The sequence below is a fragment of the Lycium ferocissimum genome, chromosome 10 (genome assembly GCF_029784015.1).
Source record: "Lycium ferocissimum isolate CSIRO_LF1 chromosome 10, AGI_CSIRO_Lferr_CH_V1, whole genome shotgun sequence".
In the NCBI taxonomy this organism is placed as follows: Eukaryota; Viridiplantae; Streptophyta; class Magnoliopsida; order Solanales; family Solanaceae; genus Lycium; species Lycium ferocissimum.
The window spans coordinates 3,026,555-3,098,643 of NC_081351.1; the positions used below are offsets into that span (position 1 = coordinate 3,026,555).

The window sequence follows — 72,089 nt, forward strand, 5'->3', positions numbered from 1 at the left end:
GGTCTAAAAGAATCGAGGTACGCAATTTCCTATATATTATGTAAGTAGGACTTTAGGGGATGCAGAGACCCGTTATCCCCATCTTGAAAAGTTGGTTTTGGCATTGGTAAGTGCTTCAAGGAAGCTTAAACCTTACATTCAATGCCATCCGATATATGTGATGACTACTTATCCTCTAAAGAATATCATGCATAAATCAGAATTGTCGGGTAGACTGACTAAATAGGCCTAGAAATTAGCGGATATGATATCGAATATAAACCCCGGACGGCCATTAAGTCTCATATCTTAGCCGATTTTTTGGCAGATTTTACCCCGGCTATGATCCCCGAGGTTGAGAAAGAGCTTCTGCTCACCTCGGGAAAGGTTTCGGGTATTTGATCTTTACACACGGACGGAGCCTCGAACATAGAAGGTTTCGGGCTAGGCATAGTCCTTAAAACTCCTGCCGGGGATGCCATTAGACAGTCGATTAGAACTATTAAATCGACTAACAATGAAGCCGAGTATGAGGCTATGATTGCAGGTTTGGAGAAAAGGAGATAAGGACGGGCTTATGAAAGCACCGGTTTTGTGACTTATCCACTTCTCGTTCTTTTGCGGTAAAACTACGGTCCGGAAAGTATGGGGACTATCTGTGTACAGTGAAAATTGAATATGTGCAAGACCGGTGACACCGGGGCCGAGGGTAAGACAAGATGAGCACGAGTATGATCAGCCTTTTCTTCAGACCGGGGGATTGCACCAGATGTGGCTGATCCAAGAAAAAATAAGTAAATCAGTTAGTCCGGCGTCTCTGGACCAAACTCAGCGTTGCCGTTAGTCCGTTTTCTCCAAGTCAAGTTCTCATTGCCGTTAGTCCGGTTTCTCCATGTCCGAATTGATCGTGGCCGTTGGTCCGGTTAATCTATAGAAGAATCGCCACGCATCAAAACCGTTCTGCCATTTTGTACTGACAACCGTACGGGTGTCAGACCGTACGGTCCAACTTTATCATTTTAGGGTTTCTTTATTCTAAAAAAGCTTTGTGTTGTAAGTAAGGCCCATGAGGCAAAACTATAAATAGTAGACATTTCCCTACTTTTAGGGGTTAGCCTTTTGAGATCTAGAACATTATAATAGAAAATATTTATTGAAGCTCTGTCTCTCTCTTTTTTGGTCCGGATCAGTTGCCCTTTTGGCTTTGCTTATTCATTCAATACAATTAACTTAATCACCACCATATGCACATTTATCCAAGGCATTAACACGTGCATTTACATATACACACTATTGCATATGATTCCATACATATTCCATACCAACCCAAAAAAGATTAAAGTTTATCCACATATCCTATATCTCACTTATAAATTCAATTGATTGCCTAAATTCGGGGTAAACACAATGTTTTAGGTGTTTTTTAAATTCCAAATACAACTTCAAAATGACCAAAGGCAAATTTCCCAATAAAGTGAAAAAATTTCCCGGAAAAAGGTGAAAAATTCTCATGGCCAAACGGGTAGTTGCCTAGAGTTCCAAGAAGTTTTCAGAAAATCCCAGTGCAACGCCTACAATGCAATAAGAAAAAAACAACCAACATCTTACTATGTAAAATTCCAACTCTTCCACCTCCATTCCTCATAAGGTACTTCATGAAAAGAAATAGAAACCTCAACAGAATGTATTTGAGATCAAATTGGGACTCAAAAAAAACCCAACCACCTTAGGTGTAGGATAACTAAGTTTTGTGTGGAAAACAATTTAGGACTCAATTTCTGAAAACAATGTAGGACTCAATGCCTCCATTGAAAGTGTATTATACTTAATGAATACAAATATTATTACAATGAGGTTATATAGTGATGAATACGTACATAACAGACTTGTACAGAGGTGGATCTAAGATTTAATCTCTGGAGGTTTAACCTTTTAAATTGTTTAGCATTGAACCATTATATTTTTAAATGTTTCTTCCCAATAATTGTGATGAAAAAAATACCAATTTAAATTGAATGGGAAAAATTAAGAATTTATTCGGTGTGATATATCACAATATTGTTCGAGAAACCCTAGATTGAGAAAACTGAGAAACCATGGAAAAGAAAGAGACCTAATAAGCATCTACCATAAGAGTATATTATACTTTGATGAATACAAGAATAATTATAATGAGGTATCATTGATGAATTACATACATGAAACTGAAAGGACTAATATATTATCTTAGAGACAAATACAAAAATAACTACTACTAAATAAATATCTTATCATGTATCACGTGGATGGCCGATGCCAAATGACGCCAAAGTAGGGAATTAGTATGAGAATAAATATCACTATTAATTAATTACAATATGCATCACATGTCAATGATCAAGTGAGATATTGGACAACACATGTGGAACCAATGTTACTGGAAGGGATGTCAAACCGAAGCTTTCGCCTCGCACAGCCCAACCCATACTTGTGTAGTTCGCACACAGCCTCATAACAAAAGAACGGGAAAAAAAAAAAGGAAAGAAACACCAATGCTCAGTGCATACAAACTAATTACTCATGATAACCCCTTACTTTCGTACACACTAAATTATTTATTTTTTCTACCCATTCTAACCACCAAAGTGTATTGTAAACTCTTTATGGGGATTGATCCCACTTCGTTGCTTGCTTATGATTTATGACCCGTAAGGGAGAATAATTCTGTTACCATTTTATATTTTCCCCTCATATTGAGCCCGTGCGCACGGGCACTGCCTTTCTAGTATTGAATTAACAGAAAAGGGCCAAACATACCCCTCTACTATCGGGAAGATGGCCAAATATACCTTTCGTTATACTTTGAGTTCGAAATATCTCGTTCAGTTATCTTTGGGTCAAAATATCTACTCTTAGTTATCTTGTTGATATACCCCTCATTTCAATGAAGGTACACGTTTCACTATCCTATTGGTCTATTTTAAATATCCCTTAATTAATTAATCCAACCCATACCCATAATGATAACAAAAACAAAGAGAAATAATGATACCAGCTGCTTGATAAAAAATGAAGATAAAACTGAAAGCCACTCCGACTCCATTCAGAGTTTCACAGAAAATTATATGAAAATGAAAGATTCTTAATCCCCAATGCTGGAGATAGATCGGACAGAAGGGTATCTTCTATAGCCATGGCAAAGTAGAATCCTCTGGTCACTTCACTAACATGCCTTTGCTAAACTGCAAAATAACCTATGAACAGAGTACTACTTCAAAATGCTTACAAGCAAATAAAACAGAAACCAATAACAACAACAGCATCATCTCAGTCCAATTGATTCTAAAAAATTGTATTCCTCAATCCCATTCATTTTTACATAATTTGATTGGCTGTTGAGTTTAAGCTTTCAAATTTGACTTATGAATTATATAAGTAATAGTGGAAGAAAGCTTTGCTTCCCACCTCTTCTTCTTCTCCGCATACCCATACCCGGTACCCATACTCATATTTGTATTTTAATTAATTAAGATAAAGTTTAATATAGACCAATAGGATGACGACACGTGTCCTCAGTTAAAATGAGGGGTATATCTGACCCAAAGTATAACAATAGGGGTATATTTGGACCCAAAGTATAACGGTAGGGGCATATTTGGACTCAAAGTACAACGAGGGGTATATTTGACCCTTTTCCAATAGTACTGGAGTATATTTGGCCCTTTTCCGTCGAATTAATGGAGAAAAATCAGAGCCATTTATTTTACAAAAAAGGGCCAAATATACCCCTTGTTATACTTTAGGTCCAAATATACTCCTGCCGTTATACTTCGGGTTCAAATATACCCCTGCCGTTATACTTTGAGTCCAAATATACCCCTGCCGCTATACTTTGAGTCCAAATATATCCTTCATTTTAACGGAGAGACACGTGTTATAATTCAATTGGCCTATTTTAAATTATTCCCTAATTAATTAAAATCCAACCCATGACCCAGTATCCAATTAAAAAAAGGGAAAATTTCACAAATGACTAACATTTGAGGGTTAAAGATTCAATGTAGCAACACTTTCATTATTTACGTATTGTAGCAAATCCAACCCACTTTCCACGTGTATCCAACATTGGTTCCACGCTGTATTCAGGAATACAGTTAGTTAAAAAGTTGCTGAAATCTTGGAACCAAATCTTTTTAAACATGGCAAACAAAAATAAAATCTTCCTAAAATCATGCTTAACGCTATATTTTTCAAAAATTAACACGGCTCTTTATTCCTCCACACATTCAAATTTGCATCATCAATAGCTGAAAATAGAGCAATTTCAGTCAAAATTTAGAATTCAATTCTACCAATTCCATGCATAAAACTATCTCAGAATTAAATTGCGAATCTCTTGCGTTTGTGTATGTCAAATTCGATGTTGTATGTATCAGTTTCTACGTAAATCCTTTTTGTTGACATATACAGACATTGTTGGATTCATCTAGTCGCCATTATATACAGCAAAAGGTATTTAATAGTTCAATTTATGTTCATGACCAATTTATACAGATATAGATGATACAACAGTCTTACGGATGATTTTGTTGCTAATTTTTTGCAGTCCTGAATTTACCGTTCTAAATTCAAGTAATGTCTAATATAACAGCGGTAATTCGACATTCTGGTTTTTGGAACGATGACAATTGTTTCGTTAATTACTCTATAGATGCAGTAGTTTTCAAAGAGTATGCCTCGTATGATGAGTTAGTTGATGCAATAGCAAAGCAAGTGCGAATAGATACAAGTATAAAAAAAATCACTATCAAATATATGATCGACTGTAATTCTATGCCTATGGAAATACACGACATGAGTGTCAGGATGTATGTTGAACTGAAGAAAGAGAATAGGCAGTTCAGGATGTATCCGTTGTGTATCACAACAATTGATAGGACGAGTGAATATAATCTATCGGGAGAAATTGTTATTCAAGGTAGCCTAGCAATAGCGGATACAAATGGTGTACAAGAAATGGATGCTAATGATTCGATAGCACTGGCGGCATCAGCTTCTAGTAAGGAAATAGTTATATTCGGAGGAGAGAATGATTTGATAATTTCAAACGTAATCAGAAAGAAGTCATGGTAAATTAGGTATACAATGATAAGGAAACTTTGAAAGCTGTGATGACGAAGTATGCTATTGACAATAGATTTCAATTCCCAACAGAGTGGTCAAATTCTATAAGGTTAGTTAGTTACTGATTTTTTTGGTGTATTTGTATGTCTCTAGAAATTCAATACAGTTATGTTAGGGTAGTGTATTAAACTGCTTACATGTATGTCTACTAAATTTGAATACATGATTATATGTGTGTTTTGATTGTTATATATTTTTTAAGTTCACTGTTTTGAATAATCATATGATGCGTATTTTTCGACTGTATATGTATATATACATATCCGGTATTGCAGCTACACCCTTGCATGTCTTTCTAGACAATGTGAGTGGAAATTGAAAGCTTCAAGTATCAACAGATCAGCTATGTTCAAAATCAGAGAGTTCGTGGAGAAACATACATGTCCATTGAAGGATAAGGTGTATACGCAACATCAAGCTAGTAGCGGTTTTATAGCGGCATTATTAAGCCAAAATTTAGAAATTATAAGAGGAAGTATGTCCCTAGTGATATAGTAGATGATGTTAAAAATGATTTTGGGGTGGATGTGCCATACATGAAAGCATGGAGTGCTAAAGAAAAGGCTATGACGGAGTTAAGGGCGAGCGGCCCGAGTCATACAAGAAATTGCCGGGATACTTATACATTTTGGATAAAACATACCCATGTTCTCATATAAGAATGAAGAAAACATCTAAAAATGAGTTCTTGTATCTTTTTGTAGCATTATATGCCTTTATAAAAGGGTTTGAATGTTATCGACCCATCGGGGTTGTAGATGGCAGCCACATCAAAACAGCATACAATGGCACGTTTGTTTCAGCGAGCATGATGGATGGTGCAGGTATTTCAAAATCGATCATTTTTAGTTATGTAAAAAGCTTATAGAACTCAAAAAAAAAATTATGTATTCAACTGATTTTGCAGGGAATATACTGCCTTTGGCGTATGGCGTGATTGATTCAGAAAATGATAAGTCTTGGACATGGTTCTTCGAACAGTTCAAGGAAGCTTATGGGCTACGGGAGAGCATGTGTGTTGTATCTGATAGGCATGAATCCATCATCAAGGCTGTATCCAAAGTATATCCTAATGTTCCCCATTTTGCATGCATATGGCATCTTTGGAAGAATGTATACAATAAATATAGAAAGAGTCACAAGGTACAGAGTGGGGTGTACTATGCAATTGCAAAAGCGTATACACAGGATGAGTTTTACATGCTAATGGAAAAGGTTGCGACGGTGGATATTTGTGTAAAGGATTACTTGGAGTTAGCGGAAGGGAAAAGTGGTCTAGGCTTTATGCTCTAGATCAACCGAGCATGGACAATGACGTCTAATATTCTGAGTCTATCAATTCGGCTCTCGTACAAGCAAGAGAATTGCCAATATTTGATTTTCTTGAAGAAGTTAGGATTATGTTTGGTATGGAATTTCACTAACCGACAAAATGGTTCATATACATTCACAACACTTGGGAAGAAATTCAATGAAGTGCTTTCCATTAATGAGCGTAAATGCGCATGCATGACGGTTTGTTTCTGTGTATCTATTTGTGTATTTAATTTCTTTGGTATATTTCATGGTCTGTATGATTCTTAGAGTTATATATTAGTCGAAATACGCCTATAGCATGCTAATACATTTTTGTATTGTTACTTAGGTAATACCATCAACCGAATACGTACACACAGTAGTTAATGAAGGGCGGCGTTTCATAGTTTGTATCGAAAAGAAAACATGCAGTTGCAAAGAGTTCCAGATGGAGGAGATTCCTTGCCCACATGCTTGGGCTATTATTCTTAAGAAAAAAAATCTCACAGTCGACAGCTATTGCTAAAAAATATACAAATCTGAAACTGTGATGGAGACTTATAATGTCCCAATTTATCCTTTACCCGATGAGAGTGAATGGAAAGTACCTGGATACATTTTGGAAGAGGTAGTTTTTCCACCGAGATACAAGAGACCGCCTGGAAGGCCAAAGAAGAAGCGCGATAATTCTTTATTTGAATGATTTTCACCTAAACGTACAAATTCGTGTAGTTGTGGAAATACTGGACACAACAGGCGTTCTTGTGCAAACGAGCCTCGAAGAAAGTAGTTGGTGTTTTCGTTCTAAATCTTGCTGTCTAATTTTTTTCAATATTGGACCAACTCACCTGCAAAGCACGATGTCGTTTATGTTCCCTGATTTTTGTTCTTGTATGTTTATTTGGAACACTGAATAAAGGAAGGGATTCTATTTGAAAGCAGTGAAATATTTGTGGTGTATTTTGTTCATGATTTAAAATGTACCAATACTAAAGTTTAGTACTTAAACAATACTAAAGATACAACATACACAAATGAAGGAAGATATGTATTCAACTATGTTTTCCCGGATATTTGAATGATTGTTTGAAGGAATGATATCTATCAACTATGTTCTGTGTGGATACAATGACTATTTGAATGATTTGTATCCAAAATATCCCGGAACCAGAATACAATTTTATGTGGATACAGTTTTGTGTGGATACATTACGGATTGTAGATATACAAAATCTTGTTTCGCTGTATTCAACATATGCTGATTGCATATACAGCTATGTGTGAATACAACTCTGCATACAAAAAATAGCTAGTTGCACTAACTTGTATCCAATATATTCTGAATCCAGAATACACCTTTTGTGTGAATACAGCTTTGTGTGGATACATTACTGAGTGCAGATAAAAATTCTGTGTGTGGCTGTATTCAACATATGCTGATTCTAGATATAGCAATGTGTGAATACAACTCTGAATGCATATACAACTATTTGCACTAACTTGTATCCAAGATATTCTGAATCCAAAATATAATTTTGTGTGAATACAGCCTATAAGTGAATACATTACTGAGTGCAGATGCAATTTTCTATGGGTGTATTTAACATATGCTGATTTCAGATACAACTATGTGTGAATATTACTCTGAATGCAAAATAATACGAGCTAACGATTGCTTTTCATTCAATGAAATGCATGTACGAAAGTTTCTTAACTACAAGGTGAATGTGATCATTTGATTCAAATAACCATCAAAATTGTGTATTGTGTATTCATATTATGAGATACAACACTGTATCCAACATCTATTTTATCATACACAAATTATTCAACTTTGAATACAACTATGAGATATAACAACATGAATACATTGTAAAAAACCAGAATGTATTCATAAAAAGAGTAGCTGCACATTGAGTATTCATACTAACAATTGCCTTTTAGTAATCAAAAAGTCAACAGAATAAAGGATAAAACACCATCACAATGTTTTTCTGAGGTCAAGAAACTTGAATCTAATTAACTATGTTTAATTCAACTTGATCAAAATCTATCGCTGCTCTAACTGGCTTTGGAGGAGCCTCATTGTCGCTTACGGCATCGACTTCAATCTTCTTCTGAGCGTAAACCCACAAAAGTGCACCATATCTCCTCCGAAGTAACTCGGCATCAAGATCTTTGGGTGGAATAGCTTCTCCGTGACTCAAATACTCCGCAAATGCAACAACATATATCCCGCAGTCCCTACAAATATGAAAAAGATATGTATTTTAAAACAATAATTTATCTGCGTATATATGTAAGTATAAAGTATCAGAAACTGACATACATGCTACCAGGACTTTGTTGTGGCAGATTGTCAACAAACACAATTTCAAACTTATCAGCCGGTGCTTTGTCTTTGTATGCCGTTTGATGAGTAAAATCAATTCCTTTTTTTTTTCAACGTAGAAGTCAGTGAGATGTAAGTACAAAGGCAATAGTGTGGCCAGTTTGTCTATTTCCGCCGTAACAGCTGCATCATGACCTGCTGATCCGTAGGAGTCATATACATATAAACGTCTGTCCATGAATGATAGGACTGCCAACAACCAATGATTTTTATCTTTCATGTTGACTGGGATAAATACATAGTCAACTAAATGCCACGGGATAGTGCATTACAACCGGTGGCCTTTCACCTATTCACATAAAATATCTTCATGTTTTCCACCGCTTGTTGCACCATCCGGGTCATCATACACTTTGTTTATTGCATCAATTTTTGTCATGAAAACACAGTCGATAGTGGTAAACTTGAATTTGCTACTTGTGTCATACTTTTCTTTCTTTCGGAAGTAGTAAAAGATGACATCAATGTGCTGCATAAAAAAAGTATACAAACAGTAAGCGTGGAAGACATACTAATATATACTATATTTGAAAAATAAAGATACATCGCACCTCATCATTCCACATCTGTCCATCCATTGACAAAAGGTAGAACCAATTTTTGTCATTGATTTTCTGAATACCAAAGTCCATAAAATTTGGCAGTGTTGCCTTCCCTTTTTGTAATGGTCCTCTTTGTTCTTTCGTAAAGTAAATACAAAATACATGTAACAAAATTATTGAAAAAAATCTATTAAAACGACTAAGTGTGGTAGATAAAATAACTTACTTGGTATCATGTCTATCAAGCAACCCCTCCCTCAACCATTTTGAGAAGTAAGCAGAAAACTTTTCATCATGTGGCCCCGTGATGGAATTATTCTCAAATGGGTTTTTTTGTCTAATATCTTAGTCAGCTCAACTGAACTACCTGCTTGAATTCAGTTAAATCAAATTAAAACATAAGAAAAAAATGAAATACAAGAATACAAAAATGAAATATGCAATAAAACAAACCCGAGCATGAGCCAAAATTTGTCATATAGGGAGATATTTGCAAAGGCCCAGGACGTCTATCTTTACGCAACGTCATCACAATTCTTGATATGGTATTTTGAGATGGAAGTAATTCGTCCGCCAACTCAAACTGAGCCACATGTTGTAGTCCCTGAGCAATTTGGTTATCATCACCAATGTTCTGCTTCTTCTCTTATTTTGGATCAGCTGCACCATCACAAACTGTAGTAGATGATACACCTTCGTCAGGGCATAAATGGATAGTTTTGTCACCAACTGACAGCGGACTTCCTTCATTGCTATGCATGCGAGCAGGAGCAATGTGGACAACATCAACTGTTCTTTGAGATGTCTCAATTGGGATCGGAGATCCGAAGCCCTACGATAACATTAGATGACACTTTTTAATGGAATTAAGCAAAACTATTAAACAGTTAACAAACTTTGAACAAAAGAGTTACAAAATAGGATTAAATACGGTTTAATACCTCTGATTCAATGTGTTGTCCAAAAATGACACCTCCTTCATGAATCTCTTCTGTATCCGCCCTTATTGTATCTCCACTAGAATTACCCTTGGTGACACAAGCATCCCCCACTAAGCTCTATGTGTAAAGAAATACAATATTAACATTATATTGATGTTCGAAAAAATGGCAATTGTATCCATATATAACTGTTGTATCTAGTGAATACATTAACTTGTATTCATTTGCAGCTTTAATCATATACAGTCATATATATATATGCAATTAATTATACTTATATTCATTTATACGTATTCATGTATATATATACGATCATTGTATCAAATATCGGTATTCGTATATTCGGATAAATATAAACAATATATATGTAGTTTAAGTTATATTCGTGTATACGACTTGTATTCAATTATATCAGAAATATTCTATTCGTTTGCACATTTAATCATATACAGTCATATATACACAGTAAATTGTATTCATATATACAATCATGTATACAATACGGGGTATGTACGACTCCTACTTGTGTTCTCGATAGGTTGTATTCGTGTATACAAAGCTCAAGTAGAAATCTACGAGAAAGGTTGTATTCATGTATACGATAAGCAAATGCTTGTATTCATTTATATTCATGTATGCACATAATTACACATCAATAAAATTGAAATACAATGAAATATAAATAATGAATACTGATAAAAATGCTGATACAGACAAATTACCTCAGTTGGAATATGGGTTGTGCAAGTCTCATTTTGATTTGGTGGTGTATCAAAGATGTTGTCATCATAAGGCGATGTATTCCAATGTCATGCCGCTGAAATGGAGATCTCATTTTGACCCCCGTAAGGTCTAAAAAAAATGTATATTTATTTGACTTGAATATAGTAGTGTTTTTAATTGTTTTGTTTTACCTTGTCCGAATCATTATTCCCTTTGATAGCTTGAAGAACCTTTGTGAAGTTGTCATTGATCGTTGTGCGAAGATCATTAAACTCATCCTTGACCTAAATTTTGAATTAAATATCAATATAGTATGCTTATCATACACTTTCAAAACACATGATATAAAAATAATTGAAAGCTATAAATTACTCTTACCAACTTCTTAAAATCATCAAATTCTTGCCTTATGAGAGACAACTCGTCTTGTTTGTTGGTTGTCGGGATGTCATCTTTGGACAGATGGGGTTTTGCACTTGCTGATTGGAGTTTGGAGAAACCGACATTTTAGTTTGTACAAAAGGCCTCTTCCCATGAGTATTAATGTTGAAAGTTGGAACTGTTTCGGGGCGAGGTTTTGTTTTCTTGGATGAAGAACATCCAACAGGTCTCTCCTTACGTTTCTTGTGAGGTGGGGTAGAACTAAAATCATCAAAATCATCATCTACAAGCATCGGGGCAGTGGTAGTTTCTGCCACACCAATAACAAGCGGGGGCAATTGAAGACAAGCAAACTCATTAATGGTCGGCACTATGTTGTCAAATGAATGCATCTCCTAAGCAACATTTCAATTTCTGTCAGTATGTGTACAAAAATATATAATGCAATTTGTTATGTATTTGTAATTTATATACATACACCATTTTATGTATTCATGATTATGTATGTATACAAGTTAAAATAGAGAAATTAAGATACAAAATTCAAAAGGTTGGAACAACAAATTGGGGTCGTTATCTTCTTTAAACATGCCGTCCATCAGGTCTTTAAAAGTTGGTTGGCTTTCTATGGTCCTCCAATTAAGAATTCTGGGGATGTTGTCACCCGACTTAACTGCAAGAGTGTTGTCAACACATGAACAACACTCGTACAACCATACTTGCATGGCAAGGGGCATTCCGTGAAGCCTATGAAACTTTTTCTCAACAAATATCTTAAGGCGCTAATACTTTTGATCAAATCGCAGAATGCTAACTTATCCCATAGGAAATCCCTGTATCTACCAGTCTCCACCAATTCAAAATGTAGCCTTGGTATCCTTGTAGCATTCTTCTCATTGGACAAGATATACGTATGTATGAAATATAATATAGCAACCTTAAAGGCATCGCCATCATTCCAATTTTGGTCCAACCAATCCGCCTTTTTTGGCAATTTTTTAGAACCACCAAAATATTGCTCCAATATCCTGTTTTTCATTTTCGGTTGACTCTAAAATCGTCTTCATCGGCAATACACTTCAAACCAGTAATGAGTGCGAATTCCCTAATAGAAAAGCGCAATTCCCTGCCATTTATGTCCATCAAAAAAGCATCGGTAGAACTATCCGTGAGCTCTCTCACCATGCAGCACCTCAAAATCTGTGCTTGGACCTCACAGTGCTGCATCTGGAGGAATACACCAAAGCAAGTATCCCCGAATAATTTATCTTGCTCATCGGTTAGTTTGTCCTTAAGCCGTTTAAATACCTCGTATTTGTGTAACACCTCATGCGCACCGAATGTGTAGGAGGATCTTTCACAAAGACATCCCGATTAAATACAATATCGATAAAAACATGATCAATGATACGGTATATCAAATCTAAATAGACATATATACGAATCTATTTTTTTTGACAACTATGTGTTTAATACATGTTGTATTCAAATACAAAGTAAAATGCAAATACAAAAACTCTAAAAAAGGTAAATGACAAGGTGCATAATGTAGTAAAATAATTATTACAAAATATATTGTATCAAATCTAAATACAGACATTTATACAGTGTATCTATTTTTTGGACTGTGTTCACAGCTATGTTGTATTCACCCCCACTACAAAGTAAAATACAATAACTCTAAAAAAAGATAAATGGCAAGGTGCATAATGTAGAATACTTATTACAAAATATATTGTATCAAAACTAAAAAACTCAATTTATACTGTGTATCTATTTTGCATTGTATTTTTCACCACTAAAATCATATACAAAGGTCATACACAGAAGATGACATTGTATTCACGACTAAATTAAAATACAAAATCAATAAAATAGGGAAAAATTGTATCAAACATTGAAAAACTAAATACAAAGATACGTTGTATTCATAATCCATGAAAAGAAATACAGTACCTCCACTGTCTTGGAAGGCACATCTTTAACAACATTTTTTCGCTTGCTCCCTGAAGCGTCATCGATGAGTTTTCTCCGCTCATAGGTACGGATGCTTTGGAATTTGATGGAGTCTGAACTACATCTTTTCGTTTGATACTACTACTGTGGGCAGCCATTCTAGCAACAGAGCCTGCAATTTCTTCTTCATCTTGAGTGATACACAAATCAAAAGATGGAGCATCATCAAACTACTGGACATTATTGGGTATACCTTTAGTAATGCTGCTTGGAGTGCTTCCTTCCGCCATTAAACCCAAATTCGAAGTTTCTTCAAAAACTCTAACAATGGCGGACACTTTTTTGCATAAAAACACAAAAACCCTAGCAATGTAGTAAAAATTGTTCCTTAAAATTATAGAAGGGAAGAACCTAGAGAACAAAATACACAACAGAAAACTAAAAAAACTACCCAATAACTTACCTATTAGTGCGCGGCTACAATTTAGGATGAGTGAATCGGGTGAGGATCGTGTAGAAGGGAAATAGAGAAAAATTCGGAGAAGATTGCTACAGGATGAGAGAGAAAATGGTTTGAAAAGGGTGAATTGGGGATACAGCTTCCTTTTACCGTGTTTTACTGTATCAGTTATTAAATGTCATTAACATACCGACGTTTGCTATGGAAAGTAATTAAGATAAACTATAGCTACTAAATATAATTACCTAGTATAAGTTTGTCATGCCATGTAAAAATCCCTTAAAAAAACCCATACATATCGGGTATCCAATTGAAAGCTCCCTCCTTCTTCTTCGCATATTCCTTGTTTTGAACAAATCCAGAGCTAATTGAGACAATTTATCTATAGAATCGTTCATTATATTGTTGATGAAAAATCACTTAAGGGATTAAAGATCGTATTAGACCTTTCAATCTTCAATAGATTCTTTGTTGCAACACACTTTTCAATCGATTAACAAGCTTTTGGATCTGTGGTCAGCATATAACTTGAATATTAAGACAAAAAATAAGCATGAGTAAGATAAAAACCTCGTTTACATATTGGTTTGTGCGAATTACCAATTTAATTTTGGTCCATTTGTTGGATCGCTTGAGAAAAGAGGAGAAGAAGAAGAGAGCAAAACTTCCATTCTAATTGGATATCGGGTATGGGTATGGGTTTTTTAATTGGATAGGATCATGGATTGGATTTTAATTAATTAGGAGATAATGTAAAATAGGCCAATAGGATTATGACACATGTCCTCCGTTAAAATGAGGGGTATATTTGGACCCAAAGTATAACAGTAGGGGTATATTTTGACCCAAAGTATAACGAGAGGTATATTTGGCCCTTTTCCGATAGTACAGGGGTATATTTGGCCCTTTTCATTTTATTTTATTTTTAATTGACACGTGTCACAAATCAGTAGGTGAACTGGAGAAACGGGAGGGGAGCCGGTTCCCTTATTGCAATACTAAAGTTACAAAATTATCTTTCTCTTGTATAAGTCACTAAACTAACTCTTTGTAATACTAAGTCACAAACTAATTTTTGTAACAGTAAAGTCACTAAATTAATGTTTGGCCATGAAAACTAACTATTTGTAATATCTTATGAGACGTTTGGCCATAAAACCAAATATTTTTCACTTTTTTTTGAAATTTGAAGTTGGAGTTGAAGTTGAAGTAGAAGATGGATCAGTTGTGTTTGGTTATAGTTTTTGCAAAGAGTATTTGGTTGTTTGAATATAGTGAAAGTGAAAAAAGTGAAAATAATATTTTAGGTATTTTTCAAATTCCAAATACAACTTCAAAATGACCAAACGCTGATTTCTAAATAAAGTGAAAAAAATTCCGAAAAAAAGTGAAAAATTCTCATGGCCAAATGGGTAGTTGCCTAGAGTTCCAAGAAGTTTTCAGAAAATCGAAGTACAGCGCCTACAATGCAATAAGAAAAAAACAACCAACATCTTACTAAGTAAAATTCCGACTCTTCCACCTCCATGCCTCATAAGGTACTTCATGAAAAGAAAGAAAGCTTAACAGAATTGATGTATTTGAAATCAAATTGAGACTCACAAAAACCCCAATTACCTTAGGTGTAGGATAAACAAGTTTTGTGTTGAAAACAATTTAGGACTCAATGTCTCCATTGAAAGTGTATTATACTTAATGAATACAAATATTATTACAATGAGAACAGAGGCGAATCTAGGATTTAATCTCTTATGTTCAACCTTTTAAATTTTTTAGCATTGAACCATTATATTTCTAGATGTTTCTTCCCAATAATTGTGATGGAAAAAATACCAATTCAAATTGAATGGGAAGAATTAAGGATTTATTCGGTGTGATATATCACAATATTGTTCGAGAAACCCTAAATTGAGAAAACTGAGAAAGCATGGAAAAGAAAGAGACCTAATAAGCATCTGATACCATAAGAGTATATTATACTTTGATGAATACAAGAATAATTATAATGAGGTATCATTGATGAATTACATACATGAAACTGAAAGGACTAATATATTATCTTAGAGATAAATACAAAAATAACTACTACTAAATAAATATCTTATTATGTATGACGTGGATGGATGATGCCAATTGACGCCAAAGTAGGGAATTAGTATGAGAATATCACCACTAATTAATTACAATATGCCCCATATGTCAATGATCAAGTGAGATATTGGACAACACATGTGGAACCAATGTTACTGGAAGGGATCTCAAATCGAAGCTTTCACCTCGCACAGCCCAACCCTAAACCTATTAACCGGTTTGAACCGGACCGGACCGGTAACCGGTTAACAAATCGGCCGGTTTCCGGTTAAAAAACTGGAACCGGCCACCGATTCTGGTTTACCGGTTAAAAACCCGAAACAGGAACCGGTCCGGTTCAAACACGTCCAAAACCTTTTTTTTTTATTTTTTTATTATATATATATATATATATATTATAGTATTTATTAGTATATTGTAGGTATATTTACATATGTTATATAAGTTTATAAGTAAAGTTTATATATTTACCGACTAACGGCTAATAATATACGTATATATATATATATATATATATATATATATATATATATATATATATATATATATATATATATATATATATATAATATACTTATATATATACATATATATATATATATATATATATATATATATATATATATATATATATATATATATATATATATATATATATATATATTATATATATATATATATATATAGTTATATATAGTTATATATATATATATAGTATATAATATATATATATATATATATATATATATATATATATATATATATATATATATATATATATATATATATATATATAACTTACATATATATATATATATATATATATATATATATTTATATATATATATATATATATATATATATATATATATATACTTATAGTTATATACATATATATATATATATATATATATATATATATATATATATATATATATATATATATATATATATATATATATATGTTTAAGTTATATGTATACTATATATTATAAGTATATTCTTAGTATATTTTAGTTATTTTTCAAGTATATAACTTTCTAGTTTTTAATTTAAGTAGATGTATATTATAAGTATATTCTTAGTATATTTTAGGTATATTCCTAACTTAATATAAGTAAAAATATGAACACAAGTAAATAGAAGAAAGCTCAATGAGCCATATATTTTATTCATTCTTGGATAACATTTATTTGCAAGTTGTAGTTTTTTTTAACTTGCAAATAATACATGAGTTGCAAAGAAATAGTAGAATAATAAAATCACCAATTCTCAATCATTTGGTTAATTTCCCCCATATCATATTCGGCCATGGAGATATCTTCAAAGTCTTCCATTTGGTCCGGTCCACTTGCTATCAAATCTTCAATCTCTTCCTCTTCGCCTTCCTCCGCTTCTAAGTTTTGGTTGCGTCGCTCCGATCTAATCCAATCGCGAATGCACACTAGTACTTGCAAGCTAAAGCCGGATAATGAGTGTCTATGGTCTCCAATTTGTTGTCTTCCTTGGCTAAATGCACTCTCCGAAACCACGGTTGATACTTGAACCGTAAGGATATCTCGAGCCATTCTTGAGAGTATCGGATGACTTGCCTTGTATTTCTTCCACCATGCTAAGACGTCCAACTCATCTAGTTCCTTGATATCCACATTTGGCTGCATCAAATAAAAGTTATATTCATCAAAGTTTGCACTACAAGAAGGAGTTGGCTGTGAATGTAAAACTTTTAAATGCGACAAACCCGACAAGCCCTTTTTGCTACTTTGAGAAGTAGTAGGGCGTGGAGCAACGGGTGTAGCATGTTCTTCCAAATTAGAATAATGAGTAAAAACTTTTCTAAACTCGTCATCAATAGCGAGTTCGGCTTCAGCTAAAGATGGTTGAACTCCCTCTTCAATTTCTAAAAATGTATAAATTTGACCAACCAATGCTTTAGTATAAGACACTTTTAAACAAGGATTTAAAAGAGAACCCAATATAAATAAAGTTGGGATGGAAAAAAATACTTCTTAAATTTGATTATCATATCAAAAATAGCCGCTTGATAACCGGGTTTATATTTATACTCTTGTAAAACTCTAGCTATTTCCGCTAAGTAGGCTAAAATTTCGGTTACCGTGGGATAGAATTGTTTAGAAAAAGCAAGAGTTGCATTATAAAAAATTTCTAAGAGTTCAACACATTCCTTAACATCTTCCCAATGCGTAAAATTTAACCAATCATCATTATTAATATTATATTTGTTGTGAACTTGTTGTATGGGAATCCTATACTCATATGCTTGTTGTAGCATAATGTAAGTGTAGTTCCACCTAGTCTCAATTTCTACTTGAATTTTCCTAGGTCTAAGGTTATTTTCCACACAAGCATTCTTAAAATCTCTAAGTCTTCCCCTATTAGCATTACAAAAAAGAAACGCAACCGCATCTCTAACTTTTTGAATAGAATCGTCAAAACACACAAGACCATCTTTAACAATTAAGTTTAAAATGTGACAACTACATCTCACATGAAAAATATTTTTTAGCGGAGGGTTTAATTCTCTTTTTAAAAGACCAATCGCCTTTGTATTATTAGAAGCATTATCTAAAGCAATACAAAGTGTTTTTCTATAAATGTTAAAAAATCTCATAATAGTAGACATTGAATCCGCTAAAAATTTTCCATCGTGACGACCTTTTCCTTCATCATATAAAAAAGCTATAATTTTTTTTTGCATAACCCAATTGTCATCAACCCAATGACATGTAATAGCAAAAAAATCTAACTTGTTAAGACTAAGACCCAAATCAACGGTAAGAGAAACATTACAATTTAAAGAATTAAATACATGGCGCAAATAAAATCTATATTTTTTATACAAATCTATAACATCCGCTCTACAAGTACTTCTAGGAATACCCTCAAATAACGGATTATAACAACGTTGAATGTAAGTAACAAACCCCAAACCCGAAGGAAAGGAAAATGGTAAACAATCATAAGCTACCATTTTAGCTATTTCTACACGCTCTTTTTTCTTGTCATACTTAAAATTTTTACCGGTTCGTGGGTCTATCGTCATTTGAATACCCCCCACATTTGAACCCGTTTGCTCTCCCCAAACATCCATATGTTTCTTTCTCATATGACCATTTAGTGTACCCGTTCCACCATCCTTACTAGTTTCTTGCCTAAAAGCAAATACTTGTCCACATAGGGTACATTTAGCTGTTTGGCTTTTCCGATCCTTAGTCATAAATTTTCAAATTTTAGCGGTTGGCTTACGAGTTCTAGGCGGTTTGTCTTGTGTATGTGATTGTGCAGGACATGTATCTCCTATGGGATTTTCAGGGGCTTGTGTTTCATCATCATCATCATCAATTTCATTAAAAGTGTCGGTATAATGTTGTTGCATTGCCTCATGACCTAAAAGTGGATTATTTCCACCAACATCAATACCTAAATTAGGTGTTTCTTCCACAAATGTTTCCTCATTAAGCCCACCCCTAACAATACCACACTACTACGGCACCACGTCTAAATCTCTTTCGCCATTATTAAATAGAATTAATTTAAATCACACTCAAATAAATCACAAGAAAATAAATTGCAACAAATTAAATTGCTAGAATTAAATTAAATTGCGAAAAATAAAGATAGAGTTGGAACGAAGGTACCAAATTGCCGGACTAATTTCCAACAAAGTGAAGGCGGCTAGAATTGCAAATCCACCAAAGCTACTTCGGATTGTTGCAAAATCACCAACTCCACCAACAATATTATAATTGCAAAATTAATAATTGAAACTATAATAAGACTTTATAATATTTATTTGAGAGAAATTTAAAGTGGCTAATTGTTGCAAAGTAACTATAATTGAGAGATTGAGATTTGAGAGAAAGAGAAGAGTGAATTGGTGTGGATTAAAATGAAAATGGAGAGGGGTTTATATAGGGGTGGGGGATGGGTTAAAGTGTTAAAAAAAAAAGTTTGGGGGGGTTGGGGGTGCGGGGGGGGGGGGGGCAAAATATGGGTTTGGGACCGTTTGGCAACGGCCATTTTTGCAAATGGACCGTTGCCCAACGGTCCAACAGACTGAACTGGCAGCAGCCCAACGGCTCTATTTAAAAAAAATAATAATTAATTCCACCGGTTTAACCGGTTCGGTTTCCGTTTTACCTGTTTAACCGGTTTCGATTTCAAAAAAATTGAAACCGGACCGGTAGTTAATATACGGTTAACCGGTTTCGGTTCCGATTTCGCTTTTACCGATCCGGTTACCGGTTTGAACCGGTTAACCCGAACCGGTTGACGGGTTTACCCAACCCATACTTGTGTAGTAAGGACACGGCCTCATAAAAAAGAACGGGAAAAAAAGAAGAAAAAAAAGGAAAGAAACACCAATGTTCAGTGCATACAAAATAATTACTCATGATACCCTCTTACTTTCGGACACCCAAAATTATTTACCTTTTCTACCCATTCTAACTTTTGTAGGTAATTATTTCTTTTTTTTTCTTTTCTTTTTTATTTCTCTACTTCTTATTTTCTTTTCTTTCTTTTCTCCTTTTTTTCTTTTCATTCATTTCTCCTTATCGAACTATATTATACTCCCTCCGTCGCAATCCCAATTTATGTGACTCTTTAATTTTTAGTCATTCCCGAAAAGAATGATATTTTTCTATAATTAGTAATACAATGACTTTAAAATACCACATATATTAAATAATCATTATAATAATAATGCATATATATATCACAAGTTCTAAAAATTATTCTTTACTTCTTCACTTTATGTTAAGTATCAAATTGCCAAAATTATCATGTAATTCTTTACTTCTTAACTCAATCACGGAGCCTTTTCATCTTTATCGTTATTCTTTGGGCTTCAACTTATATATTATATATAATCGCACAATTTGGGATGAAGGGAGAATACAATGCACAAATATACACAGATATATTAAATAATCATTATATATAATAATGCATATATATTACTTACATATGTGTTAGTAAATAATTGTCAGTATTATTTGGTTTTGTGAAGTATCAAATTGCCAAAATTATCATGTAATTCCCAATTTAAATCAATCACGGACTTTTAATTTTCTCTTCATCGTTAATTTTATTCTTCAATATACATATATATAAGTGCCATTTTAATGTTTTGACACATATTTATTTTCCGTCCTTACTTGTTCATAAATGAAGTACTTAACACTAAAAATTTACACGCAATGAATATTTGTATCAAAAAAGCTATATAAATTGTACAATTTAATCAATTACTTTTTTATCCACGTGGACATATGTTAATGCCTTTGAATATTTATTCTATCCTTATGTATACCCGTATGCACTTCAAATTTAATTTCCGACACATACATATTTGTAAATTTCTCAACATTACTTTTTAATTATTCTCGTATGTAACAAGTAGTCAATTTTACTTTCTCGACATATTTATTTTCTCCGTACACTTTTACTTGTTCATAAATGAAGTACTTAACATTACTAATATATGTGTGTGTGTGTGTGTGTATATTTTCTCCGTGCACTTTTACTTGTTCATAAATGAAGTACTTAACATTTAAAATGTACACGCAATGAATGCTTGTACCAAAAGCTATATAAATTGTACACTTTATATATATATATATATATGCGTGTGTGTATATCTCATGTGAACATATGTCATAAATGAATATTTATTCTATCATTATGTATACGCAATGAATGCTATACCAAAAGCTATATAAATTTACACTTTAATCAACTACTTTTTTATAAATGAAATGTCATAATTAACTTTTTGAATATTTATTCTATCCTCATGTATACACTATATGCACTTCAAATTTAATTCCGACACATATTTATTTCATAAATGAAATGCAACTTTTACTTGTTCATAAATGAATTCTACTTAACATTACACACACACACACACACACACACACACACACATATATATATATATATATATATATATATATATATATATATATATATATATATATATATATATATATACTTGTTCATTTACAAAATCAAGATAAAATTAATTAAATCTTTCCTATCTTACCCTTAGTAATAAATGTTCTTGAAAATAGTCAATTTTGATTAGAATGTATTTATTGAAGAGAGATAGGGGTAAGATAGTGAAATACATCTTTCATTTATGATTTCTTAAGAGGCTTGCAAAAGAAAAAGTGACGAGTAATATGGGACGGAAGGAGTATATATTTTACCATAATATTAATATTTATTGGTGTAAGTCTTAATAGCCTTCAAAAATGATTTGAAAATGAGTAATTAATGTGAAGGGTAAAATTAATAATAAGAACAAAAATTTATTTTTCTTGATCGTGGACAGGTAAAACTAAACGGAAGGAGTGACTTTTATCCCCATTTTTCTTCTTTATCAATACCTTAAACGTGAATACAAGACAAACAATAGCAATGAAAATTTGTACCAAAAGTTATATAAATTGTACAGTTTAACCAACTATTTTTTTATCCCACTTGGACATATGTCATAGATCGAGCATTTATTCTCTTCTCATGTATACATGTATGCACCTCAATTTTAATTCTCCTACACATATTATTCCCTCCATGAACTTTCACTTGTCCACTTTTGACTTTCTCTTTCTTTAAGAATTAATAAATAAAGTATATATTTTATCATAATATCCATATTTATTGGTGTATAGTCTCAACAGCCTCAGAAAATGATTTGAAAAAAAAGTAATTAATGTGAAGGGTAAAATAAGAAGAGTAAAAATTTCTTTTTTTAGCGTCCACAAGCAAAAGTGAAGGGAGGGAGCGACTTTTATTCCCGTTTTCCTTCTTTGTCAATACTTTACTTATTTTACTCTGTTTTGCATTCTCTGATTGTTTCTTTACATTATAAAATATATTTGGTAATTTGCAATATAACATATATCTTTCTAATTTTTATTTCTTTGTAACAATTCTTTTTATCTATAATTGTTAATATAAAAATTATAATATATTTTTTAATTAATATAATAAAAATATTTTATTAGTTTTGCTTTTAAAAAATCTAATATATACAACAATAGTTCTTATGTTTGGATCTGAACAGTTAATTAATTGAAATGAATATCAACCTGTCGGTATACATATAATTAAAGAATTTAAAAGAAAAAATCTAGAATCAAAATATTAATTTTCCCTCATATTCTTATTATTATTTTTTTTCACATCCATGAATAACTTTCATTGTCATAATAATGAGAAAAAAATCAACTCTTTCCATCTCAAAAACTTAATCCCATCATATGTTTTTAAATTTTAAACTCCATTTTTTATTATAACTAAAATGATGATACATAAAATACATTTTATATATTTTTAAAATACAAATCTTAAATACTGACTAATTGCACATCGCACGGGCATGTATGCTAGTATTAACCTAACCCGCCTGTCATCAATTTTTTATCCAATTTAATACTCCTATCATGTTCTCCAGTTATTAGTTTTTTTTTTTTTTTTCTGAAACAACTTTCTACATACGTCCTCAACTGATAATTAGGCGACGTGAATTTGACACAGAGCAAGAAACATGATAAACTGATCGTGATGGTGTTTGTACACAGTAAACCTGAATACCAAAACGTTGCAAAAAGATGTTGAACATTACCACACCAAAAGCTTCTTAGCTGAACTATACAGCAAATGAATTACTGCAATCCAAAGCGAGAACAGATAACACTTTTTAAGTTATAAAGTTAATACTGTATGCAAGCTATTTTCCTTGCTTCGACTAAATTAACATGAAAACACAGTTGCAAGAAAAACCACAAAGATGAAACTTTACTATCAAAAGCTTTTTGAACCAACTATATTGCCATGCATTCCCACCTTGCTTCTAGCTCTTTTTCATTAGTAATAAAAAGTAATGCTGAACTGCTGCAACAGATTGATCTAGATTTACAAGATAGGATTGGGAGCCAAAACTAATAATAACAAGAACCCCACCTCTAAAGCCCAAATAACTTGTAAACAAAAAGGAAAGCTGGACCAAAATAAGCCACAAGTCGAAAGAAACAAAACAAAAAAAGACAACTATCCTAAATACCCAAAACAAAGTATGAAACCGGGTCAAGCTAAAACAAAGAAACAGGATGAAAAATGGGGCTTCCGCGCTTTCTGAACTCTAAGAAACAGATAGACTTAGCCTTTGACAACATTGAATTTTCTCTGGGAACTTTATTTCCAGCAACAACCAACTCCAGATGCCGCTCAGATAAAAAGGGCAACCAATGGTTATGAGTTTTAACCAAGCACCACTCACATGCATATCATCATGTAGTCATAAAGCTCCAATCTAGGACCTCTTAACCACAGACCGCCCTTCATTAGCTGAAGTTAGCATCCATTAGCAACCCCATTTTCAGCTACAGGTTTCTTTTCTGGTACAATGACTGGTTTCGCACCCTTCACATCATCTCCTGAGTTTGTAACTGATACATTTTCTGCAAGCTTGACCTCCACATTAGTCTGAGCAGCCGGTGAATTTTCTTTGCTCAAACCTGCAGAAACTTCTGAAGGTTTCTGTGACTTAAGCTCAACGTTCGAATTTTCTTTGCTCTTCTCTTCACTAGCTTTGCCTTCCCATACCTGAGTCTGAAACAAAGAAAAAAAAAATCATATTTTACTACCAAAATGCAGATTATTATTACAAAGACATCGACTTGTAAAATGCACAAGTGAAGCACACCAACATATTCTTTTTCTAATTCATTTAATAGCAAAAAATGTGGCAAATATAAGCTTACCTGCTTCTGGTATAGCTGCTGTTTGGCCTTCTTTTCCTGAATTCTCTTCTGACGATCCTCATAGAACTCAAAATCATCAAGGATGCACTGTTTGCTAACATGATCCTTAAAAATCTTAAGCACCTCTAGACCCTGCTCCAATTTAACCTGTACCAAAACAGAGAAACAGCTTGTAAACCCCTTTCTTTGGGGAAAGGTGAACAGTTGGGAAAAATTAATTGACAATAATCCAAAGGTCAGATTAGCCCGGACAGAAAAAACAATAACACAACGCCCAAAAATCACTACCCTTCCATCTTGCTCACAATATTGAAGTGCCATACCTCCTGAGTATCTCTGCTGTTGGTAACAGGCTTGTTCTCATTGTTTTCCAGCGTGATGTGTTTCAACAAGCTGTTTGGAACATCCTTCACAATGTGCCACTTGACAGGAAAACAGCCGATCCACTTGTCTTGCTGCCAATACTCCACATTCTTGTTGAAATCAACCGGTCCTACCATCTCTGCAACACCAACAAACTGTCCGCTTGTGTTTACCTGCATAAGATGACCAAATATAAGCAATCAAAACAAGGTATGCAAACTTAAAACAAATAGAAATTACATGTATGACCAGAATAAACTAAAAAGGACATGGAGAATAATATATCTAAGAAAACTCACCGAGAAGAAAAGAAAAACAGGGCAGCCTCCAGCTTTCTGTTGAGCTTCCTGGTAAGCAGCATCAAGCTTCTTATTACCATTTGGTGTGCTAGCCCAAACATTATATTTGATGCTTTTGTGCACATCATCCTCACTGTATGACTTGATGATAAAAAACTTGGCATCAGTATATGTCACTGGAAAATCTGGATGGTTGTATTGTTCTCTGTCAGGAACAAGGCTTGGTTTATCTTTCTCAGCATCTTTGGTTACAGCAAGGGGGATGTTCTGCCCCTTGACTGCCAGAGCAACTGGTGTAAAACCCTTCTGAGTCTTGGATCCTTTACCTCTTGGTCCCCTGTTGAGCTCATTTAAACCATCCATGTTTTCGTTGCCGTAGCCATAAAAACTATTTCCTCTACCCCTCGAGGGTTTAAACCTGTTATCAGCTGTCATCCACCCACGACCTGTAGTGCGAGAATCATACCGGTTAGACCCATAGCCCATGCCAGAACTGAATGTGTTCCCATACTGCCCATAATATTTGTTGGGATACATCCTATTCATATACCCATTAGTTGTATTCATGCCAGACGAGGGCCTAGAGTGGTGCAAGCCCTGACAATCAAACAGTAGAGTCGGTGTCAACAAGAAATTGCCTTAAACACAGTTACTAGAATACAAACTATAAGTTTCTAAAGGAGACTGTAAATGTACAGATCAATATTCTCGAATATCATACCATTTGATAATTCTGATTCTTTGATGATGGAGCAGCATAGCCATTTGAAAATGATGGTGTAAAAGAATTGCCTGTCCTAGCTTGCCCGTCGGTGAACATTGACCCATCAATCCATGGAATTGGAGATCTCACACCGTCAAAACCTAGTCTAGGGTCCTGATAACCTGAAGCAACTCCTCCAGGCAAGGCACCCAGTCCATAAGAACCATTAGTATTTAAGGATGAGTTCTGGAATGCAGGCCTCACAGACGTAGGCCCAGTATTTCCCTTTACACCACCATTTGCAACGATATTAGAATTTCCATTAGCAGAATCCACAGATAACGATGATTGGTCAGCAGCCGCTGCAGAGGTGGCGATCTCACCTTTTGGCGGGGCAGCTGGAGTAGTGTTTAAACCACTGGTTGGGGGAAGGGGCTGGTAATACGGATAATGGTATTGTTGCGATCCATAAAGCTGGCCATCATGCCCCACAGTCGGGGCAGGCGAAGTAGCAGGTGAATATGGACTATAGGGTGCATATCCATATCCAGGATGATACATAAGTGACCCGCTGTCCGCATAAACTCCCTGCATTTCAATCAACTCAAAATCACAAACATAGACAAAAAGCAATATTTGCTCAAGCTAGAAAGCAAGTCTGTTAGGAAAAACATTTGACACATCAAATGTTGTGGCAAGGGTTCAAGTAGAATAACTTACAGGCATCTCAACTCCATCCGGATTCATATATCTTGAATAGTCCTCCCACTCATTAGCAGAAGCATCATATCCTACAGCAGATAAGAAAATATGTTAGGATGAAGCACTGTCATGTGCCTAAAATAAACAAATAGATAAATAAAAAAGACATCATTATCCAAATAGAAGTTACTTTCTTTTATAAAATCATAGCAAAAGCACTTTATATGTTGTTCTAACGCAAAGCGAAGCTGAAATTAACATACCATAATAGTATGCTGGTGAGGCATAATTATTAGGAACATAGCACAAATTTGGATCCATGAATTCTGGCAACAGAGGTGTCAGAGACCGATTTGGATCCATCGACTGGACCTGACCGTTTGCCCCGTCTGCAGAGTTCCCAGAAGGCTGAAAAAAGGATCAAAATTTACAATTACAAACTGTAGACCAATTGAATGAAACCAATCATTAAATGACTGAAGGAAATTTACCTTCTTTTTTGCCTCTGCAAGTTCAAGAGTCTTATTCCGAGAATCCAATGACAAATTCTGCAGCAAATCTGCAGCTTCTATAGCAGTAAAGTAAAGGAATAACACTTCTCCACACAGTTCGCCAAAAGAACTCGTCAAAAACTAAGCCAAGAGAAACTTCCGATAATAGTAATCAAATTTGGACTGAATGGGACATATCTTTTCAAATTATGAAAAATAAATTTACACAAAATTAGCCTGTAGAACACTTCAAATCCACCATTTTAAATAATTAAAGAAATTAGCACACCAAAACCAAAGGAAAAGTCTACTTTTTAACACCAAGTGGCCATTTGGAAATGAATATTTTTTACTTTTTCCCAAAGTTGAATTCCGGAAATCATGTTTGGCCATAAAATTCCAGAATTTTCTGAAGTTTGAAAAACACCAAAAAGTTATTCATTTTTTTCACTCCAAATCATTCACAAAATTCAAAAACAACTCCAATTTGTATTCATGGCCAAACACAAACCCCAAATACCATTTTTCACTTCGAAAACAAAAACTACTTTTTCCAAATACTCACAATTTTCATGGCCAAACGGGCACCAAGTCGCATATATCCAAATCAGCCGCTACCCAATTTTCTAACATGTATAAGCTGAATATACCAACTAGAAAATTGAAAAACATATCCTTTATTAACAAAAAAAAAATAATCTAAATAACATACCCACTTAAAAAAACAACATTCTGTATTAAAATAAAACAACAAAAGCTCTAAACAAACATCACAAGCTCAGATCTATATAAGCCCAATGAACCCGGATAAAAAAGCCTCTCACATAGAACATAAACATACATATATCCACTGTAAAAATTAAAATTCAGCTCGATTTGAACAGAAAAATAAAAAAACAATGAATACACAGATAACCATATCTATAAAATCACAATAAACCCATATAAAAAACCTACACCATGGAACATAGACATACATATATCTACTGTATATCAAGAACATCTAAAGCTCAAATTTGGCTCGATTTGAACAGAAAAAAAAAACAATGAATACCCATGTACATATAAGTAAAGATGGTAATAAGGATACGATCAGAAGGAGGAGCACCAGCAGCCATAAGAAAGATAGATCTTCAAACCCTAAACCCTAAAAAACAACTGTGTTTCAATAGCCGCCACAAAAGCAATAGTATAGTAGAGAGAGATAATAATAAAAAGAAAGAAAGAAAAAGAGGGTTTGGGTTTTGGGAGAGAGAAACTTTTATGAAAACAGAGATGATTTTTTATTTTCGTTACATTAAAGGATTGTGATTCAAATAGCACCACGTATTTTTCTCTTAAAGGTCCCTCATTTTTCTCATATTTGCAGATCTGACTCGGTTTGTTTTTTTTGCTTTACCTGCGGGTGATTGTGCCACCTCACTCGAGCTGATGTGGCACTAGTTTACTGGTCTGTGGGGTGCTTTGGGTGCTTACAGAGTCTTTTTTTAATTGGACAAAAATTGGGGGTTGGGCTTACTTTGTGGATCTTTGCAATTTCCTTGCAATTGCACTAACCCCTTCCCTAAGGAACCAAAAATAACATTTTGGTTTCTAAACTAATTTTAATCTTTATATTATTTGAATTCGAATATTTACTTTAAGGGTCATTTGGTCCGAAAACAAGTTATCCCTGAATTGTTATCCTACTATCCCATAAGGAAAAAAATAACATTACAATCTCGGAATAACTAATTTTAATTCAGTTATATCGCGATTCTATCTCAACCAAAAAAAGGATAAATTCATCTTAATTTTAATATCGGAATTAATTATCTGTTATCGCTCATATCAAAAGAGCCCTTAATATCTTGTAAAATGTTATGTTGTGCAACCATATGAATTACGTATATGTATGTACCCGATGGTTTGGCTATTTTTAATACCTTGATTGAAATTGTTAGATAGCACATTATATTATGATTCAAGTATGCTTTATGCAAATAATTATGTTGAGCAGCTAGCTTTCATGATTTCAAGTTTATTAATTTGTTTCGACTATACAAGTTACGCTGAAAGCCTTCTTTTTATTTCATCATTTACGTTGAAAGCCTATTATGCTAAAATGTGACTTAAGGATTGACTAAAGACCTCTATGCCGAATCTAAGCGAAAAAAAAGTACCTAAATATGGTCATACGTTCTAAGTTTTATAATTTGTTGAGTGGACATTAGGAATTGGGAGCATATTTGCTTCCAAAAGGATTGGCATTTGTCTAGAAACCACATGTCTCAGTAAGGAATCATAATTTGACCATTTGTGAGTGGCGTCTATGTTATATCATTGTTAGCAAACTTTTAGTTCGAGTCGTAAAACATCACGACGAGACAGCTTAGTCGATAGGAGACTGACACTCGGCCTTTTTAATGTACACACAGTGATTTCAGTTATATTGGTGAGTATAGAGATTTCCTAGTTAAAAATAAAGTATAATCAATAAAGTTCAAGGCCTATTCGGACAATTTCGATTATGAAATACTTTGAAATGCTTATTGTTTCATAAATGTATTTGTGAATTGTTTATGACATCTTGCTTATTATGCAAACTCATGCTTTCTACGGTCTCGCTCTACCCCTAATTATAGGAAAGAGTCTATTTCACTTATTGAGTGAAAATAGGTTGTACCTTATCCTGGCTCTCTGGCATGATTATTCTTTTATGCTTTCAAATTCACGAGTTCACGAAATTGACGCTACGAGCTAGGCTTCCTATATCGCTTATATATATATATATATATATATATATATATATATATATATATATATATATATATATATATATATATATATATATAATCAGTGAGCCCCCACTTCTATCATCAATGGGTGCTAGTCTTAGATTATTGGATTACGAAGGAGGTTCACATACAGGCCAAGGCCCAACACACGCTGGCCCACCGGATTAGCCTAGTCCATTTTATCACTTGATATATTTATAATGTAGTCACATTTGCATCGTTTACCATTGTATATATAGTTAGTGCACATGTAATTTCAGACAAATTTTTCATTCTTTCTCAATAAAAGAAGTCATTGCGCAGCTACTTTCTCTCTCTAAATGTTCATCTACGAATTCATTCTAGGGTTGATAGATCGATGAAATCAACCAATTTTCTGTATTTTCTTCCGCAAATTCACATGGTATCAGAGCGTATCCTGCTCGTCTATGTTTAGATCGAAGTAATTTCAAAACAAAAAATTGTGTTCTTCATTTGTTCTTGCGGTTCAAGTTTTTCGATCGATTTTTCTCTCAAATTGAGGATTATTTCTACATCGCGACACCTAGGTTTTGCTCATGGTAACATTACACACCGAATCAAGTGCAAATTGTTAGATTTGGTTGAGTTTGACAAATTAGGGTTTCGTCAAATTGGGGATTTTGTAGAATTGTGGTTACTGCTCACGTTCCTTTGTACTTGCAGTGATGTTTTGTGATTCTTCGACTCCGGTGACATCTCTCTACTCGATCACATACTTGTTCTATCACATGCTTGTTTGACTATTTTGATTGGTAATTTGTTGCATAGAATCGCGATTATTGTTTTAGTATGACGACTGAATCCAATAGTACTTCTGAGACAGTAGGTAGTACTTCGAATACCTTAGATCCCTTCCATCCTTTGTACCTTCATCCCTCAGACACACCGAGAAGTTTGTTAGTTTCAATTCCCTTCTCCGGTGAGGGTTGTGGAGAATGGAAGGAAGGTATGATTATTTCTCTGTCCGCTAAGAACAAAATTCAGATAATTGATGGATCATTTACTCAACCTGCTGCTAATTCCCCTCTCCTTCCACACTGGTTGAGATGCAATAATAGGGTGAAGGCTTGGATTATGAATGCTTTGACCAAAGACATAGCAAAAACCATTCTATATTACAAAACTGCTAAGGAGGCTTGGGATAACTTAGCTGATAGGTATGGTGTAGCTAACATGTCTCAGTATTACACTTTACAAAGAGCCATATCTTCTACATTCCAAGGCTCCTAGGATATAGCCACTTATTACACCAGACTCAAGGGTCTATGGGATGAAATTCAGACCATTTCTCTGGGCAAACCTTGTGTCTGTGGGGCTATGCATGACCTTACTGAGACACAAAAACTCATCCAATTCTTGTCCGGTTTAAATGAAGCATATTTCACAGTGAAGAGCAACATCCTTATGCTCAGTCCTACTCCTAGTGTACTCTATGTTAGTCAGAGATGAGAAACAAAGGGAGATCAATCCTGGCAAAGGTGTTTTCTCCCCAGACTCTTCCTCGTTCAGTGCTTCCACCTCAGGCAAGGGTGGTTTGACTGGTTATCCCAACTATGCTCCTAGTACTTCTAGTTCTGGAGGTTACATTCATGCTACTTCTTCTAACTATAATCAGGCTTCTTCTTCCAATATTTCTTTAGTTGGGAACACTAATCATGCCTCATCATCTTCCTCTACATCAAACTATCCTAGAAACTACACCCAGAGGGTTTCGTTTGATCAGAGGAACAACAAGTCTGCTTTTATATGCAAGTATTATAAGAAATCTGGACATACTATGGACAAGTGTTACAGATTACATGGGTTTCCACCTGAGTTTAAGTTCAATAAGAACAAGTGGTCTGTGTCTTGTGCACAAGTTGAAGCTCCATCTGATCCTTTCCACGGAGACCTTAATTCTATTCCACCACATGGATTCTCCAAGGAGCAGTATGATCATCTGCTGACCATGTTCAATCAGCTTCAGTTTCCATCAGATTCCCAAGCTCATGCTAGCTTTGTAGGTTGGTATAACAATCCTATAAGTAGGTTACATGGCTTTATGGTTTGCAATGCTACTCATAGTGCAACTAGTTCCTGGATATTAGATTCAGGGGCTACTAACCACATGACACCCACAAACACTTACTTCACAACATTCAATCCCTTATTACCCCATCCTTGGTCACTCTACCTAATGGATACAAAGTCAAGGTCACCTGTTTCGGGTCTCTATCACTATTTCCTGATATCATTCTCACTAATGTGCTCTTGGTTCCCTCATTTCATTTTAATTTGATCTCCATTCATCATATTTTAACTCAGTTATCTTATTCTGCCTTATTTACAACTGTGTCATGTCTTCTACAGGGCCCTTCTCTGAAGAGGCCAGTGGAGCTTGGCAAGGTTGAGCATGGATGTTATATACTGCAGTTGCCACTCAGTCAAATCAGTACTACTTGTTCTCCATCTGTTGTTCCTGTTAACTCGTCTACTGTTTTTCCTATTTCCAGTTCTTCTTCGGTTAATGTTTCTGATTGTTCAATTTTTCCTATTAGTGATTGTAATCATTCATCCATGAATAAGATTGATATATTGTGGCATCAACGGTTAGGGCATATGCCTTTTGTTAAAATGCTTATAATTCCTTTTTTCTCTACTTGTAAAGCATCCTCCAAATAGTCCTTCACTTGTCCTATTTGCCCTATGGCTAGGCAACAAAGATTGCCATTTCCAGATAGCACCACCATCTCCCTGAACCCTTTTACCTTATCCATGTTGATCTATGGGGTCCATATCACACTACCACTTACAATAATTTCAAACACTTCTTAACTATTGTGGATGACCATAGCAGGTGTACATGGACCCATCTTCTTTCCTGCAAAAGCAATGCTTTTTCCATCATCAAAGGTTTCCTTGCATTAGTTAAAACTCAATTCAATGCCTCTGTTAAATACATCAGAACTGATAATGCTTTTGAACTAGGCTCTTCCACCGCTCATTCTGAATTTCTTGTTAATGCTGGGATTATTCATCAAACCTCCTGCCCATATACTCCACAACAAAATGGAGTAGTGGAAAGGAAGCATAAACATATGTTAGAAACTGCCAGAGCCTTACTTTTTCAATCAAAACTTCCTACTAAATTCTGGGGGGAATGTATCCTTACTGCAACCTATTTGATCAATAGGTTTCCCTCCAGTGTTTTTTCTAACAAAACTCCTTATGAAGTTCTTCATAGCCATTGTCCCATATATTCTCATTTAAAATCTTTTGGCTGCTTAGCCTATGCCACCGTTCCTCATCCATACAGAGATAAATTACAACCTCGAGCTATTCCTTTTCTATTTTTGGGTTATAGTTTAGGTAAGAAGGGATACAAACTGTATAATCTTCTCAAACATACCATTTTCTACTCAAGGGATGTTTCCTTTTATGAACACATCTTCCCCTCTACTTCTTCCACTTCCAAATACTTTCTTCCTTCTGCTCCCTCTACTTTCTATGATCCCATTTTTACTTCTCCCTCTCTTTCCAGTCCTACCTCTTCTTTTGAATACTCTTACACCTCTGTCCCTTCTTCTCCTCCAGTTTCTTCTTCTGTCACATCTTCTCCAGCTCCACCTTCCACTTCTTCTCCTTCTGTGGATGCACCTACTTCCCCAAGTGTCCCTCCTTCTCTTTCTATTCCTACTCCTACTCCTACTCCTGTCCCACCTAGACAGTCCTCTAGACTGCATTCTCTTCCTTCTCACCTCAAAGATTACATTTGTTACTCTGTTCCTCTTACACCTTCTCTCTCTGAGTCCTGCAAACCTGTAGAACCTATGTACTATCACCAGGCTGTTTCCAATCCTGCTTGGCAGACAACCATGATGCAGGAGTTTCAGGCTCTTGATGGTAACCATACTTGGGATATTATTCCCTTACCACCCCGTAAAAAGGTCATTCCTTGCAAGTGGGTATACAAAATCAAACTCAAATAAGATGGTACCATTGAGAGATACAAGGCCAGATTGGTCATTAGGGATGATATTCAAAAGGCTGGGATTGACTATAATGAAACCTTCTCCCCTATTGTCAAGTTCACCACCATCAAGTGTCTTCTTGCCCTTGCAGCCAAGTTTTCTTGGACTATGTACCAGCTTGATGTTAATAATGCATTTTTGCATGGGGATTTAGATAAGGAGGTCTATATGAAACCACCTCTTAGTATTACTCTGTCATCTTCCTTTAGCACATCTAAGAATCTAGTTTGTAGATTAAGAAAGTCCCTCTATGGCCTCAAACCAGCCTCTAGACAGTGGTTTGCCAAGTTGTCTTCTGCCTTGTTGTCCAGAGGATATCTTGCCAGTTTCAATGATTATTCTCTTTTCACCAAGGTTGTCTCTGGTTCTATTGTCATCATTGCTGTCTATGTCGATGACATTTTATTGGCTGGCAATGATCTAGTGGAAATGAATTCTCTCAAATCTTATTTGGATGATGCCTTCAAAATCAAAGACCTGGGTGACATTCATTATTTTCTAGGCTTAGAAGTCACCAGAACTGATCAGGGTTTTCTGGTCAATCAACACAAGTTCACTAGGGAACTGTTGGCTGAGTTCATTTCTTCCTCTGTGTCTCTTGTGGTGGCACCTTTGGATTTGACTAACAAACTTACTCCTGAATCTGGTGACTTGCTGCCTGATCCCACCATTTATCGAAGGTTAGTGGGCAAGCTTAATTTCCTCCAGCACACCAGGCCTGATCTCTCCTTCTCAGTGCAACATCTCAGCCAATTTCTGAATGCTCCAAGGTCATCTCATTATCTAGTTGCTCTGCATGTTCTCCGATATCTGGTTAAGGATCCTGACAGGGGTATTCTCCTAAATGCTTCTTCTGATTTGTCTCTATTGGCCTATTCAGACTCTGATTGGCCAACCTGCCCTTCATCAAGAAGGTCTGTCACTGGTTACTTCATTACTCTGGGTGGCAGCCCTGTGTCATGGAAGGCCAAGAAACAACCCATTGTGTCTTTATCCTCAGCCGAAGCTGAGTATAGAGCCTTGAGGAAAACTATTGCTGAGATAGTTTGGCTTGTCAGATTACTTCATGATTTTGGTGTCTCTGTCTCTACTGCTGTTCCGGTATATTGTGATAATCAGGCTGCCCTCAGCATTGCCAAGAATCCTGTGGCACATGAGCGGACTAAGCACATTGAACTTGACAGCCATTTTGTCAGGGAGAAGCTTGCTTCTGGTCATATATCTTTGCACTATATTTCTACCCATCACCAGCTTGCTGACATTTTTACTAAGACTCTCACAGGTGCTCATCATCACTCTGTTTTGTCCAAGCTTGGTGTTCTATCGCCCTCCAGCTTGAGGGGGGGTATTGGATTACAAGAAAGAGGTTCACATACAGGCCAAGGCCCAACACACGCTGGCCCACCGGATTAGCCTAGTCCATTTTATCACTTGATATATTTATAATGTAGTCACATTTGCATAGTTTACCACTTTTATCCAATTGTATATATAGTTAGTGCACATGTAATTTCAGACAAATTTTTTATTCTTTCTCAATAAAAGTAAATATCATTGCGCAAATTACTTTCTCTCTCTAAATGTTCATCTACGAATTCATTCTAGGGTTAATAGATCGATGAAATCAACCAATTTTCTGTATTTTCTTCGGCAAATTCACATAGATCTTATTTTTTAGAGCCGGATTATGTCTCGTACCTTTATACTCTCCTGAAAGTCTTTAGAGAGTTTATAGTATGCAATGAGTGAAGTATATTTTTTTACATGGGATTCTATACCTTCTGTGTCTCATGTGTATGCTATATGTATATGTTATGTTATGTTTTCGCACTGTTAGTTTGGATACATAGCCATGCTTATTGATCATATTCAAATTGGCCCCTATGCTAACGAGGATTTTCAAGCAAACATCAAATCATGGGAGTGCTCCGAAAAGTCAAACTACAAGCTTGAATGCAGTTGAAGATCTTTAAACCGTACATGGACAGTGATGCCTATTGCTCCCAAACACACACGCAAGTATACGTGGTCGTACAAGTAATATAGACTGTTAAGTTCAGATTTCGATCCCACAGAGACTTAGATTCTACCGTTAAACCGATTCAAATTCGAATGAAACTATTCAAGAAAGTCAAAATCAAGATGTTTGTTGTATTAAACTAAACCGAAAAGTAAACAATTTGTGATGGGTGTTTTTGGATCGAGACTATTTTGACAAAGACTGTAAGATTTATCAGATTAGAGAAAGATCTAGGGTCATGGCTTTAAGCAAACCAGTTGATCTTCGGACAATTCCACCTATTTTATTTCCTGGGTTACTAGTTGGCGGGTTAACTATAACTCTATGATATTCTCTCGAACTACTTACAAGCCTATAGATGTTACTGTAACGCCTATATCTCTATGGTCATCAGAGGTAATAAGAACGCATTTAATTCTCCGTATTCAACTAAGTAGAGCTAAAGGGTATATCTCTATCCTCAGTAGCTAAACGATTAAATCGAACAAACTCTATTTATTCTTATTACGTATGTGAACTCCTTTCTCAAGTCCAATTCACGCACCACAGATAGTGTCTAACTATTGGCCGTATAATCAAACAATTAAGATCAAGAATAAATAAGCAACCCAAAATATGAAAATTTAATTGATAGAAATAGTCACCAAACCAACTATCATGTCTTTCGTCACAACCCTAGAATTGAGAAGTTTAGCTACTCATTTCTTAATGAACAACAAGATTTCATGAATAATCTAGGGTTAGAAAGATGAAATTGAAATAAAAATCTAGAGATAAGGTAATATGACGGCTTACAAGTCTTGGAATAACCCCAACACGTCAATAATAATGAATAAAATATCTATTTATAGTTTAGGGTTGTTAACCAAATAAAAGGGTCCTAATCCTACTTAAAATCGGACAAAACTTGGGCACTCCCGCGTTCGCCACGCGTCGCGGGTCCAACGCGGGGTCTTCAGTGAATTCAGCCCCTATTTGTGCTAAGCCCGCGACGCGGGCCTGACACCTGATTGAGAAGTTCTGCAGCTTGACACTTCCGTTATGGACCCGCGACGCGGGCCTGGCACCTGAGTTCCAACTCGTGTTACATCCGCGACGCGGGTGTGGCACATTTTTGCTCAATCCTTCCAGAAATTCACCTAAGTGTCACAAGCTTCTCTCGTTCACTCGTGTACATAAGACCACCTCCAGAATCAACCAAAACTACTCGGTTTCCCGTCGTTTGTCTTCATCGTACCTAGACACATGAAATATAGCGACATAAGCTCAAATACGATGATTTCATCATATATTAGGCGATAAAAGTCTTAAGAATGGGAAGTAAAATGACACGAAACATGATATTTGTGCCAAATATCACCACCCCCACTTAGACTTTGCTCGCCCTCGAGCAATCACGAACCAACACCAGACTGCATTTCTCATTTAACTCATTCAAACAGGTCTGCAACGGGATTCGGCTAGTATGGCTATCTTAAAGGAAAGAATTCAACACCAAAACAATTAGCCAAGTTACGAAAGCCATGCCAAAGATTTAAAACCTCATTTTTAACACCAACGACCATTTTCCTGAAAAACACGTCACTTTTAAAAACCATTGACCCACCGACACCACTTTAAAGCATGTAAACATTCTTATGACCAAGAAATCAACACTTCACCACTCTATTGCTAATTATGGGCCCTTACCAAAAGAAAGTAGTCTATATCTCTCAAGAATCACATATGCTTAAATCCATGGACATCATATCGATAATTACGCTCACTCTCACAAAGAATATCACACGCAAAGTACGATGTACCATAGGCTTGCCCGTAGTGTAACCACTTCACTAATACAAGTAAGACGAACCTAGAATCAAGTAGGACTTCGAGGGTTGTAATGTAGGCTAAGGGACGGGTAGGAATTATTTGGATAATAGTGACTATCCTCCCTAAGCACTTTAATACATATACTTCTATCATTATTGCACGACTTCTTCATTAGCCCTTATTCAACATCAACCAACCTTTAAATTTCTCCCAATTCACTCATTTTTCTTTGTTTTAAGCACTATTCTTTCAACAGTGGCACAAGTTAGAAGGGAATTTTTTTTTTCATTCATTCCCCACCAACAAGTGAATTGGTTCTTTTCATTCGGTGCTCCATTAGTCATCCTAGATTTCAATTAACAACCACTTCCCCTTTTTCACTCACATCCCAACTCCCATTTTATATGCAAATGATTAAAGTGCTCATAGAGTATTTGGATAAAAAATCGCGTTTTATAGAACGAAGGGGTACAGGCTAATTAACTGCTATCAAAGAAAAGGCTAAAGGCTCAAAAAGGTTAACTAGGGTACTATTTACAAGTTGGTAGGATAAACATTTTAGGCTTTTTAGTGACTAATCAAAGAAACGCCTCTATCATTTTCTAGGCTTAATCGAACTTCATTTCGCTTCGCGAACACACAAGGCAAGTTCTAGACGTCAATACCAAACATGGATCAAAGTGCAAAACCTTACACAGACATGGCACACAATCAACGCAAGAGGGATCCGGTTGTCCCTCGAATCAAATAACAACAAGAATCAACAATGCCAAGTGGGTCATAACGAGTCAAACACAAAACCATTTGCAGGTGCTTTCAAGAGAAGTGATAAGAATTCAAGGCATGCTTTCACAAAAACAAATTTTTAGATCGCTCATATGCCAATACTTCACCTAACCCGTGCACCTAGCATTTGAATACCCTTATCCTAAGGACTAATTTTCCCTCAAGCAGGTTGTTATCCACCCGTCATCAGGAAAAGCCCTTTCTATGACTAAGAAGTAAAAACAAAAAAAGAAAATAGAAATCCTAATGGATGACTCATGCCACTACTGATGGCCTACTCTAAAAACAAAATCTTTTTTTTTTCAAGTAGTCCTAAACTAAAAAGAAAGACTAAACTAAAGTTAGATCCTAAAAAAAAAAAAACAAATCCTAAGGCATAAGTATCCTCTCTCTCGAGACGTACTCCCACCCCACACTTAGTTTCATGCACTGCCCTCAATGCATATGAAAAGGTAAAAATAATAGTAAGGCGAGAGATACTCCTTGGGGCCCACTAGGGCCTAATCATCCTCATTAAAGTCATCAGCCTCGCCCTCCTCAGGCTCGACTTCCATCTCAGCATCGTCATCATTCCTTTCCTCTGCTATATGTGATTCCACCTCTTCACCAGCGGCTAGGTCGGCCTCCATCAAGTCCAACGAATTCATATCCTCATCAGCCGACAGTCTGGACTCTTCACCCACAAGAGCCCGAGAGTATGGAGTGTGAGGGGCCTCAGCAAATACACCCGAGAAATCCACATCAAATTTTTTGCCCGCGCAAATTGCCATCTTGTATAGTTGGGCCAGCAAAGTGGACTGCCCTGCTCTCTCCTCGGCCGGGGTCAGCTGCTGTTTCCGGCTGAGCTCAGGTGCTTTGACATTCAAAATGTTAAAGACCTCCTCTGGGGCTTCTCTGACCCTGTCATGTGGCCTAGACAAGTTCTCATCAAGGCGAAGTATGTATGACGTGAGGGTATTGCCAAAACTCAGCCTCGGAGGTAGGGTCTCACGAACTTTCTGCATTTTTTGCAGCATCAAGTGCCCTATGTTGACGGGCTGCCCCGTCATTAAGAAGAACACAATGCACACTCTCTTTTTGAACTTCAGAAAAGTGCTCCAACAGCAAAATACGGTAGTTCAAGAGACGCAGCCACACTCTAGCTTCTTGGCAAAAATTACTCATCCGTAAGAATTTGTGGCGCCTATACTTGCCTGCATAACGGGCCCATGAAGCTCTCGAATTTGGGCAGCACAATGTCTCTCGGATGGCCTTGTATCAGGTCGTCTGATGAACTCCTCCAATGGCTCAGTTGGATAATCTGGGACCCCAAGATGTGCACACAATGTGGTCGCCGAGATCGGCACCCCTCTCTCCTCAAGTAAACACTCTTTCGCCATGTATTGTCACGATGGAACCGGATGTTAGCATAGAATTCCAATACCAAATCAATGTTGCACGGCCCTGGTGAGTCAAAGACTTTTACCCACCGCATCTCCACAATCTTGTTGTAGACATTTCGAGAACCGCGCTCGGAGTGGATGGGTTTATGGCCCGCTCGTGCATGTACCCCCGTGTGGGTTGGAATTGAGAATACCACTCCTCGCACATGTGAAAGTAGGTCTGGCTGAGGTCGCTCAGGTGGAGGACGAGGAATCGGTGCACCGAGCTGCTTACCCCCCGAAGAGGATTTTACCAATTTCCGCCCTTGTGTGGGATATGCCCGGGTTCGTTTTGTTCCTTGGGATGTGGAGGCGGCTTTTCCCTTTCCTCGTGGGTTACCCATTTTTTTCATGCAAAACAACACAATACCAAACGTGAATCAAATTCCAAAACCAAAGGGGTCGTGAAACGACCCTACACTTAATTTCTTTCTATATTTTTCAAGTTTGGAATTGTGTGGCCCCCTTTCAAGCTTTTCGGGCCTTTTTACGATTAAACACCTAAGTTGGGGTTGAACCGACCCCACACGTACTTCTAACTATGTAAACAAAAGGAAAAAAAAAAGAAGTTAACTAAGTTAGACTAGAATAAAAAAGAAAACTAAAAAAGAATAAATCAAGAGGCACTAGTTCATATGTTAGGACTTTGGGTTGGTGGTTCATGATTTTCTCAACCCAATCCAGAATTTGGTAGGCACAAATAATTTCCAACGGTTCGTATGACTATTTATTGTCATATTGCTACTCAAGACTTCACAATTACACATAAACATTCATTCGAGTATTTTTACGAACACTTTGCGGGCATAGAATTTTCCTTTTGAATTTTAAGCAACAATGGTGGGTTTAAACCCTCCCTTCTACAATGGGAGTCATCTTCTAGCCCTAAACATCAATAATCAAACAAGCAATACCAATCCCCGCCCCAATTCGCCCAAACCCATCAACCCAAGTTTTCCAACCTTTAAACATTCAAGAACAAGGGGGAAAAGACAAATTTTTGCTTACCTCTTGAAGTTTTAGAAGTTCACAAGTTCTTAAAGTGTTGTGGTTCTTGAATAGACTTTGGGGAGGGGGGAATTGAAGTATACTTATTTTTAGAGAGGGGATAGGGAGAGGGTTTTGATTTTGAGATGGAGAATGGAAATAAGAATATGGGAGGGGGCCGACCCTTTTTAACACTTAAAAAAATTTCAGAATTTTTTCCCTTATGTGCTACGCTCGCATCGCGGGCTCAACACGGAGGTATATAGTTGCAGAAAACTGTGCCTCAGGTGCTGAACCCATATCGCGAGTCTGGTACGGACCCTCCCATTCTCTGTCCATCTTACTCAGGACGCGGGTCCACCACATTTCAAACCTGGAACATGATTTTTCACGTTTTTCGCTTCTTTCCGCATCTTAGTCCCATTCCGAGTCCTGCAACATGAACAAAAGTGACATATATACATAAAACATTGTTGGGTTGCCTCCCAACTTGCGCCTTAGTTAAGGTCGTGGCACGACACTTTTTGTAATTTTTTTTTTTTTACACGCGGGTTGCCTCCCGAGAAGCGCTTGATTTAACGTCGCGGCACAACGTAGGCTTTCCTTAAGCCTCTTCTAGATCGATGGAGGATCTCGCGCGGTCAGTGCCTCCCCGTATTAATGCTTCACTCTCTGTCCGTTCACCAGGAATGTCTCATCGGAGTTGGGTTTCTTTAGCTCAACCGCTCCATCTGCGGTCACACGAACTACCTTGAATGGCCCAGATCACTTACTCTTCAGCTTTCCATAAAAAATCTTCAGCCTAGAGTTATATAGCAAGACTAACTGCCTAGGCTCAAAGTCACGAGATTGGATCCTTTTGTCATGAATTCTCTTAGTTCGCCCCTTGTATATTTTCGCGTTTTCATAAGCATGATAGCGAAATTCCTCCAACTCGTGCAACTGCAACAGTATCCTTTCTCCAGCTTGAACCATGTCTAGATTCAGCTTCTTGATCGCCCAATATGCTCTATGCTCGAGCTCAACTGGTAGATAACATGCCTTACCAAAGACGAGCTTATAGAAAGATGTGCCAATCGGAGTTTTGTAAGCTGTTTTGTATGCCCACAGAGCATCATCGAGCTTCAGTGACCAACCTTTCCTACTCACTCTCACAGTCTTCTCCAAAATCCTCTTAATTTCTCTATTCGACACCTTCACTTGACCACTCGTCTGAGGATGATAAGCAGTCGCTATCTTGTGTTTCACCCCATACTTGATCAACAATTTATCAAAGAGCCGATTGCAAAAGTGTGTACCTTGATCGCTGATAATGGCTCGAGGGGTCCCAAACCTTATAAAAATATTCTTTTTCAGAAATCTTGCCACCACACTAGTATCATTGGTGGGAAGTGCAATGGCTTCTACCCACTTTGAGACATAGTCTACACAACCAATATGTACTTATTCCCCTTGGACGGTATGAAGGGACCCATGAAGTCGATACCCCACACATCAAATAAATCAATCTCTAGGATGCCCTTCAAAGGCATTTCATGACGCTTGGAGATACTCGCACAAATTCATGAGCATCTTTGAATAGAGTAGGCCAATAGAATCCGGACTGAAGTACCTTCGCAGCTGTTCTATCACCAGCGTGATGTCCCCCATAGGGTGATGAGTGACACTTCTCAAGAATCGCGGAGACCTCTTCCTCTGGAATACACCTTCTAATTAGCTGATCTGTGCCAACCCTGTAGAGATAGGGCTCATCCCATATATAGAAACGACTATCATGCAAAATTCGCTTCTTCTTCTCGTGATTAGCACCAGGGGGGTAAACCTCACTTACTATGAAGTTCACCATGTCTGCATACCATGGCACCTCAGCTGATTGAAGAGCAAAGAGTTGTTCATCAGGAAAAGTCTCCTTAATCGCCACTGCTTCATCTACATGTTCCCGATCTTCCAATCTCGATAAGTAATCTGCTACCTGATTTTCCATGCCCTTTCGATTAAGAATCTAGATGTCAAATTCTTGCTGCAGCAACACCTAACGAATAAGGCTCGGCTTTGCAACCTTCTTCGCAAACAAATAATGAACTGTAGTGTGATCAGTATATACAATCACTTTTGTGCCCACAAGATATGATCGGAATTTGTCAAAGGCGTAAACAACCGCCAATAACTCCTTCTCTGTGACAGTATAGTTCATCCGGGTCGCATCAAGTGTCTTGTCGGCATAGTAAATAGGATGAAAAATCTTGTCCTTTTTCGACCAAGGATAGCTCTCACAAGAAAATCACTTGCATCACACAAGCAAAATCACTTGCATCACACATCAAAATAAACGGATTCATTAAACACAGACTAATCTAAAAGATTACACATTGGATAGATAATAGCTTTGATGAACACTAACCTCTGCTTCAACTCATCAAAAGCCGCAATTTTTCAATTGCTTCAATCTTCGCCTTGTCAACTTCTATTCCCTTGCTCGATATCTTTCATTAAACACATATTTCACATCTTTCTCTAAAAGTTCATTTCTTAGCACATTGGATTATATAAAAACTTAAAACAGAGAGTCATCCAGTCTTTGATGTTTTCCACCATATCGGTCGAAAATAACCATCGCATGCCTGGAGCAAGCACAAACCAAAAGGCATCCTCCACTGCAAACGTACCATACGGGACATGTGAACGTGGTCTTCTCTTAAACCTTAGGTGCAATCATGATCTGGTTGTAACCCGAATAGGTGGCAATTTTTCAATCTATCGAGCATCCGATCCATGAAGGGCAAAGGGAAGTGATCTTTTCCTTGTCAACTTCAATACATATTCCCTTGCTCGATATTCTTGTTTTCTACCACGGTTATGCCCAAGAACGATACCTCTCGCGATGGGATAAATCATGAAATGACATTTTTCCTTCATGCGGTTAAGTACCAAGTTCGTCTTCCTCTAATAAGATTTTTGCATGCAAAACGAACTACTAGTACCTCGAATATCGGCTATTGTCCACCCAATCATCAAGCACTTTAACACACGTTCAACCTACACATACACCAAGGATTATCGGTGAAAATAACCATCATGTATCGCTCTAAAGGATCAAAGCGAGGAGTAATAGCTTCAACTCAAAAGTGATCAATAGATGGTTTCGGCTACTTTGACTGAGTCTAACTCCTCAAATGGCGTGTTTGCTCGTAAACCATGAAGTGTCAAGGATTCTAATCATCTTCTCGCATCAATCATCAAGTTTTTCCCATACACCAAAGTCGTCTCCAAAGGATCTCGCGAAGCTAGAAAGTGATCTAACTTTGCATTAGTGAACGGGTTCTACCACGGAAATCATCTTCAACTCCTCTCTGTGAAGACTTGCCCTTTAAACACATCAAAAATCGCCTCTTGCCCATCAACTGTCATGGACATCTTCCCATTGGATCACAACATCAAGAGTAGACAAGAATTCTCTCCCCATGATGAGAGGAACACTCTTATCTGTCTCATAATCAAGTATCACAAAATCAACCGGCAGAATAAACGGGCCTACCTTTACAAGAACATCCTCAATAATACCATCAGGATAAGCAAGAGATCGATCAGCCAGCTGCAACGTAATAGTAGTTGGCCTAGGCTCACCCAAGCCCAACGTTCGGAACACAGAGGTGGGCCTCAAATTAATACTAGCACCCAAATCACACAATGCTAGCCCAACTTCAATGTTGTCAATAGTAATCGAAATCGTGAAACTGCCCGGATCTTTCAACTTTTGGAGGAATTTTACTCCTCACTCTAGAACTGCACTCCTCAATAAGTGCAACAGTCTCAAACTCTGCCCAACGCCTTTTGTTTGCTACCACATCTTTGATATACTTAGCATATTTTGGAACTTCTTGCAAAAGCTCCACCAAAGGTATATTGATATGTACCTATTTCAAGAGTTTGAGAAATTTCTTGCAAGCTGAATCTGCTTTCTGTTTCTGAAGCCGCTGTGGAAAAGGGGGAGGTGGCCGAACCACTTTCTCAACTGGTTGCTCTGCGATTGTCTGCTTTGGTTTAGCTCGCTTAGCAGGGATAAGTTCTGCTTCTGCTATGTTCTTTTTTTTCGGAGGCACTTCTTCAAGGTCTCTACCATTCCTCAAGGTGACTGCCTTGCACTCCTTTGGATTCTTCTTAGTATCACTAGGAAGAGCGTCCGGTGGTCTGATATTCTGCATAAGAGCCATCTACCCCATCTGACGCTCAAGCTCGTGAATAGATTTCTGCATCTCACTTTGAACTTTCTGATTCTGGTGCTGCGTTACTTGATTTTGAGCTATGAGCTGCTTCATCATCTCTTCCAAATTGCTCGCTGGCTGAGCTTAAGGTTGCTAATAATTGTTCGACTTGTGGAAGTCCTGCTTCCCGAATGGAGTGTTGTAATTATTTCCATAATAGTTTTCCCGATTTCTAATACCGCGGTTCTGCTACCCTACAAAACAAACAGACTCTGGATTCAATGGGCAATTGTTAGAATCATGAGGCTCACCACAACTTACACACATGCCGCCCGCCGAATATGTTGGATCGGTTGAATCTCGCCGAGCTTTGAGGAAACGCCCTCATCATAACATTAATAAGAGCACTTATATCAGCTCGAATAGCTGCAATATCATCAACTTGAAAAACCCCAGCAACTTTCTGTGGTAACCTCCGGCTAGTCTCATGATACTCATGATGAGCCTCCGACATCATCTCAAGGAGAGCTTCCATCTCTTTATATGCTTTGTTTAAGATCTGCCCTTGAACTGAAGCATTCAACAAGGCCCTTGATTCATGGTTAAGACCTTCTACAAAATAGTTTCCAATGATCTCCTTTGGCTGCATGTGATGTGGGCAATCTTGCAAATAACCCTTATACCTTTTCCAAGCGTGTGGAAGAGATTTGGAATTTCTCTGAGTGAAATTAACAATTCTTCCTCGCAGCTCCTTTGTTTTCTTGGGTGGGAAAAACCTGTCGATAAACTTATTTGATAATATCTCCTAAGAAATGATAGAACCTGCAGGCAGATTCATCAACCATTCCCTCGCTTTGCTAATCAGTGAGAACGAAAATAAGGATGACTTCTTCACATAATCATTAGGAACATCTCTATATTGGAAATTCTCGCTCAACTCCACGAACCGCATCAAGTGCTTATGCGGGTCTTCACTAGACTTACCCATATATACCGGCACGTATCCGCACCAGCCGCACCGTTCCATCTTTCAAATTTCGAAATTTCCAGTAATTTCAGGCCTAACAATAGCTTTAGCAATAGTCGCTAGACTAGGCCTAACATAACTGGACAAAAGAATCTGTTATTCTTGTGCCCTTGCAGCTGCTCTTGCACCCTGTTCATCTCCGTTTCTATTTCTACCCCTTTCTGCCTGTTCAAGAGCCAGTCTCGCTGCTTCATCAGCCAGTTTTCTTTGTCTCTGAAAAGTTCTTTTGATTTTGGGATCAAGATCAACTAACGTTTTTCCTGAACTTCTAGTGCTTGGCATAAGCCAGAGAAACCTGAGGTGCCACAAGTAGAACAACGAAAAAAAAAGTAAAGACATAAATAGAAAAACAAACTCAAATTAGAAAAATAGTAAATTTTTCTAAGTCCCCGATAGAATGCGCCAAAAAAACTTGTTGCTCCCAAACGCACACGCAAGTATACGCGGTCGTACAAGTAATATGATCGTTAAGTCCGGTATATCGATCCCACAGAGACTTAGATTCTACTGTTAAACTGATTCAAATTCGAATGAAACTATTCAAGAAAGTCAAAATCAAGATGTTTGTTGTATTAAACTAAAACTGAAAAGTAAACAATTTGTGATGGGTCTTTTTGTGGCTGAGAGTATTTTGACAAAGACTATAAGATTTATCAGATGAGAGAAAGATCTAGGGTCATGGCTTTCGACAATACAGTTAATCTTCGGACAATTCCACCTATTTTATTTCCTGGGTTACTAGTTGACGGGTTAATTATAACTTTATGATATTCTCTCGAACGACTCATAAGCCTGTAGATGTTACTGTAACGCCTATATCTCTATTGTCATCAGAGGTAACAAGAACACATTTAATTCTCCGTATTCAACTAAGTAGGGCTAAAGGGTATATCTATATCCTCAGTAGCTAAATGATTAAATCGAACAAACTCTATTTATTCTTATTACGTACGTGAACTCCCTTTCTCAAGTCCAATTCACGCACCACAGATAGTGTCTAACTATTGGCCAGATAATCAAACAATTAAGATCAAGAATAAATAAGCAACCCAAAATATTGAAATTTAATCGATAGAAATAGTCACCAAACCAACTATCATGTCTTTCGCCACAACCCTAGAATTGAGAAGTTTAGCTACTCATTTCTCAATGAACAACAAGATTTCATGAATAATCTAGGGTTAAAAAGATGAAATAAAAATAAAAATCTAGAGATAAGGTAATATGACGGCTTACAAGTCTTGGAATAACCCCAGCACGTCAATAATAATGAATAAAATATCTATTTATAGTTTAGGGTTGTTAACCAAATAACAGGGTCCTAATCCTACTTAAAATCGGACAAAACTTGGGCACTCCCGCGTTCGCCACTTCGCAGCTTGACACTTCCGTGATGGACCCGCGACGCGGGCATGGCACCTGAGTTCCAACTCGTGTTACATTCGCGACGCGGGTGTGGCACATTTGTGCTCAATCCTTCCAAAAATTCACCTAAGTGTCGCAAGCTTCTCTTGTTCACTCGTGTACACAAGACCACCTCCAGAATCAACCAAAACTGCTCGGTTTCCCGTCGTTTGTCTTTATCGTACCTAGACACATGAAATATAGCAATATAAGCTCAAATACGATGATTTCATCATATATTAGGCGATAAAAGTCTTAAAAATGGGAAGTAAAATAACACGAAACATGATATTTGTGCCAAATATCAATGCCCGCAATTGCGACTTCATGTCGCGATCACGAACAGGGGCAACCTGGAAGACTATCACGAACATGGGGCGTAGGTTGCTATTATGGATGATTTAATTTCTTGAAAGCTGGGGATAGCGGACAACACGAGGCCAACGATTATTGCGGAGTGATGTCAAGCTTGAAAAAGCGGTGATCGCGAGAGTTTCATCGTGATCGCAAAGATTGCAACACTATCCAGATTTTGCAACATTAAACAAAGTCTCATTGGCCATTTTTGTAGCCTAATTGCTACTATAAAGAGTGACACTTTGTTAAGCTCCGTAAAACTCCATATGGTTTTAAGACTTAAAAGTGCGGTAACGATGGTTAAAAATAACATTTTGCGCGCTAAAGAAGATCACGGACTATCACCATATCATGTGAGCATGATAATAAGCGTATGAGGGTAATTCAGGATCTAGGGAGAACCCTAAAACTAAGCCAAGTTGGAAACTATGCAACAGACTAAAGTTTCAAATGATTTTGCACAAGATCCACTTCAAACGAGCACAATTTCCAAGATATAAAGAGTGATGTTGTGAATACTTATCAAATGGAAGTTCTTCGAGTCTAGTTTCCAAATACATATTCAAACCGTTCATCATTTGGACTTCTGTACACAAAGTTACAACCTTTTTACTGAAGGTAGCAGTTCAGTGATAACGACACTTTAGAGGGAAAAGGCATGAAGGCAGGCTGTCAGAGATAGTTGGACTTGCGCTTTAGCGCGACAAGGCATGCTCCACCTAAAAGTCCAGCCTATAAATATCCCAAGGATAGGATTTTGGTTCCAAAACAAGACCCCAAATCTAGGACACGATCCAATGAAGATTTTTCCCCTCAAGCCTCTTCCCAATCATCAAAGTGAGTATTTTATGATGTATTTGGGTTATGTAAACATCAAAGCAAGAACCTTAACCTCCAAAACATGTGATTTGCCTACAATATCACAATTTTACCGTAGGGGGTTAATTAAAACGAGTTTAAATTGTAGTTTTTTGGTTTAATGCTTATAAAATCAGTGTTGACGCACAAATTTGTCGACGAAAACGTGCATGAGTCTAGGTGTAAGAAGGGGTGAGTAAATTCACTTTTTAAATGTGTAAGGGGAGTAATAGGTCACTTGAATATTTGTAGTGTGAGTTCGACTTTTCCGGACAAATTCAGGGCGCATTGGATGTCTTTTCTCTATATATAATATTTATGAATAGATAGACCTAATAATGGGTACATTTGTTTGTGTTGTCTGCAAACAGTCAAACCTGCAGTTTAAAGGGCAGACCAATTTATATCTATAGTATGGACTTTAGAAGTGCAACTACTCCAGCTATATGAGGGCCTAGAGGCGATACAATTTTGTAGTATGAGTTTTATCTGAATTCAGTATTAAATCGTAAAGAATAAATATATGTATAAAAAATCACTTAAATGAGAAAAATGAGTATATTTGAATCAATTATTTTAGAATATAGCAAGTTAAATATTACAATCTTAAAAATTAAATACATAAGATTTAAATCCTAAATCTGGGTCAACAAAGGCCTCTAACATTGACATCCAACTGACAAATCTTCCATCTATTGGTGAATGAGTTGGGAGGCCATGCTGCTATATAATGTACGTAATACTAATATTGTTAAGCCCAACGCATTTATGCCAGGATGTTCGCACTCCAACACCTACAAATCAACATAGAGCTAAAGTTCACATAAAAAACTGCTCATAAAAGTGAGATTATTAACCGGAAACAAGACTGATAACTTAGTATAAAAAGTTAAATTGACTCAATTGTAATTATTTTTACACTATGTATTCTAGTTAAGTATATTAAAAAATTACTAACGTATATCAAATTCATGTTACCTACCTTTTAAGATTTGCATACCACTCTAAAAAAGACATTCCATAATCTATCTACATCTATCTATCTATATATATTAAAAGCACGAATAATTTTCGTTAAATGTTGATCGGTCAAAATATTATGCCCTTAAAATTTTAAGTTAAGTCAGGATAAAATTGTAATCACCCATAATTTGCTATAAAAAATATAGGAGTTTGAAACCAATTATTTCTGGAATAAAATTGTAATGTCCAGGACTTCTTCTAACAATTAGGATTTTGAATTTAATTGAAATTGTAATAATTGGTAAAGGCTTATAAACTGCGTATAATTATGAAGAGACATATTTAATGCTGACTTTGGAAAACTGAAGGTAATTCTTATTAGAAGTTCACAGTTGTGACCTTTTACGTGAACCACAAATTAAAACTCCTTAATTCAAAAGAAGACTTTCTAAGTTTGGACTTACTACAATGTCACAAGCAAATACATATTCTTTCGTTGCATAGGAAACCTATTATGTTGATTTATGGGCTTCTCTTTTTTACCTCCCTATTGCATGTGTTATATATTTGCATGAAGATTTGATAATCTCTAACTCTTCCCCTTCTTACTTGGCAAATATATCTTAATAGTATAAATATAATTTTGTTTTTATTTAGCAGATAATTGCAAGCAGTTAAAACCTAATTTCACAATCTCGATAATTCTTCCCCAAAACTGAAGGTAGGTATTGCTAAATTGAATAAAAAAATATCTATCATGAATCATATGCATTCACAGGTTCTTCATAGGTGAAATACCAAGAAGAACTAAGTTTTACAAAATCATTAATTGAGAGCTTTCTCACACGTACAAAAAGATATCTATAACAACTATTTTAATTATCATGTTCTTAGAATGAAATGGGAATCTCAATTAATTATTTCCGTTCTTTCACGTTTTGTTGGATTTTAAGACCATGTACACCACTGACTTAATGTACTTATACTGGTAATAATGTAATTGATGTGAAGAAATTTAATTTAATTACCTACTTATTTTTTACAGTATGCAAAGAGATAAACTTTGTTTTTCATTAATATTAATTAGTTATGATCTATACAATTGATTAATGTTATCTCTGACCTATTCCAAAACAGAAATAAAAGTAAATAAACATTAAAATCCAGTTCTTGCTGTCAAAGTTCAAAACAAAGAGTATAAGTTAGCATTCTAATGACAAATTAATGTCGTAAATATTGAAATATATGCAAATTTTAGTGCATGAAAAAGTAAAAGAGGAAGAAAAAAAAACGGAAAAAGAGAGAAACAGAAGTGTACCACATGAATTAGTTTGTTGAACTTGAAAAAAAAAGTCGGATAAATTGGAGAGAAACGAAAAGTCAAAAAGAAAAAAGAAAAGAAGAAAAGAGCTAAAACGAAAATAATAAATTACAAAGAAATTCCGAACTTGGCACCCACAAGGGCCATGATGGATGTGCACTATACTGAACACCATATATAGACCCAAAAATTATAAAACTAGCATACAAAAATCTAATTTATATCAATTAGGCAGAGGCACCATAAGTCATAACATCAAGTGATGTGAATTTTTTTTAGTGTTACTCCTTCCATGTGGCACTGTTTGACAACTCATGAAGTTTAAGAAAGAAAAGACTTTTGAAATTTGTGTTCAAAACAAACCCTAAACATTTGTGTCGCTATGAATCATAAGTTAACTCACAGTATAATTGCTCTAATCATATTAGGAACCTAACTCACGTTCCTACTTTTTTATCCTAATGTGCACTATTCTCGGAGTTATAAGAAGTCCCAATTAGTCTGATTATATAAAAACTAAGAGAACTATATATAATACTGAACTAAAAGACTAATTGTAAGCTAACTAAAATTTAAATAGAACAAAATAAATTCATATTGGATAACAACAGAATATCAAGAACTACTCAATTAGGTCTCTGATGGTTTAATCTTTGTATTATTAGTAATCATCTCAAATTATTTTTTGTATGTTGGTCGAAAGTAATCACTATTTATTCTAGCTTTTTGGTGTTTCATAAATTTTTTTAGCACAACATGATTTTGCAAAAGATTGATTAATGCAGATTTCTATCCAACATTATTTTTTAAATCTTATTTTGTTGGTTTTTAATTCTTCTTAAGTTCTCGAAAATTTGTTATAAATGTGGGAGATATAGTGACTCGCCACCACTTTTATTTGCAGATGTTGAAATACTAATAGGGGCAAGGACATATAGATAGTGGTATTTATAATGAAAGATAATTTGTAAGAGGTCAAACGTAAGATAGAATTTGCCTAAACTACTTTTCAATTACATAGGTTTAACGCTTTCACTATTTAGAGAAAGAAGGAAGGAAGAAGCATAAAAAGAAGGGTGGTCATATTAATTAGAAGAATGGATGACAATACGTGTAAATAAATTGTAAAGCCGACTAATATATTCAAAGGCAAGTACAAAATTATAACAAGAATCGAGTTTTATGATTTAATCTGCGATGTCTACTAATTATGCTCATATAAGTTTTCTTTCGCACTTTATTCACACAAATAACCAATAAAAACATAATAATGATAATATGGTTTGATTTAGGTAAGAAAGTAACTTCTTTTATATATTTATACCTGGCATGAACACCTTTTTTGTTATAAATATTCACATATTTTACGTAAACTATTAGTTGCATCTATATGTCATATACTTTTCATATCTACTATTTTACGTTCATATTTTGATTTCCAGCTTTTCTCATCTCCTGTCTTGGGATTACGTGCGAGACACGTATGTAGAAACTAGTACTATATTAAAAGCATGAAGGGCCTTAGAAATGTTGATTGAACTTTTTGCCCTTCATTAAGAGACTTTACGATAGACAAAATTATCATTTACTATTTTCCTCAAATTATTATTTAACTTATTTTCCTAATATTTAGGACTTTGAGATCTACTAAAAGTTTAAAATCGTACTTATTAAGTCTTTCCTTATTTAAATTATGTCCTTATAGTTAGGAATTTACGCCAATTAATACTCCACTTACTATTTTATTGCCACAAAGCTTCCAACGTTTTATTCAAAGGTCTTCAATTTTTGTCATCAGACCGACACCTCAGGCATAATGATTTCTGTTAGGCCTTCTTGTTGTTTAGATCTGGATTAACTTTTTGATTTTTTCCCATTCAACTGTTGTTATGGTTTACACTATCTAGGGTTTTAGATCAGTTATTCTTTCTTTTGATTGATTTATTGCCTCACATTTTCATGTTATTTTTTTCGTTATTCTTATAAGTTTGGGTATGAAATTCTCAAATTTGAATTGCCTCTTAGCGAGCTACTTCAGATCCTTTGAATTAGCTTACATGCGTGTGAGTAAACTTGCATATGTTTTTTCTCTCTTTAAAAAAAATAAATTATGCGAGACTATAGCTTGGGCCAACTTAGTTAATTGCTTATATATTTTTTCCGTTTTATTTTTGATGACGTGTTTATGCCAACTGCAACTAATTTAGGATTGAGATATAGTTGATTGATTAATAGTAACGTTACAAATTTCAAGCATATAATTGGTAAGATTTTAAAAAATTTACAAGTATTTTATATAGAGAATTATTTTGTTTGATTCATACAACTATTCTTGGTTATTTGACTTGCTTACAGAGAACTTATGAGATTTTGTTGCCGCACATTTCATTGATTCGCGGTAAGTGCGAAGAAAGCTTTGTAAACATGTTTGGTTGAATTAAGTTGTAACGATGCGGTGAAGCCATCAAATAATTTGAAATCCCAATATTTTTTCTCAGTTGTCTTGATTGATTTCATGGTAAGTACAAAGGAACTTCATCAACATGTTTGATTGAATTAAGTGGTAACGATGCGCCAAAGCCATCAAAAAATTATTTGAAATCCCAATACTTTTCCCAGTTCATCATCTATTTTACACAAAACATGATGTTCCTTTTCTTTTTTTGGTTAAGAACTTGACTATTAGGCTATTAGTCATTCTTCCCTCAATTGTTTTTTAAAGCAAGAATTTGAATTTGCTTATTTTATAAGTTCACAATGTTGGCCATATTTTTCCCCTTCAAGAAGATCTATATGAAAAATCTAAAAGTGGCCGCTCATGTCATCAAATTCATCATCATCCATGCCCATCCGCTCATCGCTGTGAATTGCAATTGAAAATTTGTGAATGGCCATTGCTTACAACAATTGTGTTTATTGATGTATAATTATTATTTGTAATTTACATAGTTCGAACTTCTTGTATCTTTAAATATTTTTAATTTTACCTTAAATAAGTTTGATTTTGTTTAAATTACTTAATATTTTATTTATATAATATTTAAATACTATTTTCTTTAAATTTTATATTTATTACATTTAAATATAGATAAATTAAGCTCTTTCAGATGCTTAAAAAAATAGTCGTAATTATTCAGTGTTCATATCTTACAAAATATATTAATGTTTATACACTACCCAAAAAAAATTGAAATTAGCTACAGATTCAATGCTAAATTGTTCATATCTAACATAATTTTATGATAATCCATATGATGAATTTGATGTTGGAGCTTGGCATATTTGGGATGTTTTTACCCTTCAAAATTAAATTATTTCATCAATATTGTTGTAAAAAAACATAAATCATGAAATTTGTCTTGACATTTTAAAGTTTTCTTTCTAGAATTTGAATTTGACACATTCGTTTATGGAGGAAAGGATCTTATCCATCATACAACAACCCTTGCTGGTTGATCGGACCTATTTTATCGAGACGACAAAAGATATTGAGTAATGAAGACTCAATAACTGATAAAAGAATTAGAATTAAAAGATTTAACATTCTCTAAATCGTATAGGCTCCAATTATGTTTTTACTCAAACTACAATTTTATTTCAAATAAGGAGCAATTTGTCTTATGGTGGCACAACATTTAATATTTAGTTCATAATTTTTACTCATTCTATGTTTCTTTGGTCAAGCTCTACGTCAAGTATTGTTTTAATTTTATTAAAACATGAAATTAACATTTATATGACGAAGAATATTAAAACACGAAATTAACATTTATATGACGAAGAATATACTTATTAACAATTTTTTATTAGACGCAATATATACGTGCAAAGCACGTAAAAAATGGCGGCAAAAGCGTAAAGGAGTTTGAAACAGAATCAATGATAAGACTTAAGTGATCAAAACAAAATATTAAACTATTAATATGGCAAATTGAAAGAGGATATGAGAAGAGAATCCAAAACAAGAGTTTTTCCAAGTTGAAGCAACAAACTACGATGAATAACAAATGTATGTAGCATGTTTTACCATGTTCTAACTCAAACTTTTGCTCACTGGTTATTATTTGAAGGAAAAATAAATTGGATTTAGAATTGGACTGTGATTAATATATATCTATTGACGTTTTTATTATTAATTAGAAGAGTCAAAAGTTCTCCAAAAGCAATTAACATATTTGTAGTTGAACGAAGTCCTACATAGTAATTTAACTACATAGTAATTTATTTAAAGTGTAAAATAATAATTATAAGTATCCAATTCAAATTCCTTTCCTTTGGAAGGAAAATACCCACGCTGCTTTAACATATCACTTGTGAATGAGTCCAAAGGACCCGTTTGGCCATAAGAATTATTCACTTTTTTTAGATTTTTTTTATCACTTTTTTTTTAAAATTAGTGTTTGGCCATGAAAATTCTAAATACAACTTGAAGTTGTATTTGGAATTTGAAAAACAAGAAAGTTTTTCACTTTTTTCACAACCAAAACAAGTACATTTTAACCAAAAAAAAAAAAAAACTATTTTAATAATAACAAACAAACACAATCGGCTTCTTCCAAGGTCCTAAAAATGCTTCGAGACTTGGCAAAATTCCAAAAAAGTGAAAAAGTTTTTTTTTTTTGTTTCGACGGGACCAAGTAGCTAAACGCCTACTAAGTAGTATGTGCATGAGTCCAAATAGTAATTAATCGAAGGTTTCCTTATTAAAAAAGGTCAAATCTTGAATACAAATTTAGTTGATTTCAAAATTCTAATTGAAAAAAGTCTAGAATATTATGATCCTATCCAATGCCAAATAATATTTCTACTTTTTAGAAACGGGATTTGGGGTGTAAGAACAAGGGTGAAAAGGGCATATTATTTGTGATTTCAGACGTTGACGTTTTAAAGGGCAAATTGGTGATTCATGCCTTCTCAAAGAGACACGTGTGCAACAGTTAATTTTGCAAATTGGAGTCTCATCTAGACTCTTCTTCTTCCTACTAGACTGTTGCGAAATTGCTTCTCATTCTCACTTTCTCTGATTTTTTTTGTGCATCTCCATCTGCTCTTTAATCATTTATTGTTACTTTAGGATTCACCAAGTGTAGCATGTTGGTAATTTCTTTTACATACTATTTTCATTTAGGAATTCGAGATTTTAATCTTGGGTCTTGAAATTGAAAATTAAGAATTTTCAGACCAAATTATATAAGGTATCAAACTGAATATTAGATTTTTCTTTTTGGATTCAGTGGGAAAAAACATGCGATGACTCCAACAATGAAAACTACTTGATAGTGATCTTTGGGTGACTCATAGTTGAAAGGTACAAATTGAACTTCCCAATTCCTTAATAGGTTAATAACAATTTTTAGCAGTTACTTTGGTGGTGACTGGTAAGACAGCTGATTGTATTTTATTTTCTCCTTCCTCGTTTCAACTATAGATTGTTTCCTTCCTTCATCATTTCTTGGATATATCAACTGGACCTTAGGAAAGGTGTTTGATGATATGTTTGACGCATTTTATTTGGAGTATTGAAGTTCATAAAATTTTGTTTTAGCATGTTGTTAGGAGATTTGTGCATTTCGTTTTTAGCTTGCCCATGCTCTGGTTAACATTTTGATATTGGTTGCAAATTTGAATATAATATTCTGTCAACTTTTCTTTAGAATAGGAAGGTAAATTTTCTCGAATCAATGTCTATTTTCTTTATGACGAAGTGTAGTTTGGCAGATTGGATTTTTACAGCCTGTCGATAATGTTGATGGCGATGATATTGATCTCCTTGGAGAGGATACAAAGGAAGAAAGAGAAGGCAACGGAAGCAAGGGAGGCGGCTAATGCATCTACCAAGAAGAAAGATAGTGAGCTTTGATATTTCCTTCTTAGTTGCTTTTGTATCCAATGCACAATTACTGTAGAAAGAAAATGCAAAACATATCAGAACTTGAGTGTGGAAAATATGTTCCTTTAATCAAGTAAATCATCAATATGCTTCATTTTGTTATGTTCTTACTTTTGTAGTTGAAAAGTTTTTCGTTCTTTTGGAAGTTAAGCCTTGGAATGATGAACTCACATGAAGGGGCTGGAGGAGGTTGTTCGCAGTGTTTAGATGGAAGTGCTTTTCTGGGGAATATGTATGATTTATAATTTCCATTCCCTCTTTAACACACATTACCAAAGTTCCTCTAGAGGAATTAATATCAGCTGAAATTCACCGTAAGCAATTCAACAAAACTTATGAACCATTGAAAAGGTAAAACCTTCTTTTCCTAATATTTATCTGGATAATCTTTTGTTTTGGGCGTAGATCTTTGGTCCAATGTGACAATGCTGGTAAAGTTTTTATTTTTTATTTTTTATTTTTTATTGGAGGTAATTTGTTATACTAGTCGAAGGCTCTTTGCTATAAATTAAGGGTGGTAAGTCAAACAAATAAGTTCTTTTTTTACTGCTTGTGGGAAAGGTGATATCGGTTTCCCGAGTAATCTGTATTACTATTCAAGATATGTCATTTAGAATTGTTTGGTTACTGACAAGCTTCTCTTCTATCTCTTTGATAGCCAAATTAGTTACCGTTGGTAACATAATTAAGAAATTGCAAATCATGCTTGCCATATGAGATTTCGGCTGCATAGAGCCCCATGTTGTTGGTAATTTTTTGAATGTTTCGGCTTGAGATTCTGTTGATCTTCTTATATATCTTTCTATAGAATTTCCTAGTGAAGAAAACTATGTGGTCGGGAGTCAAAATTGTTATTGCTAAAACTTCGAGAAGATACACCATAATAAAGGTAAAAACTAGAATTAAGCAATAACAATTTTGACTCCCCACCACATTGCTAAATTTGAATGGTTTTCGTCACCAGCCTACAAATTAAATAGAGGCACTACTCTTTTCCATATGACGTCCCGTCTAATCCCTTCTAATAGTCTTGAAATATCGACTTTCCTTTGCATCCAATAGATATTTTAGATATTAGTTCGGATAAAAAGATAAGATTTGGTTAGTGCCTTTAAGAAGATGTTCTAGTATTTATATAAATAGTTGTTGCTCTGATTGTTTTCTTAAAAACAAATTGAATCTGGAAATTGGCCAAATTCTTCACTGATAGAAGCCAAAATAAAGGATTTGACTAATAGAACAATTACAATAAAAAATAAAATAGAAAGAAATTACAAAAGAGAAAAAGAAAGTAACTCCAGAAATAGACATCAGTCCCAATAAAATGGGCATTTTCTTCAATTGAGTGGTTTTTGAAACTCTACTAAAATGAAGAAACAAATCAAGTTTGCTTATCGCTCTTAACTTGATTGAATCCATCACAAGAAAAAATTCTAATCCCACATGAACCCAAAACAAAAAACACAATATGTGGGCTCACAATATACACACGAAAAGTTATATAAAGTCCGTAGTGCATTTTTATTCAAACTGAGAATTGTATAACCCGTAGCCCACTTCTGCTCGAATTTAGGATCAAAGACGAATTCATAATATTTAACTTATGAGTTCTAGACCATTATAATTTTTAAATTGCTTATCGAATTTTGGATAGATTATTAAGATATATAATATTCTTTTAATACAAATATCATTATGTGACTGAACCAAAATCAATAATGCTCTTTCATAGTATTGTGAACGGCTAAATATCCTTGAAATATTGATCGATTTTTATACCTTCTAAATATGAAATTGTGTCACAAAAGATATTACTCCTATTGGATAAAATTGTAATTTTTAAGAATTTATCAATTAGTTATGCATTGAAGAAATATCGTTCGCTTTTTTCACCCTTTAAATACTAAATTGTATCACCAAAATTACTCCTATTGGATAAACTTGTAATATTTAGGACTTTACCAATTAGTTATTCATTTGAAGAAATATCGTTTGCCTTTTTGACCCTTTAAAATTTGATTTCACACGAGATAGAATGGTCATTGAATTAATCTCCTAATATTTAGAAATAAACTTTAATTACTTCCCTAAAATTAATAGGTCGTCTTTCCATAAAACTATTTACGGGACAATAAAACTATTTACGGGACTTCTTTCGATCATTTTCATTATTTAAGATTTAAGAATCCTTTTTCATATTACTTTAAGTTTGAATTTATTTTACCAAAGCTGAATAGCATACAAAGTCAAAGAAATAATGTCATTTAGGTTCAGAATAAACGAACCATTAATGTCACGTTAGAAGTCTTTAATTATCGTATCCGTGGATTAATATATCAATTATTTAGTTTTTAGAATTTTAAAATCAAATTATCTATGTATCTTCTATACTATATTAAAAACACAAAGGCCCTTAGCGAAATGCCGTTCGTCCTTTTTACCCTTTAAATATATTTCACTTTAGACAAAACTGTAAATTAATTGTCTTCATAATATTTATTTAGGAATGAAATTTAATTACTCCCATAATATTTAGTGCTTCAAAATCAACTAAATTTTTGTTATTAAATACTTTACCGTGCAAGGAGACACCAAATTCTTCTCTATCTTATTTTATGGTTACTTTGGAGACCAAATTAAAGAAGAAATCAAATTCTTCTCGAACGTACCTGACATATGTTAAATGTCTAATAAGTAACAATTTTGATTGAGATATTTAAATAAAAAGACAAAGACAAATTTATGGGATTTTATATACGATTAATATTTTTAATTGACGCGATATACACGTGCAACACACGTACACTATAACTAGTTATAATATATATTTGTCTGTAAAGGACATCTATCTCTCTCTCACTTCTAAATGTCTCACTTAATTAAAACTTCATTAATCACAGTAATACACGTAGATTTTTAATAAAAGTAATGATGCTTCTTGTTTTTCTAAAACATCAAATATTTAAAATAAGTTAATTATTTAAGACCACAATAAGTCATGCCCAATCTGGAAGGTGACTAGAATTTTTGTGTGAATTCTGAGATGACTAAAGAATTATTCCACTGAACTTTAAGAAGATAAAGGGAATTGCACTATTTAAGCTTTGCCTCATGGAAAAATAAATCCCTGATTATTCTGGAGTTTTCTTCACAATTGTTTAGTTCAATAATATATAAATGACGCAACCTTCATGTAAATACTGTCTTTTTAATTTGGGGTACATTAATTGGCCCAAATAATATGCAAGTCAAGTATTTTTATGTTCTTCTGTTTGAATAATTTCTGTCATTTGTTTTGCTTTCTCGTGCATTCTTTATCAGGAATGACGGTGCTTTTCATTCTCTGTTTGGGATCTAGTGTTAGATTTAAGAAACGAGTGAAACAAAACTTCCGCATGAAATTTTTTTTCTAACCAACATTGCTGTTTGAGCCTAGCATTATTGAGGTAATTTGAAAATAGAAATGAAATTAAGACTGCCGAGCATGATAACAATCTTAAGAGGATGAAGGTCAATATTGCATCTAGATGTTGGTGTTGTGTGAATTACAAGTGCGAGACAATGACTCATCTTTTTCGAATCTCTCTAATAGCTTTGAAGCTTTGAAAATGGTTTGTTTCTTGTGCATGTTTTAACATAGAAGACCTTCAACTTCAGCAGGTGATCATCAAGTGGTGGACTATTCCTACAGCTGCCAAATTGCAGTCCATTTATAGAGCAATTCCAGCTATTATCATGTGGGAGCTGTGAAATAGAACAGATTCAATAAAGCATGTAGGAAACATATCATACAACAAAGTTCTATGTGTACTTCAGCTTACCATCAACAAGCTAATCAGATGTAGATATCCGTGGCTCACACATGTTCCACCAGACTGACCATCTTTGTCGACCTCGTCGGTCGTTTTGAGAATCAATGTTCTATTCCGCGTGTCGTCTATTCCAGAAGCTTCATAACAATTATTTTGATTTGCTTGCAAAATTTAAGTCAAACGGATATAATTTGGTTCACTTGTGGAGAAGGTTTCATTTTGAAAATTCTGATATTTAAGTATTTGGATGAATTGCTTGTTTTTTGAAAACGTGCTCTGATTGGCGATCTGAAGATTTCGTTAGATTTGTAATATTATTTATGACCTGTAGAAATTGACTGAGCTAATTTTAGAGTTCGTTTGGTTGGTTTTTGACAATTAAGTCGATTTTATTATTTAATGTGCCTATGTATGGTGAAAAGATGGTCACGGAAGAAATAAGACCCGAATTGAAAATTTATTGGTTCCATTATCTTCGTATTGATGCTTACGACTTGCGGGAATGAACAAATCGATTCCCGAAGCTTTTGGTTGAGTTTTGGGTAAGGAAAAGGATATTTTGGAAATCCTTAAGTAAAGATGTGAGAATGGTTGACCAAAGTCAACACTAAGGGTAAATGAGTCTTTTTTAAAGTTTCATCGATTCTATTAGGTCCGGAATGTGATTATTGATTCAGTGGAGCCATTGATTCGGTTCTCGAGGGGTTCAAGTGTGGTTTGGGTCATAGGTTGAGAAACCAGTTAAGTTAAGGAATTGGAGTTGACCACGTTCAACTTCAGGTGAAGAAGACCCCGTGTTGTTGCTTTGAATGTTCCAACATGTTTTCGTATAATGATTTTGGACTTGTCCGCAAGTTTTGGTGAGATTCCAATGAGTTTCAAATGGATTTGGGTTGTGTCGCGCTCGTATTTGAAGTTTCAACGTCGTTTCTTTGCGCATAAAAGGTACCAATTGAGAAAATGACCTCTCAATTATGTTTCGATTGAACCATTAAATTAGCATCGCAATTACCGAGCCATAGCAAAAGGAATCGTTGAATTTCGACGTCGTATGAGGGAGTTATGCCCATTTTAGTGTCGGTGAAATTGTTGTCTCTGGTGTGGTTGCGGGTGCGGAAAAAGGGCCGAAAATGTGAAACTGCAGGGGCAAATTGGTCTGCAGGTGCGGAAATGCCATGTGGCAGTCTGCAGGTGCGAAATTTTGGGCCGCGGAAGCGGAAATCATTGAGTTAAAATTTAGACTTCGTCCATTTTGTATTTTGAGCATATTTTGAGTTCTAGAGCTCCGTTTGAGGTGATTTTCGCCTCGTTGTTCTCATCTCAACGAGAGGGTTAGTATCTAACCTCTATTTTGGTGTTTCCCCATGATTATTTCCATCGGTTATCGTTTTTATTTGTGTTTGGGCTTGTAGAAGTTGGGGTTTTGAGACCTAAGAATAATAGAATGAAAAATCTCGATTTGGGGATCGACTCATGGATGAAATTGGGTGATTTTCTCTATTTAGACGATATAAGTTAGTAAACCGATTTTCAAATAAAATTCCGTTTTGGTCTTAGGGGCCCGGGATTACCTTTTTGGGTTCGTTTTTGGATTCCAAATTAAATATAGCAATATGGGTATCATTGGATTCATTTAACTTTATAGAGTACTATTTGACTATATTGAACCCAATTTTGTAATGAAATTACAGTTTTGACTTTTAGGGCTTAAGATTGGCTTTTTGGGTGACTTTTTGGACCCAAAGTATAATCATAACAATATGGGTGTCTATGGAGTCATATACTTACATAGATTATGTATTTGAACAATTTGGGATCGTTCAGAGGCTTTGAATAAGGGCAAGGTCGTGTTATGATTTCTTGAGTTTCGGACTTCAAATCCGGCAAGTTGAGACTTTTCTTGACCCTATTTAAAGTGTCGTGGTTGGTCAAAATAGACTAATAAAGAGGGAGTAATGGGGAAACTAAGGGGTCCTGATACTCGTGAGACGACGAGCACTTGTATTGAGAAGCAGTGTCATGTTATGGGTATTCGTGTATGTTAGAGTATTATTGTTCGGTCTAAATGCCATACGTTGGGCATTAGCTGAGAGCATAGATTGATTTTGTGGTTCGTGATTGGGACATGAGATTCCTTATTTATTGCTTCTATGCTTATTACCTGTCTTAACTATCATTAAGTGTTGTCATCACTCCTAAGTATCGTATAAAAGTGGAAGAGCTAAAGATTGAGCCTTTTATTATGTAGTCATGTTGTTTATTGTTGTGCATGTCATATTCATGCTTTCATATGGTATCTCATGAATATTACACGTGAAGATACATATGAGAGGTCCGAGGGAAAATGGTTCTGGACGGAGTGATGTGGATGATATGAGCCTGATTGGCTAGAGACAGGTAATGTGAGCCTATTGGTTGACTAACGTGATTGGAAGCCTAAAATGGTTAAGAACCCTAAGGGAAATGATTTCGGGTGGTGTATGGACCTCACAAGTCCCCTATGGGCCATGTATTTAATATTGGAGTGTGTGTATACCGGTGATGGAAAGGCCTTGCATTGCATTTGCATATTATATCATCTTATGAACTCCTTGTTTGGATGACTTGCCTAAATTGTTGATTGAATCATACTTAACTTGCTTATTTGGCTACTCAAATAACTTGTGGACTTAGAGATGCCTCATATTTAGGCTTTAGGTTTGCAACTTATGATTACCCTTATTATTATGTTGGACTAACCGCAGTTAAGCGTGGAAGTGGTATTTGGAAGACCAACCCTCACCACCGTTTTAGTTTGTAGGTCGGTCGGCGATCTTTTGTTGAGTACACGTTGAATCCCCGTACTCACTCTACACTTGCTTCATATTTTTATGTGCAGAGTCTGTCCCTCGCACTAATGTAGCTTGAGGCTTCACCGATTGTTAAGGAGCTTTTTTGGAGGATTCGACGCGAGCTACTGGCTGATCCGTGGCACCAGATTCTCTCTCTCTTTTACATTATTCTGTCTTTTTTTCTATTCAAACATTGTATTCAAATGACATCCTAGATTTGTATTTGCTATCCTAATAGTTCTTGTATTTGTAACACCATGTTTTGGTTGGTTGTACTTATTCCGCATATTATGAATATGAGACTTAGTTTATGACTCTTAAATGACATTATTTATTTCTTTCCACATAATATACTTGTTAAAATTGGTTAAATTGGTTATGGATGATTCGCCTACCAGGTAGGGGTAGGTGCCTTCACTTCTTTGAAATTTGAGTCGTAACAAATTGATATTAGAGCTTTGTTTCACCTGTATCATGAGTACAAGAGCAATGTCTAGTAGAGTCTTGTGGATCGGTATGGAGACGTCTGTACTTATGTTCGAGAGGCTATGAGACACTTAGGAAAATTCCATTCTTTCATTCCTTATTATTCATATATGATTGGATTTAAGGTCTAAACTTCATTGTTCCAATCTCTCATTGACAGTGAGGGCATGTTCTCAGGTTCGCACATGAGCTGCTGGATGTGACGTCTCATGGTATGGTAAGAGATGTGTCACCATGATAACGTCAAGTGACCAGATTTAGGTTGCAGCTATTATTCAAAACTCAGTTGGGGAGTTATGATTTAGACTCTCTAGTTTGGTGATATCCCTATGAAATAGGAGTGATGGTGGAATCGACTACATGACAGCCAAGTTTCAGTGGTTAGTGGCTCGGAAGTTGAGGAAGTGCATTTATGGTATAGCAAGTGATCAGAAGATATTTCTGATTTTGAATAGTATGTTTAGCAAAAAAACCATGTCGTAAGCGTATGGCTTTGAAGACTAAGCTTGAGAGGTTTTACCATAACATAAAGATTCTCGAGATGCAATGAAATGGTACGAGTACTGATATTCTAAAGACAAAGGAAAACTTGGATAAATCTGTTGATCGGGCAAGAAAAATAGTTGATGAGGCTATGAAGAAAAGTTTGGAAAGCATATAAACATGAACGATGATCTTTTGTGATAATGTATGAGGAAATAAGACTTTGTATTGGGGTGCGTGTGTTAAGTCTTTAGTTACTCGATGAAACAAGGATGTAGTGAAGGGAATTCAAATGGATTGTTATAGGACGAGCACAAGTGGTGGATGTGCTCGTCTGGAAAAAGTCTGGAAAAATGTTATTATGGATGATTGAATCTTGTGGGAATAATCAGGAGTAGCTTTTAGTAAAGGCCGTGTTTGCAGGTTCACTTGATATCTCGGGGGTATAGTGATAAGAAGGAATCATTTTGAGCTATGAGCTTGTTGGTTTTGTGAGACTACTCTTTTATGAAGTGAATGCTAAAGGAACATGAATTAAATCTGTGAGTTTCATAACGTCATAGGCTTCTGGGGGAAACCAGTGATCGACTAATAGAAATGACTCTAGCGATGGACGAGTGCGATTATTTAATTACTTAAAGAGTTATTGGTTGTTGCACCTAATTTGGAGAAGAAATGTGGAGATTGTTATGTGATGCATTTGGCTTAGAGGAATGTTTAGTTTTAAGGTTCGAGTGAGGAAAGGGAAACTTTCAGATGCTCAAGATTGTGTTTTACGACTACCTCCATGATTGGCTTAACTATTTTAAAAGATGTATGATATTTTGATCCACCCTATGAGTGGGTTTGTTTTTTTTCGGTTGATAATGACAAAAGTAATTTTGAACGGAATATAGAAGCTGGAGAATTAAGATAAATGCATCTTACAGTCAGTTTTGGAGGATTAAGGTTCCTACGACTTGAATTTGAAGCTGTGTGACTACTTGAATGATGTACGGGTTATGGTATCATTATATTATATCTTTAAGATAGGGTGTAAGAGTGATAAATATTATTGAAGAAGGAAGTCTATGGACAACTTGACTTAGTGTATGGCAGGTGATAACAGACCTTGTGATTTAAGATTGATGAGAAGGTAACTTATGCAATACCAAGATAGATAATTTCATGGAATCTTTGAAAGGACGAGCTAGAGTTTATTGATAAGAAAAACTCTCTACAATTGAAAGTTGAAGTCATAATTTTGACGTAAGACTATGTCAATGGTAGTAGACAATGTCGAAATGACAGTTAGATAGTATGGTTGAGTATTTCAAATAGGAATCACTTGAGAGTATTTGTGCATGATAAGGCACATAGATTGTAAGGTTTGATACTTTTGAATTTGGTAAAAGCGTAATAAGGTATTGCACTCAGAGATTTTATGGTTGTGAAGGGTAAAGTATGAGGTCATAGGCCTTACGTTGGAGTGTTCGTGGTTACAACGAATTTAGTGAAAGTACAAAGAGGAGAGTTCAATGTAATTAAATTCTATGAAGTTTATCATATTTGTGTTACTATTGCAAGTTGGCGGATATGAAGATTTAAAGTCATAAGATATAGTTCATCGGTACTCGTTTGATGACTCGGGAAAATTTCAGCTTTTGAGGTTGGGAATGACAACACGAGGTTGAGGATTCAGTAATAACGGATTAGAATAGGACACTACGGACTTATGGAAGGGTTTTGCTCATTTTATAAAGATTTGGAAACAGTTCGAGTGGTTTTTGGTGACGTTCAAGGAATGGTGCATTTTACATCGGGTCAGATCTATTCATTTAATGCCTGGTGACTTATGGATATATTACTAGAAGATTTATAATTATTCGAGTAACCCATATCTAAAGATTTGATGATTTCGATTCGGGATAGAGGTATGGCGGGTTTACCAAGCGTTATTGGAGTTCACGAGGAGATTTGATAGCATTTTGTAGCTATACGGGAAAATTTTAGTGGTCTACGCGTATACTTGATTATGCTTTGAGGAGGTACAAATGGATAAGCAAAGTCTTTGGGGTGATCACTCGATTTTTACAGATTTGGAATGACAAGATAATCACTAGGATAATGTACATTGTACGTTAAATAAAGGATTAAGAGGATTTGAATGATGAGTGTTGACTCAGTAGTTTCAAAACAAATCTAAAGGATTTGAAATTTGCACAATCGGCCTCCGATAAGGTCAGTTTTTGACGGAAATGCATAGAATTTGCTCAGTACAAGCACAAATTCTTTTCTGGTTAGAAGGAGTCACGATTTAGACTTGCGATGTGTGACAACGTGTATTTTAAAGATTTTGGTACTAAAGATGACTCTGGAAAGTGTGGAAGAAAGATAAGTATATGAGTACTTTATGGATACACTTTGATAATAGGTTACGGCTTCAGTTGGAAGATTGTGGAAACTATGATGATAATTGTGGAATCAACCAATTGCGTTTATAGTTACGGTTATAATCAAAATCAAGTATATCAACTGGAGTCGGTATCAACTGGAGTCGGATCAAATGTCTGAGAATCAGACTACTAAGCTAAGGTAAAGGAAGATTCAACCTATTAAGTGAACAAGCAAATTTATATAGACTTTGAGAGAAGTTTGTGATTATTTTGGGTCATTATTGACCGCTTGACTAATTCAGCCTTTTCGCACCATATCAGACTATTTACAACTGGGGTGGAGTTTACACGTCATTTCACCCTTAGACGGATGGCTAGTCCGAGCGGACTATTCAGGTCCTTGAGGATATGTTTTGGCCTTGTACTATTGACCTTGGTGGTCATTGGCATTGGTTCTTGCCCTTGCCTGAGTATTCTTACAATGTTAATTACCATTCGAGCATTGAGATGACACCATTTGAGGCATTATATGGTAGGAGTTGTCGTTCTCCAGTTGTTGGTTTGATTTGCTTGAGGTTAGGCCTTGGAGTATAGACACTTTGAGGGATTCTTTGGACAAGGTTAAATTGATTCGGGAGAGGCTTGTCACAGCTCAGAGTAGGCAAAGAAATTATGCAGATCGGAAGGTCCTTGATTTGGAGTTCATGGTTGGCAAACGGGCTTTTGTTGAATATTTCACCCATGAAGGGTGTGATAAGGTTCCGAAAGAAGGGTAGTTGAGCCCGAGTATCTTTGGTCCCTTTGAGATTGTTTAGCATCAGTGGCCTGTGAGTTAGCTTTGTCATTTGGTTGTCGGGTATTCACCCCGTATTTCATATTTCGATGCCTAACAAGTACCATTCGGATGGTGGTCATGTGATTCAATGAGTTTCAATTTTGCTTGGTCAAAATTCGACTTTAAAGGAACAGTTGGTAGCCATTTAGGATAAGCAGATTCGGAAGTTGAGATCTAAAGAGTTAGTTTCAGTGAAGGTAGAGGCATGTCCAGGCGATGAGGCTTCTTGGGAGATCGAGTCGGACATGCGGAATGGATATCCCCAGCTTTTCGATAGTTCAGATGCCTTCTTTCTCTTTATTTTTGAGGACGAATGTGTGTTTAAGTAGTGGATGATCTAATGACCCCGTCGGTCGTTTTGAGAATCGATTCTCTATTTTGCGCGTCGTCTATTCTAGAAGCTCTGTAATAATTATTTTAACTTGCTTTCAAAATTTGAAGTCAAACGGATTTCATTTGGTTCACTTTGGGAGAATGTTTCATTTTGGAAATCACGGTATTTAATTATTTGAATTAATTGCTTGTTTTGGGAAAACGTGCTCTGATTGGTGATCTGATGATTTTGTTAGATTTGTATTATTATTTATGACTTGTAGAAATTGATGGAGTTAATTTTAGAGTTCGTTTGGTTGGTTTTGGACAATTAAGTCGATTTTAGTATTTAATATGCCTATTTATGGTGAAAAGATGACACGAGAAGAAATAAGACCTGGATTGGAAATTTGTTGGTTCCGTTAGCTTCGTATTGATGTTTATGACTTGTGGGAACAGATGACTCGATTTCTGAAGCTTTCTAGTGAGTTTTGGATAAGGAAAATGATATTCTAGAAATCCTTAAGTTAAGAAATGAGAATGGTTGACCAAAGTCAACACCGGGTATAAATGAGTCTTTTTCGAAGTTTCGTACTATATTGAGCAAATGAGCTCTCAATCATGTTTGGATTGAATCATTAAATCTGCATTGCAATTACAAAGCCATAGTAAAAAGAATCATCGAATTTCGACATCGTACGATGGAGTTATGCCCATTTTAACGTGGGAGAAATTTGTCACAATCCAAACCGGAGGGTCATGACTTGCACCCGGTGCCTCCCCAGCCGAGTGCCACACACTTTGCTTTTTCTATATTATTAGAATTATCTTGGGCCAACCAAGGCCATATCAATATTTAACTCACAGCGAAACTTAGAACGTAACTGATAATGACTAATCAAAAGGGTTTACATTTTTATATATATATATATATATATATATATATATATATATATATATATATATATATATATATATATATATATATATATATATATATATATATATATATATATATATATATATATATATATATATATATATATATATATATATATATATATATATATATATATATATATATATATATATATATATATATATATATATATATATATATATATATATATATATATATATATATATATATATATATATATATATATATATATATATATATATATATATATATATATATATATATATATATATATATATATATATATATATATATATATATATATATATATATATATATATATATATATATATATATATATATATATATACGTGATACTATGACGACACGCTCGCAAAGCCTTTATGAAGACATAACCATAGTACATAAGTCGGGACAGGGCCCTCGACATACCCATAATACATAAATACATATACAAAACCCTAACTCGGAAATACTCTAGGAAGACATGGAGTTCACCAACCAAAAGCTGATATCTGGAGGCAACCTACAATGAAGGATCCTTGCCTCGCCTATCTATACCTGCGTGGCATGAAACACAGCACCCCCAGGCAAAGGGATGTCACTACGAAGAATGTATCGAGTATGTAAGGAAGGAATGTAACATAACAATAAAATACTATCAATAAGAGGGATAAAAATCAGCCTGTACACTCTGACTTGCCGCTAAGGGCCATAACATGTACCTTACTACAATCTCGTATGTTTATCCATATATCTACAATGTTATAGTATTGGCTACCTCATCATCGTGACGCTGAATGCCCAATCGATCGATGTAACTTCCCACCCTACAGACACAGGTGGTACGTGCATATGACTGCACCTCGCCCGGCCATAGCTCGGGACACGTGTATCGCCCAACCGGCTATAGCCCGGTGGTAAATACGTGTCTGCCCATCTGGCTATAACCCGATGGTAACTGGAGATGCATACCTGCCCAACAAGCCGTAGCTCAGTGGTAACTAGGGCACTTTAGTCAAGCCTGTATACTAACTATATATATATGTATATAACATCATATGTTACTCTTACAAAAGTACAAAAGGATTAAGGGACCTCTTTAGGACCTTTAGAACTTTCTTGGAAGTGACGTAAGGTCATTACACCCTCGACTACATTATGAATACTAACATCATTACCATGAGCTTCAACAAGACTTAGAAGCCGATTCATAACATACGTGGACAACACCATAAGGAAATGGACTTAGATGTTCCTGTTTACTAAGAATGGAGTCATATTGATAAGACTTTAATTTACGTTTCGTTTACTTGGAACATACCAAAAGAAGGAAGAATTAGCCTTAACATACCCGATCTTAACCCACTGGCTCATGATCTCAACTCTTATCCGCTTCACGACCTATACGTTAACAAGGCTGATACCATCATTAACCATACGAACAATCCTCTCAATATCATAACAGAAGGTAGCTTATCCTATAGCGAAACGGATAACACCTCCCCTGTTCTTATCACTCCCTCAAGCCCCCCGTGTGCAAGGTAACACATCAACACAGTCAGAAACAATCCAACAATTATAGCATCAATAAGATCAACAACAAGGCATAACATACCAACAACTAGCTACTAATATCTCACGACGAGCGACAAGCTCGGATTGGAACTTATAGGACCCATATCACCCCTTACGGATTTATTACCTCAACTCAAACTTTATCTTAACATGATAACAAGTATGTTCATCAAAAGATCCGTCCTTATACCATGCAAGAATCACAAGAAAACAGCCCATAAACTCAGCAATCTTCAATTAGCAACTCTATTCACTAGTTCATGTTTAATCTAACTATTTATCTTAATCAACACAAAGATAATATTAAGCACAAGCAAAAATTCAATATCCTTACCTCTTAAAGTAGCTTCAAGTCGAAATCCAAGAGTTACCAAGCTTACAACCACCCTTAATGGCACTACAACATCATAGAGATAGTTTCTTTGTAGTTTCCACACTTCTTGCCTTGGATTTGAGTTGATTAAGCTTGAGTTCACCTTTCAAAATTTATGAAGTGTTTAGGGGTCTTATAGAGAGCTTAGGGTTGAGGTTTGGATGAGAAATGATGAAAAATGATCTCTCCAACACTTTTAAAACATGGAAGGTCACATCAGCCCTGCATGTCACCAGTGTGTACTTCCATGTACGTCCCTATACTTGGATGAATATTTATAGAATCTTGCTCAATATGTACGTGATCCAACCCTCCAATGTACGGGATGTATAATCTCCCCTCAAAATCGATGACGAAAAGTATTTTCTTCGATTCGTTTAGCCCTTAAACCTTAAGGTGCATACTAAGCATTTGTTAAAAGTCCTCCTTAATCTTATAAGAGTTCCATGACCTCATCGGGTTTACACTAGTTCACTTACGATGCAAACAACGCGAAATTTTTTGAGGTGTAACAAAATTGCTGTCTCTGGTGTGGTCATGGGTGTGGAAATGGGTCTGCAGGTGCTAAGTTTTAAGCCGTGGAAGCAGAAATCACCGAGTTAAAAATTCAGACTTCGTCCATTTAGTATTTTGAGCATATTTTGAGTTCTAGAGCTTCATTTGAGGTGATTTTCGTGGTGTTGTTCTCGTCTCAACGAGGGAGTAAGTATCCAACCTTTATTTTGGTGTTTCCCCATGATTATTTCCATTGGTTATCATTTTATGCGTGTTTGGATTGTAGAAGTTGGGGTTTTGAGCCTTAAGGATAATAGAATGAAAATTCTCGATTTGGGGATTGACTTCTAGATGAATTAGGTGATTTTCTTGATCTAGACTATATAAGTTACGGGTAAATAGATTTTCAAATAAAATTCTATTTTTTCCCTTAGTG

The 72,089-nt window shown here is 35.3% G+C and overlaps 3 protein-coding genes and 1 long non-coding RNA gene across 8 annotated transcripts; 2 read left to right on the forward strand and 2 right to left on the reverse strand.

Moving 5' to 3' along the window:
* Positions 1-23,734: 23,734 nt before the first annotated feature.
* Positions 23,735-28,546, reverse strand: LOC132035449 (YTH domain-containing protein ECT4). Of its 2 annotated transcripts, none has more exons than XM_059425731.1 (9): positions 28,368-28,546; positions 27,278-27,351; positions 27,050-27,194; positions 26,805-26,875; positions 26,103-26,672; positions 25,382-25,978; positions 25,043-25,255; positions 24,720-24,866; positions 23,735-24,567 (listed from the first exon to the last, which is right to left on the reverse strand). In XM_059425731.1, the coding sequence occupies exons 1-9, from the start codon at positions 28,393-28,395 to the stop codon at positions 24,310-24,312; spliced, it is 2,103 nt and encodes a 700-aa protein (XP_059281714.1). In that variant the 5' UTR covers positions 28,396-28,546; the 3' UTR covers positions 23,735-24,309. The 2 variants fall into 2 exon arrangements, with proteins under 2 accessions (XP_059281714.1, XP_059281713.1); XM_059425730.1 differs by having other exon boundaries at positions 27,278-27,354.
* A 2,318-nt stretch (positions 28,547-30,864) lies between these two features.
* LOC132033706 (uncharacterized) lies at positions 30,865-31,305 on the forward strand. Its single transcript, XM_059423756.1, has one exon. The coding sequence runs from the start codon at positions 30,865-30,867 to the stop codon at positions 31,303-31,305; it is 441 nt and encodes a 146-aa protein (XP_059279739.1).
* A 13,203-nt stretch (positions 31,306-44,508) lies between these two features.
* On the reverse strand, positions 44,509-45,322 carry LOC132033715 (uncharacterized). Its single transcript, XM_059423763.1, has 3 exons — positions 45,113-45,322; positions 44,888-45,025; positions 44,509-44,703 (listed from the first exon to the last, which is right to left on the reverse strand). The coding sequence occupies exons 1-3, from the start codon at positions 45,320-45,322 to the stop codon at positions 44,509-44,511; spliced, it is 543 nt and encodes a 180-aa protein (XP_059279746.1).
* A 10,769-nt stretch (positions 45,323-56,091) lies between these two features.
* Positions 56,092-64,073, forward strand: LOC132035450 (uncharacterized). Of its 4 annotated transcripts, none has more exons than XR_009409254.1 (4): positions 56,100-56,340; positions 56,478-56,551; positions 56,962-57,650; positions 60,791-64,073. It is a non-coding gene; the product is annotated as an uncharacterized LOC132035450 (long non-coding RNA). The 4 variants fall into 4 exon arrangements; XR_009409255.1 differs by lacking the exon at positions 60,791-64,073 and having other exon boundaries at positions 56,101-56,340; positions 56,962-57,092; positions 57,253-57,912; XR_009409256.1 differs by lacking the exon at positions 60,791-64,073 and having other exon boundaries at positions 56,092-56,336; positions 56,962-57,912.
* The last annotated feature ends 8,016 nt before the right edge of the window (positions 64,074-72,089 follow it).

Excerpts from the sequence above, each read along its gene's own strand:
- LOC132035449 (XM_059425730.1), bottom strand. The coding sequence starts at position 28,395 with ATGGCTGCTGGTGCTCCTCCTTCTGATC. Across the intron at positions 26,876-27,049 it reads CTCACCAGCATACTATTATG|GATATGATGCTTCTGCTAAT; the intron begins GTATGTTAATTT and ends TATCTGCTGTAG. Across the intron at positions 26,673-26,804 it reads CGGATGGAGTTGAGATGCCT|GGAGTTTATGCGGACAGCGG; the intron begins GTAAGTTATTCT and ends ATTGAAATGCAG.
- LOC132033706 (XM_059423756.1), top strand. The coding sequence starts at position 30,865 with ATGACGACTGAATCCAATAGTACTTCTGAGACAGTAGGTAGTACTTCG.
- LOC132033715 (XM_059423763.1), bottom strand. The coding sequence starts at position 45,322 with ATGGCTCTTATGCAGAATATCAGACCACCGGACGCTCTTCCTAGTGAT. Across the intron at positions 45,026-45,112 it reads AGCAACCAGTTGAGAAAGTG|GTACATATCAATATACCTTT; the intron begins GTTCGGCCACCT and ends CTCTTGAAATAG. Across the intron at positions 44,704-44,887 it reads TTGAGGAGTGCAGTTCTAGA|CTGGCTGATCGATCTCTTGC; the intron begins GTGAGGAGTAAA and ends ATTACGTTGCAG.